Raw genomic sequence first — 72089 nt, 5'->3', positions numbered from 1 at the left:
AAAAAAGTAGGACTGGCTTTCATCTCGTCAGAGAAACTGTTAGTGGAATTTAAAAGCCATCAGTGTCCAGGCTTCATGTTAATGACTATTTAGCAAACTGATAGAAAGTGGAACAGTGGAAACATAGAGAAAGAGGAGTTCTGAGGTGGGAAACTTTGGGCTATGTCCAGTTGAGCAGACACAGAGCCCCATGTCCCAGAAGATGGAATGTCCCAGCTGCAGTGGCTGGGACAAGAGGGAAAAACTTCATGGGCGGAAGTGAATTATGTGTGCTCAGCAGCACATGATCAGGCAATAGGGAATTGTGGAGAGGAAAGGAAATGTCCGGTTTGGGGCATGAGAGGTGTCACACACCCTGACACAGCACATACTGGGTGCAAAACATCAGACATCTACCAAGCACTGCTGGCAGGTGAGTTCAAGCAGCTCCCAGGTGGAATTTTAAGCAAGTATATTTGGGGCTTTGGGTTTGAAGCTGCCACTGTGAACTACACTCCAGCTGTGAGGGCACAGATTGCTACCATCCCCAGTTACAGTTACAGTTCATCTTAGAAGAGTTTCTGTAAAAATATGCACAAAAGAAAACCACCCCCATTGGCCTGGCTGAGTGCTGGTGGAGGCTTCCATCCCATGTCCCAAATTACGTGTTTGTACTCTTCTGTCAGACAGTGATGACTGAGAACAGTAAATACAATGTGTATTCCTCTGGCCTCCAAAAGCCTGCGTGTTGCTTCCAGCAACCTTTGTTTGGCTCCTGAGAGTTTTTTTAATACAGACAGTGCAAAAGCCAAAACTAGATTAAATCCACCATAATGAGTAAAAAAACTTCAAGAATTTGGTCTGGTGATCTTAATGAATGGCTGAAGAGTATGTGTCTTGGAAGAGATTTCAGGATTACCTGAAGAAGGATTAGTTCTTTACACAGCTCACACACATCAATCATTTAGCTTCTCATGGATCTCTTAGCAAAGTAATCTTCATGACCCTTGATTTCTACTTTCTATAAGAATTTATTATCAGAATGGAATAATTAATACCAAGCATTATCCAAAGCAACCCTTAAAACAGGAATTCACATATTTGCATCCTTTTCAGTATTTCAAAAATCTTTGAAAGCTTTGAATTGTTTTTATATAGAAAGAGTTCAGGAAAAATATACAGCAAGTATTCTCTGTGTCATTTGGATTCACTTTGGAACACTTGGCCTTCACAGTGCAGCCCAGAGCTGTCTAAGGCCATCACGCTTCCGAATGCTTGAAGAGAAATGAGGCTGTGTCGGGGTCTCCTCCCCTGCCATGTGGTCCTGGCAGAGGGGCCCTGGGGACAGACACGGGGTTCCCCTGCTGCCTGGTCAGCCTCGTTCCCCATTGGTTGGTTTGTGTTCCCCTGCACGGGCAAGGACCCTCAACCCAGACTGGGAGGGTTCCTCGGGAGAGCCCCGGCCATGCAGCTGGGGAAATAAACCTCTCTGAAACATCTACCAAGAATCCATCCATAGATACTTCTTTTCCACAGGACTCCTGGTTTGATATAGGCATGTTACAGTAATTCCCGCTGTAACAGCTGTGCTGCTTCACAGGGAAACTCAGTATTGACTCTGGAATCCAGTGTCTTTCAGGGGAAAGAAAACCTGTATATATCATGACAGCAAAGAAACAGATCCATTTTATCCTTTATCCTCTTACTAATTCAACATTAAAATCAGATGGTTTTGCATGTAGTTCAATGGACATATTCCTGGACTCTGGATATATGAGGATGTGAGGACAACAATCAAACCCTTCAGCTCCAAGAGTCGTATGAATTATTTCTTCCTTAAGTAGGGTTGGTTCTAGATTTAGTGATGAAAGTGGGAGAGTCTAGCTTATGGACTGCAGCTTCATCTGCTGAACAGATGGCTTACATATGCTACAATCTAAGTATCATACAAATAGACACTATTTAGACCAGGATGGAAAGCAGAGGCTGCATCTCAGATCTTGTTTCTGCTTTTTCCTTCGTTATGTTGATATGATGCAAATAAGAACATTAATTAAAATGTTTGTAGTTTATGTGCTGCTAGCACACTGCCACTGCTGTCACATCAAAGCTACAATTCTGCTAAAATGGAACTCAGTGATGAATTAATTGAATTGCGCTATGTGGCAAACTGGAAATCACATCTGTGCAGAATATTTATGATACAAAGAAGGATTTGAGGAGTTTGTGACCAATTACCACATCATAAAGATGATATTTCAGAGAGGGACAACCATGTCCTTTTCCACAGGCTCAGCAGTGCACCCCCTTCCTGCACCTGTACTGGGCAGTGAGTGGGCACCACAAGCAAAGGGAGCAACAAAGGCTGAAGTGAAGGAGCAAGAGGTAGTGGAGCTTTGACTGAGCATCCCCAAAGCTTCTGCCAGTGCAGCTGAGAGGGTGGGAGCAGGCAGCAAACTGACCCAGAAAAATAGGTGGTGGTAACCTTGTTCCTCCCCCAGGAGCAAGAGGGAGCAGGAACTGAATTGTGACTTTCATTGGCAATTTGATCTTTGCTATGCTTCCAAGGCAGCAAGACCATGCCCTGCCCCTCACCTTAGTGTGGATTGCAAAGTCAATGCTAAAGGAGATAACCAGCTGTAGGTCTTTCAGAGAGCCCGAATTTAATCCCCCCAGTGAGAGCATTCAGTTATGTATTTAGAAAGGAAAAAGGTTTCTACACGGTATAAATCCTTGCTTGATAATCCCAGAGCTAATGGGGAAGGCATTCGGTAGTAAACTACAGTCCTTGGACAAAGACATCTGTAACCAGACCGGAGCTCTATGATTAAACTCAAATTCACAGATTGGTTACATGCAGCTAATTTTATTCATTGAGAATACATGACCCCCCTAAGCGGATGTTTAAATTAAGTAAGAATATTGATGACAAATGTTCAAAATGTAAGACAGATGCCTGCAACTTTTGGCATGAAATTTGGAACTGCCAAGAGGTTTGGGAATACTACTCTGGGGTCATTAGGAATTTTGATATCCAAAATGCTCCCCAGCTGCTGATCTCTTCAGAGGCTACTATACTTGGTCCTGGAAAACTAGAAATTCAGTACAGTAAGTGATGCCATATACATTGCTCAGTTGGTAGAATGCATAAACAATTGGAGAAACTTTCCCCTTTTTCTAGGAAAAATGCAGTGGAGAGAGGGGTCTTGATTTGAGTCTGGGTTTAAACAAACAGTGTAAAAAAATTATCCCTGGTTCTTTAAAAAATTGATGTTTGAATTGTCTGGATCTGGTCTTTCACACTGTTTCTGAGCCCAGGCGTGGCCACTGGAGTTCAGTCGCGTGTTGTGTTGTTGTTTCCCACGGGTGCACACAGATCTTCCGTGCCACAGCCAAGGCCTCCACTGCACCCCTGCCCCCTGCTGCTCAGCTGGTACCTATGGAAAAGGTTCTTTCTTGGGTAAATAAACAGAACGAAATCATTAAGAAAAGAGGATGAAGGCTGGGTGTGTGTACCCCGCAACAGACACAAGGTAGAAATCCCCAGAGTGTGTGTGGGGGTTGGATCTGACACCCAGGAAGTTAAGGGAAAGAATCCCACGTTATTTTAATTAGCTCCACACTAGTTCCATAATTGCAATGCTATAAACAGAGACACTTTGCATGGATCAGACGTCAGACCAAAACGGGGAATAGAATCTGTGTTTCCTGACTGTACTCTGAACTGCTGGACAATCCTGTTTTTCCAGTGCTGAGTCCCATAGCTCCTTCACCTAGGGATTTGATGGGAGCTCCAGATTTTCCTTAACCATGCCAAGCTGCCATAGGTGGGGCCTTCAATCACAACCCAGCATATACCACTGCTTGCCTAACTGACCTGGGAAAATCTTGCTTCAATTTATGGAGTTACGTGATCCAGCTACACTAGGGCTAGGAATTCTAGAAGAACATTGAGGTGTTTGATGTCTCATTTTCCTGCCAACAGCAAGAACAATTTATCCACTCATAATTGTTTCATAGCTAGGCTGATATCTGGGAAAAAAAAGGTGTGTGTTACTAATACTGTGTTTTTCCTAAGGTTGCATTAATATAGGCCAGAATTACAGAAAAAATATTTTAATTTAATTTTGGAAAAAAAAAATTTAAAAGGCAGAATGCCTCTTTTTTAAACTATTATGAAGTTTAGTTTTCCACAATGTTCACTGGCATCTTTCTCAGCAATTCATTTTAATAGTACACACTTTCTGGCAGTAAAAAGGGAGATAGCAACTAATATAATTAAGACTGCAAAACAACCTCTAAACTGAAATGTGTCTCTCGGCAGAACAAGCATAGGATTGTTCATTACAGTGCTCTCCAGGAATAACAAAAACAATTCCCAAAAATGCATTATTAATGGACATTCCCAGAATTAATGATAAAACAAACCAGATGTTCTCTTACATTTGCCTCATAAACGCAAAGTCAATATGCCAAACCAAAAACCCATCTTTGGAAAGCTACAGGCTATTTATGAAGGTACTTTAACTGTATTTCTCTTTACTACAAGAGACAGAATTCCTTATCTATAGTCTAAAATGACCTAGTTATGATTCTATATCTATTAATGAAGAAAGGGCTCATGCCCAAGGGAAAAGTAGGTGAAATGTATGATTTTACATAGCCCGCATTTACTATAGAGCTGTCCATTTCAAATTAGACACATCTCTTATAAAAGAGAAAACCACAATATTCTTACACAAAGAACACTCCACAGTCACAGTCACAAATTCCTCCTATAACAAATATTTTCAAAATACAGCTTAAGACTGAAAAATCCTTCACCAAACAAGTTTTAGCTGTGTTAGTAGGTAGCAGTTTGATATCTATCCATCATGGAACATGATTACTCACATGGAATGTATTTCATCCCCCTGAATAAAGGTTGCAAAAGTCAACTGAAGCTGATAGAAAGAAAATACTACTGATAAAGAAAAGTACAAAGCAAATTATACTTATGCTAATACCATAATGCAGTAGTATCAAACATGGTGGGCCATCTGGTGTCAATCATATGGTGAAGTCAATGGACCTGGAAGAATTTGCATCAGATTAAGTTCTTGAATGGGTGTACAATATTTTTGCACACAAGATTTCTGAAGAGAAATTTTTTAAGAAAACCATTATTAAGAAAAAATGGTTTTGAGAAGTTACAAGTGTGTGTCAGGAGTAAAGAGTGAACAGTAATCAAGCACAAGAGCTGAAAAAAATCAGAAATTTGGTATCTTTAGTTTGTAAATAAAAATAGTAGAACATATAAGATTTTCAAGCAAACATTCGGTTCCTATTTTATATAAATACTTGAGTCTAACCACTGTTATTTTAAATTATTGAACAGTGAGTGGGTTTTGTTTTTAGTAACACTTTCAGTTGCCAAGTGACATGCGAAAGGAAAGGGCAGCATTTATGCTGAAGGATGCTGCAATGACAGGCTCTCCTGTAATACTGTGTGCAGGGAGACACGGAGATGAAGCCATTGAGGAAAAGACAGAGGTTATATTTTACTTTGTGAACTCCACTAACATACCATGGGTCGTTGGGATTTTTTTCAGCATTGTCAATCTGATCTCTGTAATGATCACGAGACACGGCCAGGATCTCATCCAAAGACTTGTAGACTTTTAAAGTCCTTTGGGTCTCTTGCAAAGCTGCCCTGCTGTGAAGTGTCACGTGCCCTACTGCTCCACCTGGCTGAGGCAGTGTCTGCTCTGTGCTGATACCCAGATCACCAGTCTAACTCACACTGCACGCTCACCCTACCGTTAACACTCCTCCGCTTGCCAGGTCCGTGGAATGAACCACTGGCTAAAGCCTTTCATCACTCCTGGATTGCACCCCAGCAGAGGAACAGTCTTCTGACCTTGCAGTCCCATAAACGACCATCTCCATTACCTCTGCTTTGCAGGCCTCAGAGACCTAAACAGTTCTGAGCCACAGGGCAGCTCAAACAACATGCTTTTCACTGGGGGCTGAACACCTCACAGCCCACTTTCGGGCCTCACTGCAAGTAGGGTCTAGATAAACCATATCTCCTTTGCAGACCACAGTCATCTTTCCTTCTACCAGAGCTGGTGCAGGAGAGGCACAGGTACATGCTTGGGTCTTACCCTGGCAAGGGCCTGGACCTAGTTGTGCTGCTATCCCGTGGTCTATTGTTCCTCAGACACCCAGTCTTTTCACTGCAGGCTGGGATAGGCTGCAGGGCAAATGGTGACTTCAGGAATAGCAGATCCTGCTGAGTGGCTCTGACCTGAGGCCAAGGTCAGCTGGTTGTGTGTTGCAGCTGGGAGGAGCCGCATGCTATGCTTCTGCCCTGCTTCTTTGGCCATGAGGCCACACCAAGTACTGAGACTGCTCAATTTCCCAAAATACTGACAAGGTGAGGCTGGGAAACATCTGTGACTCCCCTGAATCCTTTGAAACTCTGCTTGTAGAGATAGAAAAAACAATTGCAACACTAATGTTTAGCTCTGCAGATGATGAGGTTCTCTTCAACATCATTTTTTTCTAAGCCTTCTTAAGGCCACAGACCCCACAACTCCCATGTGAATCACAAGCAGCAACTTTCCTAAAAAACAGGTCATCTTCAGCCTTCCTCTCTCCAATGCTACTGAGTACTGTAGATATTCGTAACAAATACACACATGGCCTTTATTCTTGTGAGTGGGACCATGGATGGGAAGACATTAGTCCCTATGTCTCCAACAGGAGATCAGAGGCTGAAGTGAGAAACACAGTGAAAGTTGCTAAAAAGCAGAGCAATTAAAAGTATTTCCCCCCTTGATTTGTATACTTTACATCAGTCAAGAAAAAACAGAAGCAGAGGTGGATGCGCTTCTCTGTAGGTACATATATAGATATTAAATGAAAATGTTGAATATGAAATAAAACCAATTTATCTGAAATAAATAAATAATAAAATGTTGTTTCTCCGTTTCACAGCTACTGATTACTGCTCAGCCCTAACAAAGTTTGGAAGGACCTGTGACAGTCACCTTGTCTAAACTGTTGCTCAAAGCGGGGATTATACATTGGGAAACATGAGGTGAGGGTCGGTCTCTTCTCCCAGGTAATAATTGACAGGAAAAGAGGAAATAGCCTCGAGCTGCACCAGAGGAGTGCTGAAAGAGTGGTCAGGCCCTGGTACAGGCTGCCAAAGGAAGTAGTGGAATCATCATCTCTGAAAGTGTTCAAAAAACATGGAGATGTGGTGCTGAGGGACATGGTTTAGTGGTGGACCTGTCTGTGTTAGGTTAATGGTTGGACTCAATGATTTTGGAGGTCTTTTCCAACCTTAATGACTCTATGATTCCATGTTGATATATTTTGCATGCTGCAATGGCCTAATTCTCATTCTCTCAGCTGCATGATCTGTTCTCTCACATGTGACATTATTCCGGTGCTTTACTTGAATCCCCCAGGCCTAGAGGTAACTAATAGCAAATTATTTGGCAGAAGCCCAACTTCTGTGATTAAAACTTAAAATATCTCAATTATTCTGTATTTAAAAACATGCAGTCAAAACGCTTTTGAACGAAAATGTGTATTATTCTCCTCAAAAATCTTTGGTACATATTTACATTAATGTCCAGAGGCGTGTTGAAGCTTTCCACTAGACCTTCAATAAGGAAGAAGATTTCCTCCTGAGATGGAAAGGGGCAGCAAATAAACTTCATAGGAGGAGAAAATCCCACCACAGTGGCTGTGGCGGCCACTGCAGAAACCTGGCCTGATCCACAGCCTGCCCAGCTCCTTGACCTCAACAGGAACACGCAGCACGTAATCTAACCCACGTGGGGAATGAGCTTCCATGTGCTGCTGCCGTGCCCCACAGAGCTACCCAGCCTCTCTTCAGTTTAAGATCAAGTAACACATGCAATACTTGTTTTTCTTGTGTTGCTGCTATCTGTATTTTATAGGCACAGGGAACTGCAGAACTAGGTAGTGAGGTGTTATTTGTGCTTCAGTGATTCCCAACAGTGTGGTCAGACAATGTTTTCATGGCCAGACTTCACATTTTCTTATTGTGGCCTGCTGGCACATGTTTGATAAACACAGAGGTTGGGAACATTATGGTTCCAAGGTCAAGTGTCGCTGTTCTCTGTAGTGGGCAAACAGGGGTGCAATGATTTTCAGGTGCAGCTCTCTCCAGCCACAGGTAAGCTGGAAACCCTTTTTCATTTTTTACATGGAGACTACAGACATAACAGTTTTTGTATTCCTTATACAGACTTCCCTTTTTATTACTGTTGCGCACATTTAAATGTAAGTCTCCAGCAGAACACTTGCACTGTCCTGAATACATGATTTCTTCCCTTCTAAAGTGTCAGATAATTCCTCAGTCTCAGGAGTATGAATATATTACACAGCCGTGGACTTTTCAGCTTGATGAAAGTAATCTCCATGCTTATCCAAATGTTTCAGAGCTCTGTCAGCAAACAAAGAGTAGATCTTCACATCCCCTATCATCCAGCCCCGAGGCACTAACAAAAGCTCCATCTGTACCTAAAATGGCAGAGCATTTACAGAGCTTCCCCTGGATTTTCTCCAGCCGTTTGCAAACTTCCACTTGAAGCATTGTTCCTGTGGCTGGGACCAAGGAGCAGGTAACTGCCTGGGGGACACCTGTACCCTACAGCCCCTCGGAGGAGGACATCTTCCATCCTGCTGCGTCTGCCCCCAGGCCCGTGACACAGCCCTTGTGCAGGAGGGTTGGGCAGTGCAGCACAAACCCTAAACTGTCAGGAAGTTGCACTGCTGGCTCATCCAGTGGCTCCCAGGTGAGACCAAGCAGTGGCACGGGGTACAAGGACACATGTACGGTGGTACACAGGGTCTGTCTCATGTTTGTGTTTTTGCTCCTCTCCCTGTCTTACCCTCGTTAGCATCTCGTTAGGCACAGTTGGCAGCTGAGCATCTGTCAGGCAGATTGCACCCTTGGCACATTTCTTAACAACTTCAAACACCATTCCCAAGCATCTGCAAGAGCTTCTGCGCCATTCCTGGCTGTTGCTGTATCGCCCTAGGTGGGCTGCTCTGGGTCTTTCTGCAGGTGTTTGGAGACAAAGCATGTTCAAAGAAACTTTTACATCTCATTTTTACTGCTTCTGTCCTCTTTTTGTCTGATGCCAAAGATTAAAGAAAGCAAATATTGAAATATAGAAATTATATTTATAATATGAAGGCATGTTCATGCAGCTATTTGGTCAAGCCTGTGATCTGATGCTGGTCAAAATTCAATAATGTGTATGTTTGCAAAGCAGCATTGGACACAGAGAAGACATGTGGCCAATGTAGAAGGACACTAAGGGAATTATCAGGCTTAAAGAAACATAAGGGTTAAAATTACATTCCAGTTTAGTGGCTGGAGATTTTACTTAGGACTCTGGAATAAAGATTTTTATATATCATCTCAGACACCTTAAAGAGAGCAGTTTATGATGCAGGACTCCAGAATGATAACTAATTATATGTAATGTGTTAATCTAGATGAGGAATTTTGCAGTACCCCTAATTAAGGAGAGTGATAGGATGCTAAATATCAGGTAAGTAACCTCTGGCAGGGAAGCTTGTTCCCGGAACCTGAGGAACCCAGCGGTGATCCATTTTCTACTTACTTCAAAAACAGTAGAAAGGCTTTAACTTTTCCAGATTCTTGTAATGAAATCTTGCACTATGAAAATGCTTTCTGCAGCACACCCTGCACTAACAAAAGTCACATTTGTCAGTGCTTTGGAATGGGAATTAGCACCACAGTGACCAGAAAGAAAGCATTTGAGTATGCAAAACCACTGTATTTGAATAAATCACCAAGAAAAAAAGCAGTCTTCAGAAATACCGAAGATTTACCTAAATATTCTCTCTTAGAAGCAAAAATAAGTGCTTTGGAAGGCTTCATAAAAAATGCCTCATGGCAAGCTGGCTTTGTGTGATTCAAATCAATGCAGAGGAGACTAACTGTTGTTATGCTAAACTGAGCCATAGTTTGATTTGACTGGTTTTGGAGTTCAGCAGGTTGTCTTTGCAGACATCCCAACTCCTTCTGCAATTGGAGGTCGAGCTAGAATAAACAAGCATGGGTTTTGGGCCCAAAACTGGAAGAGGAGCCCTAATTCTTGCTGTGGATGGTAAATGTGGTCCCTGGGGTGAGGTAAGTAGTGGCTAAAACTCTAAGGTAGAAACTTCGAATCTTTCAGATGCTTTTGCTGTCTGTGACTGTGAATACTGTACATGATGTGATGGCTAATGATGCAAATGTGCCTGGGTGAGGCAGTTCCACCTGAACCATCAAATTCTGGGCTGTGCATTGCTGGTGGTATCCAGCCTGTAACATCTCCTGCGTTAGCTGAAGGGGCCCTCCAAAATTTTCTGAGGCAGGGACAGCCCTGGCTACAGCCTATTTCACTTGGATAGAGATACCTGGACACACAATATGCTGCTCCAAAAATGCAGTGTGGTTCCCCTTTGCAGGTGACAGTGGTGTACTCACAGGCACTCAGTCCTGGGCAACCAAACCATCCTTGCTCACCCGTCAGGTCCCTCACAGACATTCCTGGGATCAGGGCAAATGAAGGCAGGATTTAAGGCAGCATCACATTAGGACTCACACCACAATCTGGGTGCGCTCACGCTCCACCTAAGCCAACAAGTTATATGATTATATCTATTATATATTATATATATTATATATTATTATAATATTATTTATTATTATTATTATGTATTATTATTATTTTAATATATTATTATTATTTTAATATAATATATATTATATTAATATGATTAAGGGATGTAAAGTATCATTTCAAAATGCAAGTGTCAGAAGACATGGGGCCAGCCAAGGAGCAGCTGAGAGGACATGCATCACCCCTGCTGTTCCCTCCTCAGTGCTAAGCCCTGTCTCTGTCTCTGGGACCCAAAGCAGGACCACTGGCTATCTGGGGCAATGAAGCTGGGCCAGGAGCGAGCCTCGAGCTCCAGCAGGCAGGTGTCCATGGTGTGAAGCTGTTGGGCTGCTCCTACTCGACAGAGCACTCTCCCAGCAATGTCAGGTCACACTATGGGAGGAAGGACTTATCCCAGTAGGCAGGAATGTGGGGGGATGAAAAGAGTCTGTCTGGGCACAGGCTGGGCCTGGTGCCTGCCCTTGGGCTGTTTGGTTTATGAATGTGTTGTGGGGATGGAAGTGCAAGGCACTGTTACAGCCCTGCAACCTTCCTGCCACTGGGCCCCAAGCCTCTTGCAAGTCCAGCACAGAGAACAGAAAATGCTCATCTCAACATTTATAAGGAAGCAAACCAAATGCCTTCAAATTTTTAAAGCATTTCAGCTTGGCTTTGTCAGTTGTGTAGTGCTGGCACAAGGCATGTTTTTATAAAGAAGCATGGTTTTAAAAAATAGCAATAACCCTAGTCTAATTAGTCTTCTTACACTTATTAAGGCACTTTCTGAATTAATTGCATTTTAAGCATGACAGAATGTCATACTTTGGGTGAAAAACTTTAATCAAATACGTTGGAAAACCCAGTGATGACTTTCATGAGTCTTTGAGAGTAAAAACAACTAAAATCTTTTTCTCCCCTGTTATAAGCCAAAGTTCAAATACTGGAGCAAGGTCACTTTTAAACAGACACATTCCACCCAATCATTGTTTAGGTGAAACAAAATGTTAAGGCCTTTTTAGATTTATGCAGTAGCCACCAATGAAATTCTATTCAATATAAATCAAAGAAATTGGATCTATTCAGATTGATGGGGATAGGGGTCAGGGAAGCATGCCCATTCCTCAGCAGTCAAAGTGACAGATTGTGTAGGTTTTCCACAAATCTGACGTGGTTTCTTAATTAGAAACATAAAGGAAGCGGATATACAAATCCCACTGGTATCCGGTGGAAATGAGAGGAGAATGCCAAATGATAAACCAATATTTATAGGGGATTGTTTCCAAGAATTTATTACATTGTTTTTCCATTTAATTATCTTGAACTGGTCCTATAGAAATACTATAAAAAATATAAATGTGCTCGTATTTAAAAAAAAAAACCCCAAAGTCATGTTTAAAATGGGCTAATTAGTCTTACTAGATACATTTGAGATCTGCTGTGAAATCCCAAGGCTTAGTCTGCTCACAGCATAATCACCTTAGCTGACATCTCTCATTGGAAAAGTCTAAGCTTTACAGGGCACTGGCAAAGACGATCTCATGTATTATTCCAACATTTACAAATCTCTAAGGCAACTGGTTCCATTTTTAGTAAAAACTCATACATGTTGTATGATTTGGGGTTCATTATTTGCATTGAAGAAATTAATTGTATGTTTACAAAAGAAGGATGCAAGCAGCAAAAAAACTATTTCCCAAAAAAATCACCTTTTTTTCAAGTAACTTTTTCTAAAAGAAATTTTTTGGGTAGACTGGCTCTAGATTTTTTTTTTTTCTATCAGCATTCAGAATGAAACAAGAGAAAATATGTACCATTTCCTCTCAGTCATATCCTTAATCAGATTCTGTTTTGATTTTAACTTTAAAAAAGACATATTGAGAAATTGCTGGAATCAACACCTACTTTGAAATCAGAAATAGTAGTGAAGAGCTTCTATTCCAGACCAACAAAGTGTAACAGTACATACAAAAACAGACAAACACTATGAGGCAGCAGAAGATAGGGTATATTTCCTGCAGAATGAAGTAGGATCAGGTATTTTTACAAGTACTATTATTTTTTAAACATACTCTGTGCTACAATGACACTTTAGAGTTTATTCCTAGACCTGTCTGATTTAAATAATATACCACCCCTCCTCTAGAAGAATTTAAACCCAATTTCAGAAAAAACATTGAGCTTCATATGTCCTATTAAAATTTATAGTTCTGACAAGCTTAAACATATTTGCAAACCTCATTTTTTCAATCAAATTTGAAAGGCAGTGGCTTGGTATGGATTGGCAAGACAGTGTAAATATGAGGTATGGATGATCAGTGACACTTCACATTCGTCTAGTTTTCCACAGGCAGCAGGTAAAATGAAGATGTGCATTTGGCTGTGAGGAATGGGGGTGTGGATAGAGCCCTGCCCGTGCTGCAGGACAGCAAGGGAGAGAGCTTGGCAGTGTCTGGCTGAAAAACTGTCACAGGCATAATGGAAGGTGGAGTTGATCCTTTTTACTGAATAATGGGCAGGATGAAGAATAAGAAGGTATTATGAACTGAGGGAAAGGAGCTTATTTTTGAAATGATAAAGAGGAATCGAGGAAGGATTACAGAGAGTAATGTCAGAGAGTGTCACAGTCAAAGCAACAAGGCTGAAGGATGACCCATGCAGCAATATGCTCGATGGAAGCAAACAGCAATGCTGCATTTATCATACCTAGAGAAAGTGTGCAGAGATCAAGACATGAGCTGGTGAAAGCTACAGGGTGAGCTTCAGCAGTGCAGTTAGATAGGAAGGGCCATGTCTTAGAGAGGCTAGGCATCTTCAACCCTTCTTTCTCTCTGAAAACTCAGTCCTCTTTCCAGGAGGGAAAACTTTGAAAGATGTGCGGAGGTGATGTCAGTTAGATGGGTGACAGCCATGAGGTGCTGCTATCTGCAGAAGTGAGGATGGAGGGGAGTCTCAGACCCTGGCAGGCTGCTTCATAATATAAAGGGGACAAGACAGCTAAATACAGAGTCTCAATGAACAGAATCAGGTTACAACCAGAGGACAATTTTTGTCCCCAAATGTACACATATCTGTTGCTTATTTTATTGCATACAATGTGCCAGAGTGTTTTTTGACTTTGCACAGCACAGCTCATGTTAATGCAGCTGTACCCTGCCCCTCTCTCCTCCAAGAGGGTGCTCTCATCTCTTCTGGCTTTTGGAACACTTCCTCAGCTGACCAGTTCCCCAAACAGCTGGGGATGCCCTTTCCATGGACATATTCCATGGAAAAATGATGGTTGTCACAGCCCAGGTCAGGCTAGAAAGTGTACTACCAGTTACACTGTATGACTGCACAGCAGTGCCATGTCTCATGTAGTTTACTAGGATTTGTTCAGATTAATTTAGCTTACCAGATGGGTGTTACTGTGCTAGAGCCAACCTGAAAGCAGCCCTATTGCTGGGGAGGGTGGAGAGGGTCGAAGGAATCATGTAGAGGTGGGCCTTTGCGAAAGAAACCTCCCAAACAAATACCAAGCTTAACTAACTCACATAATCTCAAGAAAAGCTTCCCCCATGGCATATATACTCCTAGTTGGGAAAATTCTACAAGGACCAAGTTTCTGCATTAAGCTGTGGGCCTGGCTTTCTACCTGCTGCAGGCTGTGGGGTTGACCAGATGCTTTTAACCTGTCCTATAACACTTCATGCATATTAATCAATCACCTTAGTACTAGGGAGACATGTGCAAGCCCATCACCCATTTTACTGAACAAATTAGGCCTGGCTTGTTCCACAAAGCTGTATGCTCATTGCACAGAACCCACCTTAAAGCTCTGCTGATGGTTAGTATTTATTATCTGCACCACAGTTCAGCCTGTGCACCCTGAGCCTCAGCATATGAGGTGCTGTATACAAAACCAGCACTAAAAGATGTTCCCATGCTCCAATGGGCTTATTCCGATCTGGCTGCTTAGCAATATTGAAATGTTTTGTTGAATATTAAGATTGAATAAGCAGACAAGGTATGTGGCATGTATTCAAGTATTTTTTAATGAGAATTTCTAACCCAAATGACCTTTGAAAGGTAGAAGCTGTCATTCCAAGAAATACATAGGGGCAGGCATCATCTTTTACAGTGCAGAATCTGACTCGCTTTCAAAACACTGGCACCAAAAGGGAGACTTGCGGACAATTTTTGTCGTAAACATTAAGAAAAAGTGACTAAACACTGGAAGAAACAGAAAAGCCTACACCTTTTTGAGAGTTTAAACTAATCTATGATGCTTCAGGTATTTTCTTTTAGAATTAAGTATTTTGTCTTCTATGGTGCTATACAGTACATACAGCAGGGAATACCACTTTTGAGAAGCAAAATAAGCCTCATGACACAAATCCTGCTTACTGCACTTAAGCAAACATTCTTCATATTGAATCCAATAGGACAACTTCTGAAAAGTAGAGGAGAGAATTTGGTCCATTATGTGGCTATCAGATTTAAATTACACCAATAACTGAGACGCATGGGGTATCAGTGACAGGAATACTGGACCCAGAGTGTATGATTACTCAATTACTTCAATGTCTGTTGGATGCTTAAAGGCTAAAACAATTTTGGGTTCCTTCCAGTCAGTGCATATCACTGTCAGCTCTTCAGACAGTTTACCTTTCCCAAGAAGCTTTTGCTTACCTTATCACCTTCCCAGATCTGCTGCCTGCATTCTCCAATTACTGCACTTAACTGCAAGCCACGTTACATATACTTTACACTTCATCTTTATCTGTTCCATTTTGGTGATGTGATATTAGGCAAACATCTTAAACTTACAGCACTGGGCTTTAAGTCACTGACATCTTAGATTTATTTTTCCCAAAGCTTTCAGTTTTAGCAGGAGCTCAAATGGAGCACTGAGAAAGTGGAGCAGGGAGCCGTATCCACAAATGTGAGGGCAGTCTGGGAAATTAATGTATTCTTAAAGTGCAAGACAAAAAGAGGTAAAAATCTTCAGTACTCTGTAGTTCTGACTCATGAAGGAGATCACAACATTTAAAGTTGAAAAGAAAGTTGAAACAAGATAATATGAATCAAAAAGGAGAAACGTGAAGCAAGGGGTCTAATTAATGTAGGTTATAAGAAATCTATAAAAGATATTATATTAGCTGGAAATATTTCTTATTACTGTTGTTATTTCTATTTAAAAATCTTGACGGAAAGCAGCTATTCACAGAGTGAGACAGAAATATCTACTTCCTTCATTAAACACTTTTATCTGATTTAGCTTTACCCTGCAGTACCACTACTTGAAATGTAATGCATCATTCAGGGAAATAACAGCCAAGACATAGATTACTTATAAAAGGAACGTGCTTAATACTTCATATCAAAATCAAATGTGTTTGTTTATTCTAATTTGTCACATGGGTCTTGCTTATGTGTGCTGATAAAATTAATTCATAACCAAGTGGCTCCTGTTTCCATCGATTACACATTTTCAGCATCAATCATAATTTTTTACAAATAGTCACCAGTATTTTCCTTGGTTTGTTTTTTCTCGAAACTCTTTCCAGATCCAAAACTAAAGGAACAGTTTGTAAGACAAATAATTCAGCAAAGACAAATGAGATAAATTTATCACAGTCAATTCATACCAATAAAGGGAAATACTAAGAAAATCAGCAATGACTACAAAATAACCAAACTATTTAACTGCTTTCTATTTTTTTCATATTAAAATATGGTTTTAATATCAGATAATAATCAATACATTGAAAATACTGTCTAAAGAAAGTGGGGCTCTCCACATAACTTCAGAATATTTCTTGTCCTTATGCTTCCAGGGCAAGGGCTGCGGCTTACAAAGCACACAAATTCCACAAAAGAGGGCTGGAAACCTATATAGCTCTTCAGAGTCAGGCTACAGTCAGAAACAGGGCTCTGAAAGAAACTTTACAGGCACTGAAGGCCCTGATTTAAAACTGTCTTTGGGTTCCTGACATCTTCAGGGAAGCACTTCAGCATTCACTTGATTATAAGCAAATGCTTAAACAGGGGTGACTCAAAAAACTTGAAAAACTTCATTTCTTGAGAGGGTATCATCAGCACTGCAAGTTGCTTAGCAGGTCTGTAAATCATATTTTTTAAATATCAGGTCCAAATCATACACATATGCCCCACCCATCTGTACATAAAACAAAATCATATAAATTCATGGACTGCCTTTCTTAATGAGGCCATATAAACACACTCCATTATTCACAATTTAAGAAAAAAACCCTCTCTAGGTAATTATATTAATCGCTGATTTGAACTTTGCATAATTCAGAGCTAGTAATCCAAAACCTGTCTCAAATTAGAAAAAAAAATGGATATAGTAGTAGTTAATATTAAGGTGGAATTCCTGATTGAACTATATATCTGGTAGTGTTTCAGATAATTAAACTGAGCTCTAAGTAATATGAAAGGGTACAGTTATGGTCAGTTTTTATCTTCTAGCACTGCAGGGCTGTTGGGACTTGAAAATTATATGCAGGCAGGTTTGGAATGGGTCCAAGGTAGACCACACTGAACTAAGTAACATCTGGTGTATACGGCCTAGGTTTTTCAAAAGTGTGCCTGGACAGCTGTAAAATGGAAATTACATACATCTCTGACTAAAGGCTACATGTAAAGCTGGCAGAGCTAACTGTGTGTTACTTGGAAAGGCCCTGTTCTCTTCTCAGAGCTGGGTGCAACCATCCTGGAACACGTGCAAAGACATTCCAGTTATGCTGTAAAGAATTTATTTTACATCAAGTGAATGAGAAATACTTGTAAAACCTGCATCTTTGACTAACATTTCTCCTACCTCTCTTTCATGTTTAACAAGTTGAAAATAAAACCAAGACGCTTCTAAGAGCCTGGTCCAGCCTGAGGATGTTACCTACACAGAAAACATGTAGATGACATCAGAAACTGTTACTGTGGTATGAAATGCTCCAGAAAGCACCTCAGCCACCCAGTGCCTTGGGTGTTGCTGCAATGACACTGTGTAAGCAGGGAAGAGCATAAGCCTAAAAAGGCTTCTCCAATTAAAGAGAGGTGCAGTGAACCAAAGAGTCGCATCTAAGAAATTAAGGAATTAATGTGTTTGAGTACAAGACAGGACTTCTTTTTTTTTTTTTTAAGAAAAATTAAATGGCAGTTCATGATCTTAACAAAACCACCAAAAACAATTCTTCTGTCATTTGACGTGCAAATTTTTGTTGGAAAACCAGAAGATTTGGTCCAAAAAAATCATCATTGATCTTTGGTGAAACAAGTAAAAGGCAAGAAAGCAATCATATAACTAAAATCATAGGCTGTCTTTAAAATAAGTTACATGTTTAGGTAATTGTTACTGTTCCCCAAGGAGAGCTGGCTGTTCCTGGGACTGACTACAAGACGTACGAGGCTGGAAGGGATAGCCTGAACCTCAGCTTTCCAAGATAACCTCCACCTCACAGCTCAGTGTGCTGAAGCCTCAGACCTCACAACCACGTGGTAGGTTACGTTTGTTTTTTAATAGGAGCAGTTAAAATGCCTATTGATCAAATTTGCCTTGCCTGTACCAGGATAGGGATCCTGGCTGCTTTGGAGTGACAGTAAGAGAGGTGCTGGTCTTTAATGGAGGAGCTCTCACTCCACCAAAATCCAGTGCTTCAGCCATTTGCTGCTGTGACTGGAGGTGTGAGCACAGCGTGGGATTGGGCCCCTGAGGAGGGGAAGGTAGGGCAGTGTGGTTCACATAGAGGGCTCTGCTTCTTCATTTGTAGGGAAAGAAAAAGACATGAATTTCCTCTTAGGATCACCATGAAAAATGTGCTTTTTCTTTATAGTTAGGCTCATAGCTAACCCAAATGCATGCCTGAGACAGTAAGAATAATATATTGTTATATATAAACAAATAAAAAGTATGTGAAATGGTGATGGCCATGGGGAGCTCCTGATGAGAACAAACCTCTTTCCAGTAGTTTGGGTGCCCAAACTGGTATCCAAGTGCCAGTTGTGATAACTAAGTCCAGTCAATACTTTGGTTAAGTTTGGGCCACATTTGTGCAATGTGCCAAGCCATTAGTCCTTGAGACTATAAGATCTGAATCCTTTTTCTTCTTCTTTGTATGCAATACAACACATTTTTCCCAAAGGGATGTCTGAGTGCTGTCCCCTGCTGCAGCCACCCCCCAGCATGGTGAAACGCTGGGCTGGGCAGGTCAGTCACACCCCACCAGGGCGGCTGCAACACCAGCAACCTCAGCTGTCACTCCTGGCTGGCTAGAAGCCACTTCATGAAGGTTTGTGACCTGTTGCTTTCACAAAGAGTCATACTGTAAAACTCCAAGAGACACCCCAGGACAAAGCACCTGCAAAATTCACTTACTCCAGAAATATTTTTTTCATTTAACAGCATCTAAAAGCATTAAGTTGGAAAATAATAGTGTTCCTGAAAGTGAAAAAAAATAAGCCAAACCATTTTCCTTCCAAAGTCTGAAACATAATTCCTAGGCTATGAGTATTGCCAATTTTTATCCCTCAATTACATTTTTGCTCACTTTAAATCTAAATCTAATGCAAACTGCAGCTGAGATTTTACAGCATATCAGCTCCATATTTAAAATTCTGTCACTAATTCCAATATGTCAGATTTCTTACAACAGGCAAAATGGACCTTTAAAAGCAATGGTTTATATTAAAAAGGGCTTAAAGGGCTAAGGAACTCTTTACAATAGGAATGCTCATTGCAAAGGTAAAGCAGAGAGAAGTTAAAGTGCAAAAGTTAGAAATAGTATGATTTTGTCTTCAGAGCAGAAGGTTGCCTATGAAAATATGCCACTGCCCAGCAAAACATTTCAAGTGACCAAAGTAAAGGATGATCCAAATTTTACTATCAGAAACGAGACCTGGTTACCAGTCCTGTGGATGCTGAAATGAAAGTTGGGCAAAGCTATGTCTGAGAGAAGAAATGCAGAGAGGTGGAGGACTGAAAATATGAAAGACTGGGCACACAAAACTTTCTGTGCAACAGTGTCACTTCAAGTTTTCTTCTCAAAACTCTGCCTCGCTTGAAGCAATGCTTCCACTCTGTAAACTGTTCTGCAGCCATTTCAGCGTGGGAGATGTTAACACCACAGCCACATGGCAGTGTGTACTGACATGCTGAGCTGCAGTTATTTACTGGCATTTTACTCCTGCTTCACCATCTTGCACTGTGTATTTATGCTGGATACTCTAAATTCAGTCTCAGATCAAAGTTTTTAAGCAGAGGTAGCAACATCCACCATGCCTCAGAGCTCCCCACCTGCCTGTTTCTGCAGTGCCTGTGCCATAAAATACTCCTTCCATAAAATAGCCACTAACCTGAGGGGGAAAATTAATCCCTCCTTTGTGCTCTCCAGGTATACACCATCTAAAAGAAGTCATGCTTTAAAATACTAACAGCTTAGTATTTCACTACCTTTTCACTTTTACATGGAAAATATTATTACTTGCAAAGTACTCTCTGCTTTTCTTCATCATCTGAAAATATTCTTTCTGATTTGAAATACAGGGAGCACAGAAGAGATCCAGCTGCAAACTCAAATTCAGACAAACTTCTAAGTAACACCATGACCAGGGATGGCTTCACTTTGACCTGTAACTGATCAATTTTCATAAGGCCCAAATACCTAGAAAGTCAAGAAAAAGGCAAACATACTTTTTATAGTAAATTTTTGAAGTTTACCTACACCCACATCCCTGGGTGACCTATAAGTTGATTCATTCAGGAGCTATGTGATGCAGCTGTGGACTACTGGAGGGAATACCAGTGGACCTCTGCAGCATAGGTCCAAGGCTGCCTGAACCCACTCATTCACCTGAACTTGCCTCACATCCATGCTGGGTGGACACAAGCTAGGAGGCAACATATTTTTTTTTTGCGACTGAATGCCAGGAGCAAAACCCTGGGTGGCGTGGGTCGAAGTGCACAGCAGCATGTACCAACCACACATGGAAAGAGCGTCAGACAGGCACTTGTCCCGTGCTTCCAGGATCCCTCCATTTGCTGCCCACGGTGAGACATGTTTTAGATCATATCTCAAACCAGCTTGCATGGAGTAAATGGTTCCATGTCTTGGTGCATTTCTAGGTCCTTCCCTGCAGTGCCTGTCCCAGTGCTGCTGTTGCTCTGCCTTTGTTGGGATGGGTCCTCTCCCCATCCCAACAAAGGAGAAGGCCAAACACATCCCTCCTTGCTGGTCACCTGGCCAGAGCAGTACATGGCAGAGTCCCTGTCATTACAAATTTGCTCCTTCCCAAAAGACAGGAATGACTGTTGCTACTTCCTACAAGAAGGATTGTAACTTTACCTGTAGAAAGTTACACACGTCACAGCCAAGCACAGCTCCAGCTCCAGCGCGTGCCTCCAACCACACCGTGCGCTTAACCAAAACCCATTCCAAGTCAACATAAACTGAAATGAAATCCATGGAATAGTTTACTCAATGCAATTAGAGCAGATCAGGTTTAATTTCCCATTTAGCTTACCATGGCAATTGCTCAGCACCACCAATACAGCCCCCTCCACTTGTGAACAAAGCACTTTGCTGCTGATTCTTTTCCCAGCACAGCTCTCCATGGTTGGAGATTTTCTTGGCTGACGTGGCTGCTGTATGAACAGCCTGACCAGATTACCAGGGTAGCTAATGTCCTCACTTCATCTCTCTGAACATCTGTACTGACAGTGCTGAATAACTACATTTAAATAGAAGCCTTGCATGTGAGTTTTCAAAAAACTTACTCTCTGCAAACCTGAATACTGTTTTCAAACCAGACACATAGAAAAACCATGCAGCAGGTGACATTTGCAGAAATGAAGAAATGACATTTGCAGAAAAAAGCGTCTGACTTTTGCAGAAATACTCTCCTTAGAATTGAAGCTTGCTATTCAATTCCAGCTAAAGCAATATTCCCAGTTAAAAAGCACAAGAAAGGAGGAGGAATGTAATACAACAGAAATAACACATTTTAGAAGCTTATGGTTGCAGCAATATCTATACAATATTCACAAAGAGGTTGTGAAGCTTAGCCCCATTTCAGCCTAAAAAGCATTAGGCCTGGGCTACACTCCTGTTGAACCCCTCCAGTTCCCAGTGAATCCTCTGAGATACCACAAGCAGGCACAGAGGAATATCCAAGTCCAGCGTGCCATGCACAGGCCACATGTTCCATGTACTCTGACAGGACCTCTGGGGCAAGTTCCCCATTGGGCTTGAATGTAGCAGAAGGCCGTCAAAAGTATCGTGGGTCTCTGCACTTCCCAAATGCATGTGGGATGTGTGCCCCAGACAAAAATCTTCCATACAGGCTGGCTTTGGGAAGGGCTCTCTCACAATGAACAGGCACAGCAAGTTTGGATAGAATTTACCTCACCAGGTTTGGTTTGTCAGATGGTTTGTCAGGACTTAAGCCTGACTATACCTCATAAACATGTCCTTTCAGAGTCACTCATAAACTGGAAATAACACATCCTGCAAAGGAGAAAGTGCGGCTTACAGTTAACTTATTTATTCCTATCTAACATACTACAGACGTCCTGACTTTTACAGCATTACATGTTTTGAACCTTTTCAGTAAAGTGGAGGTTTCTCATTTCAGCCTAACTGCTGTTAATCTGTTCCAAATGTTAACATTGCAAATAAGGTCTGGTTACCATCTCTGCCCCAAGTCGATAATAGGAACAGAGCTGATCAGCATCTGGTTTAGTTCAGAGTACAACTTGCTGCCTAATGCTGCAGAATTTGGGTTGGAAGATTGTTGCATTTCATGAACACCACAAAAAAAAATTAACTAACAACACTCACATACAGTCATGTGTCATTATTTATTGCTCTATAGGCTTGCTGAAGATGGAATGTCACATTACCAATTTTGGCAAATTTCAGCACACATAAACAGGCCAAAACCACTTAACATAAATTATACCAGAGCTGCCTAATGACAATTAAAAAAAAAAAAAAAAATCAGTTGCTTACTTTCCAGACTTGTGGTGGAAAAATAGTCTAAAAATAAGAGAAAACTTTTGATCAGTTTCTTGTTTTATCATGTACTTTAAACACTTGACTTGTCATGTGTCCCATTCATTACAAGGTGTTTGGCAGTGCAGCACCTTCAATATAGAGAAACCTATGATTTATAAATGAACATAGCCTAAAAATTATTTACAAAATATAAATTAGTATTTTAATGGAATATAATATTTGACCTAAAAGTCACAAAATCAAGTTCACATTCAGATCAAAATAAAAACTCCTGCTGAGTTAAATCAGAGCTAATCAAACTCTCAGTATACAGAATAATTAATCTCAGGATTAGCTGTGACCCCACTAACATTCAGAACCACTTCTCAATTTTTCTTCAAACCCTTTTCATACTTTATTCCACATCCCTTTACTGTGTGATCTATCATTTTGCAGTAGACCATATAAAAATTCTGCCTACAATATATTTCAAATATATTTCTCTTGTTAATCTAAATGGCAGATTATCTTTTGTATAGTCAATGAAGACTACAGGATCAAAAGCTCTTGACAACTATAGAAAATATACCATGGATAAATAATAAAAGTTTTAGGTTAGCAAGACATGCTAATTTATATCCATCAACTACTCACATTGAGGTTCGGTTTGAGCAGAAAAACTAATAACCACTTCAACTATTAAAAGACCATTTTTTAAAATGAATGCGTAGAATGCTTAAAACATCTGGAGCCAGTATAAAATGTACATGAATTCTGCCAAATTTACCCTACACTTTCCTGTCACTCGAAACACTGACTGGAATGACCCATATGACATAAATTTCTTGTTACCTGGGAAAAATTACTTCTTTCCCCAGACAGATTTAGCTCGTTGATCAGCCAACTACTAGTATAATATTTATGAAGTTAAGCAGGATAAAACTGGTAAGCAATGTATTAATTTCATAGCAACACCTATGAGCAGTGATTTTTTGGGGGAACCAAAGAGTTCATTGATTGTATTTTACATTTGAGGAATCTGAAGGAGAAAAACCCTAAATTACTGAATTAAACCATGTTGCAGAGCCAAGTTAGTAACAAAACTCAGGAAATGGGAGGTTGCTTCATGTTGGTTACAGAACTATACCATTGCCCACAAGATTTTTGTCGTTATGTAACTCCCACTGCACAAGAGAAAAATAACCAATAAAAGGTAATTCCCAGCAAAGTTAAACTATTTTCTGCATAGAGACTTCATCAGAAATATTTTAAACTACTTAGGGAGGGGAAAAAGGACTGCATAGTCTAACTGAACAACCTGAGAGATAAGACATTACTAATGAAACAAAGAACAGAATTTACAGGTGTCTTTTGTAGAAAGATCAGCATAATAAGGAAATGTATCTACTTAACCCTGCTAAAATAATATAAAAAATGAAAACCCAACAACCTTAAGCAGGTAAGAAAAATTAAGTTATGTTGTAAGATCTGTCTTTGCAATGGCATGCACCTTCCTTGCCAGCATCAGTTACGTCAGTTGATGTCTGAGCTAAGCAATGTGCTGAGTTAATCTTAACGATCTGAAGATGTATCTGTATGTCTGAAAGATAATTCACTTTATTGAAGCTCAGTTAACACTTCAGTAGTTTGCTGATACATAAAGTTCACCACGAAAGAAAGGTAAAGTTTTTCTTTTCAAGCTGCCAAGAGAAGCTGTCTTGTACTGAGTTCTCCTTTTTTTCCTACCATCTCTGGGCCAGAGACTTGACCCACAACATGATGGATAGGTCACTTGCTGGGAATACAAGAAACACAAGTTCAAATTCTCTTGTAATCAGGTAGACAACATAAACCCTCACCTCCTACCACACAGGGAAATGACTCAGACATTAGGTTACTGGTAATCCAGTGTGGAGTAAACTTTGTGGGTATGGCTTTTTCAGTGGTGAAAAAGTTCCTGTTGGCTTTTTCTTTTTTCTGTTATGGAACAAAAGCAGCAGTCAAACCTCAATTTTATTGTAAAATGAAATCCTTGCATTGTAGCAAGTCCTCAGTAGTTAACTTCCCATCTATTTAGTCTTCTTCATTCAGGGTATTTGTGCTCCCCTCCCTCCTACTCCCATGTTGGCACTGAAATGTTGGTCCCACTGACTTCTTCTGATGACTGGGGTCACAACAGCAGACATCCTCCTGACACTTTGGATTTCTCTGGCTCATATATCTGAAGTGACCAGAGGTAAGTGAACACAGCCAATATATGGCAGTCTTCTGGTAGTTCTTGTTCACTGCCAAAGAACACACTCTCAAGTCTCACCCACTACTGAAAAGGAAACAGGACAAAACAATAGAAAAACCACCACCCCGACATCATCCCTCCATCCTCATATGTCACAGCTGGCCACAGTACATTGACAGGAGCCTGCCCCAAAGAACCACCACAAAAGATGTAACTGGTGGGACGCAACAGGCAAGAGACTGTGGGAATGGACATGGAGGCACAAAGAAAAAGGACCACAGGGCTTCTCCAGAACCCAGCAGTGCACAGACTTTGTTACACGTTCCTTATTTCGAGCAGACCCCTAACCTCACTAAGTCCTACAATTTCCAGTATCTGTAGCCTTTTTTGCATTCATTTTGTTTAAAATGTTGATCTTACTGCATTAGTCAGCAATCACTTTCATTGCTTTCTTTCTCTACTTTAGATGCAGATGGCCATCTATGAAAAGTCACTCTTCAACTGCTTACAAACACAGCGCCATTCAGACAACTATTTGTTCTGCTTCCACTTAGGAGTCTGGCAAATGAAGGACACAAAATAATTTTTTTTAAAAAATGGTGCCTAAATTTAAGAATAAAATCCATGTCTAAGCACTTAAGCACTTAAATATGTAGTCTGATTTAAAAAAAAAAAAAATTGGAATCAATAAAGTGACAGCAAAGCCAACTGGGAGCTGATGACTTGGAGAATTCCATCCCTAATTTTGTTGTCTAAATAGGAATCCAGAAATAGGGCCCAGGATCTCATTTTGAACAAAATATTTGTATGTATGATGCCTAGAGCTGGAAGGAATAAATTGAATTATTGATCTCCCCTGAACTGGGAAATCACTGGAATTCATTTTAAAAGCACTGTTCATGTTATACAGGCATTCAGAAGCTTGAATACGAAGGTTGGGCATTGAAAAGACACGAGAAAGACTGTTCTCCTCCTAAACACAGATGTTAGATGGGGTACCAGGCCCTACTGCCTTGGCACAGAAAGCCCAGGTGTTCTCAACCTGGAACCAGTGTAAGACATTGCTCCTTGCACTGACCCCAGCCACCTGCCAGCCTGTCAGGCTCATACCCCCCAAATTCACTTCCTGCTATGTAGTTAGACATCTGAAACACCAAACTTCCATGACAGAAGGCTTTTTCTGCAGCACACTGGACATTAAAAAAAAGGGTCTAAAGGAAAACAGACATAAGTCTCTTGCCTGGCTTGTCCATCCAATTCCAATGATGGTATCATGTATTGATTTGCTCTCAAGGAAGCTCCCAAATTATCACATCTACATCTCTGCTTTACTGAGAAGATGGTTTGTATACGGAAAAACTTTGATGTTCTTTGAAACCACTCTAATAGTTGTAGCTGTTTCTTTCATATGGCCATCAGGCTCAGAATTACCTGAATATGGGAGCTTCCCAAGAGGAACAAATTATCTGTATTAGCAAAGGCTCCTTTCTAAGTCTGGGTGGTGCCTACACTTAACTAAATCAAATTTTACTTAAAAGCTTATTAGAGCTTTTGGCTCCATACAGACATCACATTTCTGGGAAGTTTTGATCAAAAAGCTTGGCATGACTACAATTACAATATTGTTACAAGGCACTAAATGTTATTGATATGTTTAAAACAGAAATTCTGTGTTCATTTTATATACAATTTATCTCAATTGCATAAATACCAGGGTATTTATAGATTTCTCAGAGTTTTCATCCTCTCTTTGAATCTTTCAAACATATTTCCAGCTTACAATAAAGCCTGCTAATAATGGCCAAGCAGCCCATAGAATAATCATGTAATTAAAAAAAGGAGTAACAACACTGATTTCAGAATTGAACAGACACAGCAGCTCTTGACTTTTAATAGATCTATTAATTTTTTATGGTTTTCATTCTTGATTCTAACTTAAACAGAATAAACTGCAACAGCTGTCCAGGGAAAAAGATACAGTTCTACTGGGTAGTTTTCTTACACTGCTGCCCACCTCGTGATCTATCCACATTTACATGGTTTCCAAAGTCTAAACTGAAACAAATATTCTCAGATGGGCAGTGACAGCTTTGAGTGTCGTATCTGTATTTAATGGAAAAAAAAACACAAACCAACTTGTCAGACACACCACGGTGTCAAGCTCAATTACCTAAATAAACAGAGGCAATGGTTAATTTTACTTGCTGCTCACTTTTTTGAAATTGCTTCAGTGTTGGTTTTTGCAGTCTCTTCCTGGGAGGATTACATCTGCCTGGTTTAAAGTTTCACTTCCAAACATCATGTCCAAAACCTGAAAGCTTGCTACAGAAAAACTATAAATCTGAGAAAAGATCCTTCATTTTCTGGGGAAAATTAGCCTTGATCCTAAGAGGAATCTTATTTAAGCAAGCCCCACCAATGAGACAAGCAGTGCTTCTATTGCCAGTGCAAACAGGTTGTGTCCTGCCATGATGGAAGCCCACCAGAAACTTACCATGTGAGCAGTCACTGTAAATGTGTCTTTCTCCACTGCCTTGAGGCAGATGCCTATGTGCCACCCCAATGTCGTGAGGAACCCTAACATCAACAAGGTCGCATTAAAAGCAGTTAAAGTACACACGGATGAGGAGAGAAACATTCTTGCACAATTTCTTTCTTTGTTAAATACAAACTAAAACCTCTCATTATTTTGGCAATGCAAAAGTGCAGCAGATTTTGTGACGTTCTACAGGGCAGAGAGCTACTGGACCTCTGCTGACTCACACAAGCTGAAAAGGTGGCTCGTCCTCCCTCCAGCCATCCCTTTGACCTTGAATAAAGAGCCTCCCATCTGGAACTGTTTTCCTGAAGTGATTCACCCCACACTGTTTCACACGACGCACAAAAAGACCCAGTGACTGTGAGACCCAAACTGCAGTCACCAGGTCACCATAACAGATCTTTCCATACACTCACAGGTCATTCAGCACGGATCACATCCAACCTCAGCCATTCTTTGTCAAGCACCCACAAAGGATTTGAGCAGACTCAGCACAAGGCAAAGGCTTACATGCTGACCTTTAGGTGTGCGCTGGTCACTCAGTGCACTGAAGCCAATAATGTGCAAAACCTACAGAGCCAGGATCACTCCAGCAAGCTGATCCATCTGTACCCTCACCTCTACACCAGTCCCAAAGCAAAAACAGATCTTCTGCAAGATTCCAGCTGTGGAGATGCTAAGGAGAGAAAGTAAAGCAGAGGACAGGACTGTCCTTAGTAGGAGCAAGATCCTGCAGGGAGACTCACAGCAATGTGCAGCCCTAGTGGCAGCTGAGCAAAGCTTAGGTGCTTTGCTGGGTCTCTGAGCACACGGACGTGAGCACCAACTCCGCAGGCTCTGGGCTGTGCCAGGCCAGGCTTATTTTGCACTTTTCACCATGACTACTCAGCTCTTGGATGCTGAGTGCACATGAATGGCATGTTCTTTGCAACTTGCCAGTGGAAACCCTACTGTGGCACTGGGTTGAACAGGCCCGTGTGCTTCTCTCCAGCCTTATTTCCTGCCTGATAAGCACTGAAAGGATTGCACAGCTTTGTACAGGGGATTTCCTCACCACAGGGCAAAATATATTCACCTATGAAGTGCACTGATAAACATTTTCCATTTCACATCCAGCAGCTGAAAAACAACTTTACCAGGTGACTTTGGTGCGGTTGATTTCTCTTTTTTCTCTGGGTTTTTTGGTCTTTCTGGTTGGTTGGTTGTTGTTGTTTTGGTGGGGGGTTTTTGTTTGGTTGGTTTTTTTTGTTTTGGGTTTTGTTGTTTGGGGTTTTTTTTTTCTGTTTATTTTTAAAAGGCAGGTAGATTAATGACCCAGTTATTCCTGGTAACTAGTCTCTGGGTAGACTCAACTAGTCTGTTGACCTACTGTAGACAGTAGTACAGTAGACTACCTGCTGTAGTTAAGTAATAGCCCTGAAATTCTATTCATACACTGAACAATGCAAGTACTACGCAATATTTTGAGAAATACTAAGCCGTGTTAATTTTCTAGACAAAACCACAGTCAAAAACTGTATTAATGCTCTTCTAATCTGACACCAACTTGAAGGAGGGTGGGAGTAGTCCTTTGCTGCATATGGGGATATGTGCACATCACACAGCACTGTTGCACTGGGATCTCTATGGTTTAGATTATAATAGAGTTTTGGGTTTAAAGCTGAATATACATAAACTCTTAAATTACAAGAATTATTATTGCAAACCTGACTGTAGCTACAGTTGGTGTTCTTGGAAGATGAAAGTGCAAGTAACAAGAAGCTAACAAATTCATGCCAGTAAGTCAAGTTTAATTTGCTTTCCTTTTCCCCTCCCTTCTAAAGCTGGCTGAAATACAAGTTCCACTGTAAATGCAGTGACTAGCAAACATGGATGCCATTACAAATACAGCCCTGCCAAGAGGAAGTCCTCCGTTGACTAATAACAGAGTTTCCAATAGCAACTGCAAGATATTCTGGGCACTGAACTGAAGAGATTTAGGGATATATTCTAAACAAGATGTGCTTTTTGCAGCTACGAATTGTATAACATTTGGACAAAAGGTTTTGAAGAAGTCACCAGTAACTTGTATCACAAAGGCAGAACTAGAGGTTTTGGTGGCTCTTCAATAACCTTTACCTCACTGGGTAACACTGAGCTCTCCTTGTCAAGCCTGTTACCAAAGTATGGTTGAGAAAATAAAGACACGCTCATCGCTACAGAGCCTGGCATTGCAAAGGTCCCAAGCTTTCGCTGTCAACTGAAAACAGTATGAAAACATGGCCTTTTATTTTGTAAAGAGGAGACTGAATGCTTGCTAATATTTTTGTGTAGCATTTGTCACTGTCAGAACACAATACAGAACATAATGAAGTTCATTTGTTAATTAAGTAACCCATTCTCTGAAAACCTATTCTTTAATGAAACATACCATCTGTAACATTACAAAATCATTTACTAGAACTGGAAAATTACTGTTACAAAGATCATATTATATGACAGCTTCTCTTCTCAGCAAGCCCTTCCTTGCTGAGAGTTCAGGGCATTTCATGCAGTTGCTTCTCCTGCAGACAGAGGATTTTTAAACTTTATTTTTAAGTTTGAATATGGAAAATACTCTCAGTTTCCACTGCTGCAATTCAGTAGCTCTGTCGGAGACCGCCCATGCATTTTCATAGGAGTAATTTATTTAACCTTTGAAGTAAACACAAATTTGTCAGAAATATTTGCAAGGTTAACTTGTAAGCTCTACTATGTGGAATTTTTGTCAAAATACAAGCACAAATCGGAGTGCTAAATAGTAATTTCAAAGAGATGCCAAGCAGTAATGAAAATGAGAAGCTGCTAAGCAACCAAATGACACAAAAATGGTCATCAAATAAGTGAAAACAAGAACAAATTTCCTTATAGAGAAACTGATATACTAAATACCCAAGTCTGACATAGTTATATTGAACGCTGCCTCTGAACAAAACTTTATATACAACACATTTCAGCAGCAGATGCCTGCTACACAAAAATACTGCACTACTGGTATTTAATACCTTGGAGGTAAAATGTTATGTACCAAGTAATTTTAACCTTCAGTACAACTTCCCATGATTTTTCATTTTAAAATGCAACCAAATTATAGGAGATGCAGGTACAACAGAAAAAAAACATTAATGAGGGCTTAAAACTCTAGATGGCACACTCATACAATCAAAGACTACAACAGAAATACACAGGTTCAACTATGATACTTTCCTGGTTTTCCACCCAAAGCATATATAATCTACCCACAAGTACTGTTCTGAGGCCAGTTTGTGAATTAGTATTATGAAAGGATGTGCACTATTTCCCCAAGTTAGAATTAGATGATCGAATATAATACTAGGCAGTATTTGCAGTTTTGTAACACAACAGCAGTGAATTAAGCTATTTTATTATTCCACATACAATTAATTCTCATGGCAGGGCACCCATTCTATCACACTACTGGACTCCAACCTACTTCATGGATAAGAGTCAGATCCTACATGTTTCTTAAAGGCCCAGTCTCATGCAAAAAACAGCTCAGTTATACAAATTTTCAAGCTCTGAAGGAAGTTTTTGTTGCTGCTTTGTTTTTAAGGAACTCAGCTGTGTTTTATTACATGAAGTCCATGATCATAATAAGGACATTTTAATACACAGCCTTTAACCTACCCATCTATATAGATTAGGCAGTATAAAATCTGAAAGTCTAATAATCTTGGATGGTTGTAACAGCCATGAAAACACTGCAATGCTGTTATTAGAATTTGCCAAGGCTATGTTACTGCTGTTATGCAATCTTACTGAAGCTGTAGTAAATGAAATGATATCTATGCAACTCAATTGCCACAGTACACATGTGAACAACATCCAGAATGATCAGAAGTGCAAAATGCTTTAATTAGGGTGTTTGACTAATTATCTGAGTAAATAAACAAGTGCCTAAAGACAAATAGTATACAGTTTTGCAGTGTGACAGATGCTTCATGCTGATGGTGTAACAAACACCATCCCCCAGTTAAGTACAAGGCAGCTGAACAAGCTGTCTCGTGTCACCCTTTCAGTGCAGTACCTCTTGCTCAGTGTGGAGAAGCCAAAGCATCACAGCAAAGGGGTGCCCACACCAGTGGCACAGAACCAGTAGAGACCAGCACAGAGCCCCAGCTGAAATTCATCATGTGAAACACAAGTACAGCAAAGGACACAGAGAAGGAATAAAAAAGAGGGAATATCCATATACTGATTGGAGAATTATGTGGACACAGAAGCATTTGCCCACAAAGCCATGGAGAAGAATGTCTTTAGCCATAAGCCAGTATCACAGCACCTCTGAAGCAAAGTCCATGAGCAAATTTTCTCCATTTCTACAGTACTAGATATCAATTCATTAAAAAAACCCTTAACAAACCTTCTCTAATAAAGTGTACTCATAATCACTCCTTGATGTATTTTCCAGAGTGTACCTCTGTAGCATGCTTTAACTCTTAAATATGCAAGTAAGAAAAATATTTAGCATACGTTCTTAATCTACATATGTAAATCTGTGATTTCCATTTGCAAATTCAGTAAGTCTCCGTATTTTTTTAATCATTTAACAAGTTTATTTCTACAAATTATGGCTTAGAAGCAGGTACTGTACATACAAAAATCTGAGGAGACTGATGTGCAGCACGTAGTTTCTTTATATTGTTGATGTGAATAAGTTATTCATTTCAGTGGGTAATAATCGCATTTCTTTATAGCAGCAATAAATAGGCATTTTACTTTTCATAAAATGTTATTTTATATAGCATGTTAATCAATACAAAATTAACTTTTAACAGCACTAGAGTAACATAACCCACAGGTTGAGTTGGAAAACTTCGTATTAGATCTCTGTGCCAAACTAAGACTGAGTGATTTGCAGGGTCTCCAACATGTCTTCCACTGCCTTCAAAGAGTATTTAGTTTCTTTCTTACTGCGACCTGCAAACTAAACAGGAAAGAAAGGATGGTTATTTGTCATATTTCTGAAATTCTATGTCTAAAACCTGTGAAAATAACAGTTCTAAACATCAAATACGGGTAATTAACTGTATTTACTACAAACTTAAAAGCACAAAACTAAAACTCAGAATTTTTACCAGAATACAAGCTATATCACCCTCCTTCTATGAAGCAAAGACAAATTACTTTTTGTTAAAACAAGACAGAAAAAGCTCTACTTATCAAGATTTACTATGAAATAATCCAGACAACATATATTTTATGGTTCAAAGTAACCATGAGTGATGACATTGTACTTGACTGTAGCCTACTATTAAAACAGCAATTTCAGAGAACATTTGAAATAAGTCTGTCTTGATAAGAAAGCAAGATACAGCTTAATAAATACTACTAATGACTTTAGAAAGGAAGGGGCAGAAGGACAGGAAATGCTGACGACTCCATGTTGAGCTCAAGGGTTTTTCTAATGATACTGACAATTCCCATCGCTCATCAGCCATACCTAACACAGGGGATTCATTGACCAGGTTGGTCTTTAGTCAAATGAAAACTCCTAACCATTTTTAATACACCTGCACTAAAACGTTTTGCATTTCAGGTTGGGAGGGGTGGTAAAGAAATTACAGAAATGGTAACTAAAACTTGCTTCTAGTAAAACAGTCTATTCTCTACTTAAATGTTATTCTCTACTTAAATTCTCTACTTAAATCTAAACACTCAATAAATTTTCAATTTGAAGTTTTTTATTTCAAATACCACTGGTGTCTCGCATAGTTAGTCCTTGATTTATAATGTGTCCCTTCTCTCTTGTAATTAACTTAATTTAGCAAACTCTTCATGACCTGTTAAGAAAGATTAAGTCATCAAACTCAGGTAATATCACACCAGCAACAAGCTGCAGGACCTGTTAACCTGCTTTTGACCCCGGGGCTACAATCTAGCATTGCGATTCCCAATCAGCACCGAGTTTTTTAAAAACATAGTTTCGGCACAGTAAATGATAAGCTATTTCAAATTAAATAGTTAGGAGAAATGTTGTTACTGTGACAACACTTTACAGCTTAGAGATGTACTGAAAACACCGTATTTTCATGTTTTTTATTTCCAGGTGATTAACTGATGTGCCAGGTTTTGATTCTAGTAGTATATATAAACCCATTGCTCAGGTTGTGCAGTTTCCAGAGTGCCATGCAACAGTCAGCTTCAGAGGAAAATCCAAGATTTCTTAACACTCCAAGGTGAAAGCAGCAACTTTTGCTTATACCTGATTGAATAAAATATCCTCTCTTTGTTCACATTAAACAGACATTTGGGAATTCCAAATCCTTTCACAAAAACAAGCAAGTTTAAAAACAGAAGTCAAAAGTTTCAAGTGAAAACCTGCTTCAAACTCAAAGCATTCAGAAATTTCAATAAAAAGCACAGAAGCCTAAATATACTGTGGTCAAAAAGCACACTTTGTAAGCCACACAGAAAGCATGCAGAGAAAAGCTTCAAAACAGAAATTTTTTTCTTATTCTCACCATGGACACTGAAGCAAAATTGACATATGACATTAGTTTTAAAAAATGCTACTTGCTAATTTCAAGAGCAGTTGGCTTCATGATACTGACATGTAGTTTAAGCTGAACAAATAAAACCACTCTGCGTCATAACAACCAGAAGTACACTTGGAAATGTAATCACTTCAAATTTGCCCTGACAAACAATTATTTTGTCTATTCAGCCATTACACAGCAATTTGACTGATTGAGCTGGAATCCATTTCTTAAGTCATGATTTAATTTTCTGTTTCCCAAATGGTTAGTAACAAAATCACCTCTCCAGCCATAAATAATACGTAGATTGCTAACACAGAAGAATTTATGCAATGTACCCAAGAAGCATGTATCTGGAAAATTACTACAAGTAGGGTCACATTGAAGATTTTTGTGAGCATTAATCAAACTCGCCTGCCTCTGCTGAAATGCTTCTACCAGAGGACATGCTAAACCAATTACCTAATTGAAGAGCACCAGGTAGCCTTATTTTGTTTTGGTGGTAAGGTAACTATGACTCATGTCCTCAGTTAGAACAGACAGAAGTTCTTCTCGGGGTCTGCACAGATGGAATGATCCAGTTTTCCAGTCATAAGGCAAAAGTAAGCTTATAATAATAATAAACTTAAAACTAATTCTTTGAATAGTGACTTCACTATTCAACTTCACTAACTTCTGAAATACAAGATTAAAATTAAATTTTATTTGGGTTTTTTTCCACCCAGTCAATTAAATTTAAGAAGCCTGGAGAATAATGACCTCTTTTTTTTTTTTTTCAGAGGATGTGTTAGCAGCCAGGAATTCCAGCTCCATACAGCAGCTCTAGCTACAAAACCTTTCTGTCTTCCTGAAGAAGTTTACATTTCTCCTAGATTAGACACAGATGAGAAGTACTAATCAGCAACGATGGTTACATATTTAACATCAAAATAAGTATATTAACTAGATGGAGTGTCAAATATCTGTGCTTTTCAGAAATTTTTTAAATTATTCTTTATCACCATGTTTTCCTGTAAAGACAGTGCTGCACAGTCTGACATTGGTGAAATAAGGTTTTCTATTTATACTCAAACATTGCTTTTTTTAAATGACAATAAACTAAGAAGTTTCTCTGATTTCATAGAAGAATGCACAGAAAAAGCAAAAATCAAGTGCCAAAGCACACTGCTTGAATGACAGAATAAATTGAAAGAAGGGGACTAGTAAAAATATTTCAAGTGAATTGCATATAAAAATAAAAAAACCCCTAAATAATAAAAAAGCAACCATAGCCAGTTATTTGAAAAAATAAAGGCAGTTTTCCAAAATTACTGAGAAAATTGCTGATAATTCAAGTTCAAATCCAAACTGAAAACGATAATGATCTCACTGCAAGACAATTGCTCAAAAGTAACTTTCTGCATTAATAACTTGGAATTTGAAGTCACAATTTCACATAATTTGTCTAGATATCCAAATCAGGATTCCAAATGCATTTTGCTGTCTTGAACATGACCACCAGAAAAATTTCATTTAGCAGTATGAGAATGTCCAACCAATAAAATAAGTCAATGTTAAACCCAACAAGCTTTTAAGGCTCTTACTGCACTTTACAGGTGGATAATGCATGGAAAGTGGGGAGGACTTACAGAGATAATATAAATATCCAGCTTAAAACCAAACCTGTCTAGACATACCCTCCACTAAGGCAGGAACACTGTAAGGGCTGCTTGCCTGGCACAAGTGGCCAAGACTTCATCCTCAGGTCCAAATGGTGACAATTTCCAACTGCTCAGCTCACCGAGGAAGCAACAAATCAACACTGACTCATAGGGGAACTGCCACTTACAGCATCACCCAACACCACAGGCTGTAGCTGCTGGATGTTCTGAGTCTCTGACGCAGAGACTGGAGTAGCCAAATGCTTCTGCAGCCATGTAACAAGGTCAGGAGGGTTGGCCTGGGGCTACCCTGCCCAGCTGTACTCTCTAGAGCTTCTTGTGGTTCTTCTGGGAAGAGGAAGGGGGTGTTCACCATTTACTTGCCAGATCCTGGCTTGAGCTTGAGCACTTTCATTTTCTCAAGAGCTGAATTTTCCCTAAGATTCTAATCATACACAGTGTTCTTCACTTTATACCCCAAACAGCTAACAAGAGCAGCTAAAGTATGCTATATATATATATATATATATATATATATATGTATGTATGCATGTTAATTGTGTTAACATGACCTGTTCTGGTAAGCATCAACCAAAAATGCTTAATGTAGTATCCAAAAGAACTCCACAGAAACAGTAATTAAAAAAAATTCAAACTAAAAGAAAAAAAACCCAACAATCACCCCCCCCAAAAACCCCACACACTCAAAAATGCCCCCAGCACCACACCAATCCCAATAAAAATCATGTTTTGTTAGAGACACTATGATCTTAACAGTAAGCCATGTGGAGAGAAAAAAAGGAAAAGAAAAAAAATCAGGTATGCTTATCTGGATATGCATCAATTAACTAGAAGCTGTCTTAATTAAACATCCATTATATTTAGAACCAGGAGTTGCCTATTTCCAGGTCTTCTAGGCCAGTCCACAACCACTACTGGTTTTAAATTTCCACCCTGATGCAACCTTAAAAGGGGCTGTTTCCCAGAAGTGCTTACAAGTCTCTACCGGTACTTTGAACTCCAATCACAATATTTACTCAAAACATGTGCAAATCCACTCTAATCTAAGCAGTTCATTTACTAAGATGTAAAACATGGAATACTGGTTTTCACAAAAAATTCACACATCTTTTAAAACCTGTTTTGTTCTATCAACTATGAATCCATAGTGTATTCCATTCTTTGACAGTTTTTTATAAGTTTTTGGTTGTTTTGGTTGGGTTTGTGTTGGTTTTTTTTTCTTTTTCTTTTTTTTTGGAAGTTTTGTTTTGAATTCTGCAATACTTGAGTCTTCTGTCAGTGCTGTGCTTACAGGAACGTCAGGCATAGTTCAAGTCAAAAGAAGCCCTGGTTATTTATGAAACATCAGACAAAGTAGTTAATTCATACACACCTTACCATTGTGAGCAGGTAAATGGTTTATTAATGAAAAGCAGAGTGATTTAAATAGCAGAAGAGAAATAAAATTTAGGCACATAGGTATAAAATTCTTCATTTTGTCCCCAGGGATACAATACTCTTCACTGTACAGTCAGAAGCTACAGGGCCAATTAGGAGAAATGGAAAATACCTCTAAGTTGGAATATATCAAAAACACATCAGCCACAAGAAGCTGCACTCTTGGCAAGGAACTGACATGCAGTATGTATTAGGAAAACTGCACTGGTTGTAAAAGGAAAATCTAATTTAATTTCATAATAGATGGTACTTGTAAAAAGGCCATTTGGTAGTACTAACTGTGAAACAGTAGCAACAAGAAAAAAAATTAAATATTGGGTTCCGATACTGAAATATTGCAGAGAGAAAGAAGTGTTACATGTATACAAAGTCTTTGCATTTAGTATCAATACTTTTGCTCAAAGAAAAAATTGTGGGGAGAACTGGACAGTATTATGTTGATGTTCAGGATTACTTATATATAAACTTTGATTGGCAGATCATTAAAAATAACTGTAAGGGAGTCAAATCAGCATACTATATTTGGGATGCACAGACAGCAGAGCCTCTGAGCTAAAACATGTGTTCATTCATAGTTAGAGAAAGAAATAGATGCTTATAATACAATAGGAAATATAAAAGTTTACACCTAATTTTTCAAAAAGTTGAAAAGACTCCTAGTGACTTCAGCAAGCTTTGATCGTGGCCTACAAAGTCTATGTTTTCACAACTCAACAAGCATTTTTCTACAAAACTACACAAAACCAACTTCAGTCACAAATACTAAGGCAATTAAATACGATTTTGAAAGGTCAGAGTAAACTCAAGGAAAATAAAAATTCTAGAATTTTCATTTGTTTTCTAGTAAAACAGAAGTGGGTAACAAAGTCACTCTAAAAATTAAGAGACACCAAGTTCTACCAAAATAGCTGTAGAACCAAGTCTTGGAGGTCAATATTACACTAGTGTACATTCAGTTAATATTAGTAGGAAAAATCTGTTTAAAGTTATTAAGTACATGATAGTAATTAATAAATGTAAAATATCAACCTTATATTAATTAAGGTTTCCTGGAAATCAAACTGAAGCAGAACATAAAACATCCAAGCAGATTATGCTGATTTACATGTCCTATTTAACCTCTTGATCAGCAGTTGATAAAAGTGCAGGAAAGAACTATAGAGCATGTCAAAAGTATCATAAAGCAGTGAAGTACTAACCTGGTATGCTCTGTTTATTTGGTTTGCTGCCCAGCTGGCATATTTCATATTATCTTTTTTCATTTTTGCACTTGCTTTTGGATTGGAAGCAATATGACTGGCAGACTAGGAATACAATAAAATAAAAACAAAACCCAGTGTAACTATAAAACTTATGTGCATGAAATAAGAGAACATTAGCATCCTTACAGTCCAAGTCCCATGCACAGTGACAGTGGAAAAAGACAAAAAAAATTTTTTAAGTTACTGGCAAACAGCATCCAGGTAAGAATTAGCTGAACTTTTTAAGCTATTGTTTGTTCTATTTAAAGCTACATTAAACTTCAGTTCAGTTGTGTACTAAGAACCAGACCTGGACATGATCATCTAATCTAATTTGCTTTTCCTAAACTGAGAGTTATGAATTAGTTTTCCGCATTCAATTTGTTACCATAGACAATATAAAATACATCACTTGTATGTCCAAACAGCCATTAAAAACATGACATTTTTCCCTGTAGCATCAGAAAACACATTTTAAAAGCAGGTAAGACTCTACATAAAGTATGTCCACTTTCACCTGAAAGAATAAAAAATATTACTTAAGAAACAAAGAGAGTTTTTTACTTATATAAATAAATGCACTGTGCAAGGAATCAATGCTACTGTGCTGGTATTCTTCAGCAGTTCATCATCCTCTAGACAGGAGCATGTCTTTAAATCCTTTTTCAAGAAATTACCTTCCTGTGCCAATAATTATAATTCTTTTGAAAATACAGGCAAGACTTAAAGGTTAAGAGCACTTCAAGTAAGGAGTACTTACTGGCACAAAATTGTCCATACTCCAAATGTACATAAAATACTTTGTATTTTAAAACAGTGTTAATAATCTGACCTATTAAGTTAAAACAACAGGGGGAAAAAACAAAACAGCAAATGGCAAAGGATAATTCAAAATGATAACATGGAAAATATATAATCATGCTTACCATATAAAGTCCAAATAGAGCTCTCATATTTCTGTTGTTAAGCTTCAGTGCTTGTGCAAAATACTTTCTTGATAGCTCAAGGTTTTCAAGCCCCCCCTGAGTGTATTTAACCTGTAAAAAATTATAAGCTCCTGAAACTTGCATGTCATTCATACCTCAGGAATTCACTCTGAAGCAATGATATTACAAAAATTCACTCCAAGTTTGTTTCACATGACATTTCAAATCAGGTTGAGTCCTATCAAAGGCCAAATACTGGCCGGGGAGAAATTCAAGTTCTTCGCAATATATACATTTTAAAATATTTAACTATAGGACAAAAAAACCCAGCATTAAGTTAATTAATGCATTGCTACAAGATTAAAAAGTGATTACTTTTCACCTATAAATACTTGAAACCTTGGGATAGTCTCTTATGAAAAGCAGCACAAATTTAAATCTAAATTCTGACTACCAGAAATCCCTACTGACAGTATGTTCCCACAGCACGCATGAAACCAGTACACAAAACAACACAATGCCTTTCATTATGTATTCAAAATAGCACACAAAGTTTAGAGTATTACTCCACTGTTTTTCCATTCATTTTTCCAGATATTAGATCAACAAAAAGAGGGATAAATACTACAAGATATGCCTCGAAGTCTTTCTATGAGAAAGCTACTAAGGCTTTCAAGTTTTAATGTCAACCCAATTTTATCCATGTTAACTAAACAAATTAAACCCATTCTAAGCAGCTAACAGTACAATTTAGGAAAAAAAATATAATCTGGAAAAAAAAGATAAATTCAAATGGCTAAAGCCTTGAGCTAAAACTTCTAAATTTACCTCTAGTTTTTACCTCTCTTCCCCCAGTGCTCCTTTCAGGCAGAATTTGGAACGTGGATTTCAAGATCTGAGTCCACAGTAACAGGCAATATATCATAACCACCTAGGAAGCACTGCTGTAGAAAAATTTAACTTCTCATGCACTTAATTTGAAAAGCGCATAAAAACTTCAAAAAGAAGAGTTCAATTAAAATTAGCTTTTATCTTCAATAATTCCTGCCCTAACTCTTATATTTAGCTTAGTCACACTGAGTAAGAAAACACAGTTTTCAAAACATATTCAGGTCTATGAGATGTTAACATTCTCCGTGTACTCTTTTAAATCTCTTAGGGAAAAATTAAAGAAACCATTTTCACCACTTCTGTAACATAAAAACAGAAAATGTAATAAAACAGAATCGATTTTTCTGAAATACCTACTTCAGCATATTGCTGACAATATAAGTGGTTGTGTGGATTAGTCATCATAAGCTCCTCTAAGCAGAAGGCTGCCTTTGCATAGCTGAGGAATACAAAAAACAGTGATAAAATGAAACAAGAGTACACAGCTCTTCGCTTCCGTTTTTTTACAGCACAATAAAAGTCTTACTTTCCCCCCATAAAATCACGATTCACAATTAATAAAAATGTTTCATTTTAAAATGATGTTTAGAACCAAGACAAAATACACAAAATCTAATAGTCTAGGTATATAAGGAACAGCTCACGAAGAGTATTTAATATACTTCTCTCTTATTAGTAAGTGCCATTTCTTATCAGCATGATGAGCAGAAACAGGTATTAGGTACTGTAAGATACTGAGCTGAGACTACAAAATAATTCATTTTTTTCCTAAGAAAATTCAGCTACCCGAGGATTCATAAACCCAACTACAGACCACAGCATTTACACTGTCAATTAACTTTACCTGACAACAGTCAACCACAGAACTGAGATCAAAAAAAATCATACTAAGAACAGTTCTAAAATTCAAACAGATCAAATCTATGTAGGAAAATAGCATCAGACCTGTCCAAATGGGCAAATCCTTATCATTTGAAAAGAAAAGGCTAGTCCTTGAGGCTTTTTTTCTGAAAGCTTTCAGAAAGAATTAAGAAGTCAAGCTCAAAATGCAGGTTTATTGAGAAGAATCTCGGCTTCATGATCTTTCAAATAATAGAATTTTCTGCACAATTTGCATCGTCTAGAGATACATGATACCACTAGTTTACATGATAGGATTCCAAAATTCAGAGACACAAGGTTTGTAAGGACAGTGTGGGTAGATACCTAATATCGCAGTAAAAGCAATTTAGCAATTATGAGACCATATTAAACCGTATTATCTGTAAAATCTTGTATCCTAAAATAATACGCAGTGGTTTTCTCTAATGCATATTATGACAGTTGTGCATCTATAACAATTATCAATTTGGAGATAAAAGGGCAGCCACCTCGTTCTCCAAAAGCAGAAGCCAGAATCCTCATTGCAGAACAGGGTAGAACTGAGGACTGCGTAAACCTTGTACATCTAAGTGTGTTTATGAACAACAATGAGAGCATGGTGATTTCACAAGCCCAATTTTCCCTGTTATCAATAATAATGATGCTCACAGAAGTACAGTGAGCACTGTGAATTCTTTCCATGAACTGAATTTCTACATACTGCTTTTTATTGGAATTATAGACCAAGACAAATACAAGGAAAAGCAATTCCTTTCTTGGATTTTACTGCACAATTTCATAATAAAGATTATAGCAAAAAAACCCCAACCCAATAATGGAATACGTATGTCTGCACCACTCTCTCATTCACTTTCCTACTGACAGATCTGACAAGCTTAAGTATCTTTCTAGCTAATTTTTTTTTAGTAGCTGTTTTCTTGGAAAAGTGGCTGGTAGATTTCCCCAAACAAATGGAAATCCAGGTATCAAAATTCTAGATTATTTCTGAAGTCATCATTTAAAGGAATTTAATAACTATTTTCTTTGAGAATGGGGTGCAAAGAGAGGTGACTGGGGAACAACTTTTCCCTCACAGTGAGAACAGCTATTTCTTCATTGACAATTTGATTCTTCTACTACCCTCTGAAAAGGAAAGAAGGAAACAATGTGATATAATTCAGGCTGGGCTGAAGAACTAAAGAAAGAGGGGAAAAAAAAGATATGCCTTTGGGTGGAGGTTTGAATTAATGCTGTGATATTAGAAAACTTGCACTAAGGCTTGGAGCTAATCCTCTCACACTGGGATTTCCTCCTGTCACTACAGCAATAAAAAAAGCTAACAAAAACATTAGATTCCAATAAGCAAGTTACTACAACATTCAGCATTCTTGATCGCACTGGGTTTTGTACCCAGGAGACCAGATGGCTCCAACTCTGGATCCATGTTTTGCTTTGTGGAGTTTTTTTCAAAGGTTACTAAAAGTTCTGAGAGAGGTAGGCTAAAAGAAAATTGGAATATCAGTTGCTGTGATCAATTGATTTTAGAAGTAAAGAATTTACCATCTCTAAAAAGTAAAATACATCACTTGAACAAAAAAAAAGATGGGAAGTAAGTGCTGTTCCCTGCTGCACTAAAACCACTTTTTTAAACATCAGATTTTAAAACTTATTGAAACACACAGGTAATTAAGTAAACTCTTTCTGTTTGAAAATCAAATGCCTTCTTAAAGTATTTGGTAGCCAAGTAAGCTTGGTAATTATTTCCAGTTGAGGCCTGTTATGTTGGAAATGAGACAGCATACTTTGTATCACTAGTCCTTAAAAAAAAAAAATCACTGAGGTTTTTGACTTACACAGAGTGGGTTTCAAATTAACAGTTTTTATGTGGACTTAGCAAACAACTTACTCATGTTCATTGATGTAAAGTTCTGCAAGTTCATGCCAAGCTTCTTGGTCACCAACAAATCTGTACAGAGACGACAAGAGAGGAAAAAAGAAAAAAAAGAAAGAATGTGCAAGGGATTCTGCAAATGACTAGCACTGAAGCAAAAGCGTAAATTAAATGCAAATTCCATTTTAATTAAAAAGATTTATCAGAATGGCAAAACACATTCCGTATTCTTGCAAGACACTCACTGTTCCAGATACTCATTCAGCTCTCGGATGGCCTCGAGATTTTTCCCCTGGGCTTTTCGAATGGCAATCTTACGCTTTCTTGCTGCCTATGGGTTGACATTAATAAAGGATTAGGCCTCATAATTCCCTGGGTTTTTGTAAGGAAAGCAATTTGACTGTGCAAATTATTATCTCAATACCAGTGGAATTTCACTGCAGAGACACTGCTAGGTTGAAGTTTATAAACATACCCTATGACATCCCACTGAGAGATTGAAAACCTCTTCTTACAATCGCATTATGTATGCTTTTCTTTGGAGGCACAAACTGTATGCATTATTTCATTCAAATAAATGACTGTCCAGATTCTGATAATTACAAAACAGCAGGGGATGCTAATCTTCAGCCATTCCAATGACCCCACCTTGTCATTCACAAGATCCATGACTATAGAGGAGAAATGGTGACTGAGTCCTAGAAAATCTCACAGATGCATCTTAGTTGTTGTACTCTGTTTAAGTATGGCTTTCAGCCATTAAAAAATATTCTCGTTGGAGTGCTGAATGCCATCTTTAACTAATGCTAAATACACAACAATTTCCTAAACAAGTCTCTCATCATTCTTGGAGCACAAAGTAGGCTCTGCAATGTAAAGGGAATACAAAATAGTCATTTCAATGGCAAAATCTGAGCAGTACTTTGATATGTGGGTAAAAAAGTATTTCAATTTAAACAATATAAAAATGAGTTGTAAGAATTATAATGTATTTAAATTTTGAAGTACATAGAAGTTGTTAGAGACCAGAAGCAGGTAAGATATACAGGATTGTAATAGTTGATTATTCTGTACTTCAATCCAATATTCCAGCTTCTGAATGATGCTGGTTACAGTTTTCAGGCCTGTAGGTGTCGTCAGTCCTACAGATTATTCTGAGCTGGAAGGGACCAAGAAGGATCTCATCGAGTCCAACTCTTACTAGAATGGTCTACACAGGTGTCGAACCTGTGACCTTGATGTTATCAGCACCATGCTCAAACCAACTGAGTATCAACATACACTTGAGGTGTGATTCAGAACAAAGGAATCTTCCCAGCTGGGAGCAAACAGCACACCTCAGCCACCCTGAAAGCCATCAGATTAGAAATCTGAGAGAACAAAAGAAAAATAAAATTCCAGCATAACATAATTTAAAGAAGGAATGCCATCAGCCTCCTTCCTCACCTCTAATCCCTGTGCTCTTGGGTGATCACAACCACTGTGATCAGAAATGACACAACAGATGGTCTAGTATACATGATGTCTGCCTGTACACACACTCTTGTATGCCATTTCTCCATGAGATAATAATGACAAAAAGTATAAAGCACACTTTTCTGGTAATTAAGTCCCACTGCTTACTCCCTTCATAGCTCTCATCCTATTTCATATCTTATAAAGAGTTTATACAGTTGGGTATCACCTTTCAGAAGCCTTGACAGCACATGAACAGACAACTTTTCAACAAAATCTTAAACAATTTTAATCTTTGAATTTCAGATAGCTCTGAAATTAATTTATTCATGATGTACCCAAGTTCACAGTCACATATGCCCTGCAAGAGTTCTTGTATATTTACATAATTTTAAATATAAATACTCTCCTAAATAATTCTTTATACTTTAATCACCAGTTGAACTAATCAATTGCTTCCAAAAGATGAGAGGGATAAACTAGTTCAAGCATCAAAACAGAAAAGGTAGAAATGCTTTTGACATGAAGTTCATTCTTTCCTTTTAATTAATCTCCTTTATCTCCCTCACAAACACGTATTCAATGAAAATTCAGTGAAAATAACTCAAGTGAGGAAAAAAGTATTTGACTTTTCTGATTAAACGTAAGACACAGGCAGAAAGAACATTCATCAGGGGCCAAATTAGAACACGAGCAGTGTGGCTTCCACTGCTTCTTTGTCAAACTGCAACCTGTGAAGTTACATATACCATTCTACTTTTACTGGGAGACATCTGGCTAAAAGCCATAACTGGAAATTTTAACTGCTGACACATTTATCACTGTAACAGTAACACTATTTTATTTTTGCTTTTTAAAAAAATAAAGGTAACAGCATAATTAAACTTATTTTCTTTAAATTCAAAAAGAATAATCCCACATGCTTATCATGCTGCTATTACAAACAAAACCATAGAGTAACAAGCAAAAAAACCCTAACCAAAACCCCGGTGATTGTTCGCTGTGACGTTTTATGGAGTACTCAAAGCGTTTGTAAAGCAGGTCACCCCCTTGCTATGGTGGGAACACCAGGGCAGCATTAACCCACTACCCAAAGCTGTCATTATACACAGCCCAGTGACCTGCCCACTGAGCCTGAAACATGAAAAAATGGAAAGTGGGGTAACAGCATGCACAGCCAAAGGAATGCATCAAGCATTCGTACAGCCAACCAAGACAGAAGGGTTTTTGCAGGTAACAGACTATTGACTTTATAAATGTAGCTTTTTAAACGTAGCTGTTGGATTAACAAGTCAGTTATTTTCAAAATTTAAAGAAATCAAGAGCCTGATTAAAGTAAACCCTTGAGAACTAAAATAATCTATTAAACGTATAAAATCAATCAATGCATATGACAACTTAATTTGCAATGGCAAACAGGAACAGTCTACATAAGTCACTCTCTTTGTTTCTAATGCTACTCCTTCAATTGCATCCAAGTCAGTCCTCCAAAAGAGTCTGGAAACACATTTTCCATGGCTGCTTTATTTCTTAACAACAGCACTTCCAAGTAACATAAATCAAAGAAGCCTCAAGACATTCATTTATGAAAAGCTACAACTATTTCTAGTCCCAAATAGAAGCTGATGTTTATCTACAGCAAACATGTAATCTAATGCAATCTAATAACAAGGACAAAAGCATTAGACATAATTAACATATTCTGGTGGTAGTATTTAGGAATTAAATGAATTACATATATATTTGACAGAAGCTCCCTTCTGCACCAAATCCCATGAAATTTCTTCAAAATTACACTTTTACATAGGAAAAACGGTATTTAAAACTTCCCTTTTTTATCACCAAAAATATAGCAGCACCTGGGTTTGGAATCTGCACTCTCTTCACCCTCAGAAATGCTGGGAGCTAAGTTTATCTACAGAAAACCCTGAGTTTACAAAAGAGAGGCTCAGCCACTCAAAGCAGTGGTGACATCCTGAGGAAGAACAAAACATTGTCTAGTAGCACAGAATTTCTGAAAGTCTTTTTAAAACCACTGGAAAGAATTCAGTGAGGATGTAGAGTTTTTTTAAAGCAAATTCGAACTTTTTTCGTCACCTGAATAAAATCATAAAGCCAAGAGATATGCACAGAGGTGTTCAGTAGATCTGAAGTATTCAGATCTGTGATTCACAGTCATGATATGACAGGTGAAAAAATATAGACATGAAAACATACTACTACTGCTTTTAATTTTAAAGGTATTCACAGACTACTTTCCCACCTGACTTCCTAATCTTTCTTTGAATCATAAAGTCTATCAGGTTTTTTTAAATAAAAGTAAAATTCAGTAATTCCAGTAGTCGGTACGTTAAGAAAAATATATACAAAAAGGTCTGCATTACAACCAAAACATGGGCCTGTTTGTGTGCTGCAAACTTCTAATTCTTGTTCTCATTTATATTGCCCATGAGCTCACTGTGTGAGTCAACTTAAGTGCTGCTCTGTGAGCTGGGGCTCACACAGTTTCCTGAGCATCCGGAGGACAGCAGGATAATTAATGACAATTTACACTCATAGGATCAATTTTTCTTTATTTCCATACAAATTAAACAAAATGCCTTACTGCACAGAACCACAACAAACACTAATAACTACTTTAGCATACAAAAACAGTTATTTGTTAAGTAAAGCCAGACTCACACCAACTCTACAGAAGCTTTACCTAGCATTTATATCATACTTCCAATTTATTACCTGCCTTACAACCAGCTGATAAAAGAAAACCAGGCAATTTCATGTTTTATCATGTTTTATTTATTATTATTATTTATTATGTTTTATTATTAAACCAGGAAAATTCATATTTTATTATATTTAATTATATTATATTTTATTAATATATAATATTATATATATTATTATATAATATTTATTATATTTATTTCATGTTTTATTATTTTTTACCAAAAACCTCACATATCAAAATACAAACTCACTTTTAAGGGACCTACTGCAAGATACTAAAAAACTGCAAAATGCAGGTACAAATCTGTTCAATTATTAATTTCAAGGCGACCAAGAATATTCTTGAGAAATTTATTTTTAACTACAGGGACTTAAAATTATTTTGAAGTCTAAGAAGCCTACTAAAATAGGCACAAACAATTACCTTGATAAAGATTTAAAAAATAGCATTTAGAGAGTACATTTCAGTTCTTCACATCACAACAGTAAGGCTTTCTAGAACAAGCCTCATACAAAAACTAACCCAATCTTCTTTCTCCTTCCACCTTAAGTAAAAAGGAAAAGGCAAAACCTCCAGTGCTGTAACAGGATCTGCAGTGTTTGACTGCGCGGATACTATGACATGGATTTCACCCATCAATTTTCCAGAGTTTAAAGCAAAACTCTAGAATGGTTATTGGCTAATTCTATAAATCCACAATTCTTAATTGAAACATACAAGCATCTTACAGTAATACTTTACAAAACAGTATCATCTGGACAACGGTACTTCAGTATGTACAAATTTGTTAAGGAGTGAACCTTTCTAAGGTATTTCTTTGAAAGACTAAAAATTCCTAATCTGGCATAAGAACTAATCCTCCATTTGTCATGATTCTTTTTAATTAGCATTAAGTAGACTCAAAATGAAGCGAGGACTTGAACATTTATCAACTTCTGCATTTCATTAGTAAAACATACCAAAGGGAGTCTAATATTGTTCTAAATTTCATGGCTGCAAAGAAAGTATTAGTAGGAGAATTTTCAGGGATTAACACCCCTAGGAAAGGAACAACTTCTTATCTTTATAACTACTACAGCATTAAACAAATGATACTTTTCATTTTAAAAAGAATTTTTTCTCTCTTTTAATATTTTAGAAAATGTGCATTTGGTCTAAGAGTTTGATACATTGAAACATTTTTCTTGAAATTGCAATATGCAAATCAAAACAAGTGTAAACAGCTACAACAAAGATGCATGGAAAAAACTACACAGATGTCAATAAATAGCACGTAATCAAAACCAACCACAATAAAGAACGTATTCTTACCAGAATTCAGACTTTTTTTCAAAGTCAGTTACGAAAGACAGTTAAGTCTTGCAAACCTATGCAGGCACAGAGCTACTGGGTTGAAGCTGCTCCTTTAGGGATAATGTCAAAGCAAAACATGACTTGTTACCGAATTCTGGGGGAATCCAATAAACAACCTATAAAGACTAACACCAGCATGGAGCAAATTGGTAGAAGCTGTAAAGGCTGAAAAGCTAAAGCCTGGAATTGGCAAACAGGAAAAATGCTATATACCAACAAAAAGTAAGAACAGTTTACACAGAGGAAAGTAAGGCTTCCCTAATCTACTGGAATTCTTCAAGGAGTCACTAAGTGTAGATGAATAAAGATCCATGTAAAAGTCATTTTTGACTTAAAAAATAATTTCAACAAGATGTCTCACCCTGAAGCTGAAAGCTCTGAAGGAAACTAGAGTTACCCCAGTCTAATAGGGGATGGATAAATAAGTAAAAAAGGAAAGGGCTCTCTGCACTGAGAATCCCAGAATCACCTGTACTAAAAACCACTAATCAGCACTCCTGATAAGTGATCTAACAAGGGAATTAATAGTGATGTAAAGTTAAATGTCGATAAGGAGTTTTTTAAGTATAAAGAACAAAAGACAACAGCAAAAAATAGCATTCAAAATAATGAATCATAATAAATACTTTTATCAGCACAATAAAACAAACCCTGAAACTTAATCTACATAAGTGGCTGCATATAGGGTCAAACAATACTAATTTAATGTACACAAAAAAGCTGAGTTTATCCAGTTAAGAGGGAGATACTGGACTTGCAATAAACAGTTCTATAAAACATCAGTTCAGTGTTCAGAAGCCATCTTAAAAAAATCTAAAAACCCTGCTCCAAAACCCAAAACTGAAAATACGGTGATACTGGAATTATCAGAAAAGAATACAGAAAAGAATACAGAAAAGAATACAGAAAAGAATACAGAAAAGACACATCTGTGGCATCATTTTGTTGTTTTTAAGATCATAATGCTCTTGCATTACTGACTGCTGTTCTGTCCTCTCATTTCTCACCCAAATAAAGGAAAAAACACAGAACTGACACTCAGAACAGCAGCAGAGTTAAAGGCACAGAATGGCAACAAGAATTGCTGCACATTAGGACTTGTTAGTTTAGAGGGGAAAAAAGTGCAAAAGATCCCTAAAGTCATGAGTATTAATAAGGTGAAAACAACTGCTGACAGTAACAGACAAATTCAGAGGCATTAAATAAAATTGTTAGATTGAAGGTCTGGGAATGAAAAAAAACCCAGGAGATTTGCCCAATCCATTAATCAATTACAAAATTTAATTTCTCAATTATGTTGTAGATGTAGGCATGGCAAACTTAAACAAATTTAAAATAAATTTATGCAGAAATTTCATGAAGAGCCATTAAAAACAGAGTTATCACTTCTGGCACAGGAAAACTGCAACATGAAGATGAAAAGAAAGTGGCAGAACAGACCACAGCAAACTGTCATTGCCTTGGTCTTACACACCTCTGGATCTGCAATAAGTCAAAGTCAGACACAGGACAAGTAAAACGGACTTTTGCCACAACTGCAGTACAGCTGTTCTTATGTTCTCAAATACTTAATTTCAAGATACAAAATCTCCATCAACATTTGGAAGTGCTACACTCACAAAACATGGGAAAAATGGAATGCACTCTGCTCTCTTCACTGATCACAACTGAACAAGAAGCAAAAAAACACTGCAATGGTAAATGACGCTCCGTCAAAAGCAAAAAACCTGTACTTTTAGGACCACACAGTGCATTCCCAGCTTACCCACCAGTTTTCGTTGGGAACTAACCAAAGTAGCAGCTGCAGTTTTTCATACCTCTCACGAACTCCATCCTGCGTCAGACAGTGCCAAGCTATCTTTCTCGATTCCCTTAAAAACTACTACTGTACACACCTAAGTTTAGGTCTAGCTCTGTCTTTCCTGGCAGTGCTGCCAATATATTTAATGAAACATCCATGTCACCTCAGAAAATTCTCCCCACTAGATGTTTCATTTGGTGAGCAGTTTTCCTTTTTGCAACTCAGAGCATCCTGTAGATGAATGTACAAAGCTGCAAGATCTTCACAGGTCTCTGTTAAAAATGAATTCACAGTTGCTGCAGCAGTTTTAAGGAAATATCACAGTTCAGATGATAAACAGATAAGCAATACTCCAATTCAGCACTCGTTATTGTCATCTTATTTAGTGTAGACAAGGAGGTGGGGAAAGAAGGGTTACCTATACTGTCCAGATGGTAGTAATGCACAATCACAGAAAGAGATGAACTCAGATATTCATGGTATATAATTGCTGCCTATTTACATGATACTAAGTACTATGATTTTGCTCTGAATCTTTCTAGTATTCTGGGTTCCCAGAGGTCTTGAACCTCCTGTGCCTCTTCTGAAGTACGTCCAGCTCATCTACAAAAAGCATCTCAAAACAGTAAGAGAAAGGGCAACTTCATGTGACCATATGCTAACTTCACGTGACCATACACATACACTTGTCCCTGCCCACTCCCATAAACAGTAAAGTTGATCAGAACACTGTCTTACGACGAAAATTTTAATTATTCATTCATGCAATTATATTACAAAACCCAAGAAGTTAATGAGACTATCCACATGTCCTAAGCTAAGGAAGCATACAGAGTGTCTTGCATGAAAAGCTTGGTTGAAAAAGTGGCAAGAAAAACGGCTGACGAATTATCCTAATAAAGACACCAGATTTTCTGTGGATTAGAATTAAGGCAGAACTTTGTGCCTTATCTCACTTTTCCCTGGTGTTGACCAAGTGCTCTGCAATCTTCTTGATGGTTGAGCTGAATAATCAGGAGAAACTGCTGGTGCACTAGGATGACAGTGGAGTGGGTTAGACACCAATCTAAGTCTTGATCACATGAACTCAGTTTCCTTTCTCATCAACAATCTTCTCTGCACTGCTAGGCAGACCACCTCAAGAAGTGCCCAACTGAAGAAAAATTGTCTATCTAGAAGGCTTTCCTCCAAAGCAGAGCATGATAAGGATTTATCAACAAAATACATAAAGAGGAAAAACAAACAAAAAAGTCCTTTCTACCAACACCACTAAAAAAACCAATTAATCTCTTTTATTTTGTTCAGAGAAACAGAATAAGCATTTTATCTGAAGACCTACAAACAAATCAGTCACTGTTCAGCATCACTATCAACATTTTTAACTGGACACTACACGAAATTTTAATTAACAAAAAGAGCCCTGTGATAGAAAATACTACGCAGCCTCAATAAAAGTAATCTGTCAGCTTGACCTCTAACATGCCATGACTTCAATCAAAATAGACCAGAACGGAAAAGATTCCAATTCTTACCCTATTGAAATGTATGCAAGTTATGCATTTCACGAGCCACATTTTAATCATTAAAGTCTTTAGAAAGTGACTATTACTCAACATCTACACACTTTGAAAAATGACACAAAATTTCTGAGGTGACATTAACATTGTTCCATTGTCAAATGAGTTATCTTTTTCAGCAAGTAAGAGCAGAGTGAGATAAAACTTAGAGATGATCATATTTTAAAAATAAAGACTATTTTGAATTCTATCATAAGAAATCAAATAAAATAATTGCCGTTACCTTAATTTCAGTGCTTTGCATGCAACAAAACCTCAGATGAAAGTGGAAATGTCCATTACATAATGTGAGTTCAAATTTTACTTTTTAGAATGGAAAATTCTGCTATGTGTCTAAAGGAAGTAATTTTTTGGAAAAATCTTTTTCCATGCTACTTTTTGATCAGTCAGTGCAAGGTATGATTTTTACATTATTTGTGTGAACAAATGTCTATGTTTCACTTAAAGCACTTGCCAAAACATTCAATGTATATAAGCAACTCCATGTGTCAGCAGACAGAAGAAGTTTCTATAAAGCAAGGTGAGTGCCAAGACAAACTCAGCAACAGTTGCTTTTCTAAAATCTTGAAATATTTTCCTACAGCAGCCACATGTGTGCATGGAAATAATTAACAGGTAAATGACACACAGAAATCTGCACATGACAATTTATCAAAACTTTTTACTTAACTTTCAGTCTTGACATGCAAGCCTTACTCAACCAATTCTACAGCTACACAGCAAGGAGCTTTTCCTTTGCATTTAACATTCTCCAATTCTATTATCAGATCTTAAAAAATCCAACCACACAACTGTTCTAATATTTACAGCTTATGCTTCTAACTATTACAACTTTATGGATAATCTTTATGATTTGATTACGGAAGAAATCCAAATAAAGAAATAATCATGCATTTCACTTATTTAAATACATCGTTTTATAAAGTCATCCAACAAACCACTCAGATGCTGTTAGCTACGCTGAGATAGCTGAAGAGTAGAACTGCCAAAAATGCACGCTTCGAAGATCTGTGGTCCATAAAAGTCACTGTAATACGGTGCTCCATTTTTCACTTTTCAGAAAAAGGTCAAAAAACACGCACCAAGGTGACCCGTTCTGTGACTTCACTGCAAATGGGTTCCATATTGGTTCTACATGACTGAAGATTTAGTGTCTCTGAAACTCTTTGGGCCATGCACAGATAAAATCCACCATTTACTGGGGACACCTATGCTTGTGCTCAAAACTTCTTGAGCTCAAGCTTCTACTTCTTCAGGGAGAGTGAAAAAGAAGAGTGAAGAACTGCAATAGTTCTTTTTACCCTTGCAAAAAATCTGTGAGTTCTATCGCTGCTAACAGACAGACTTTAACCTACCACTGTGTCCGAGTGCTTAACTTGGTATTGTTTCCAGATGTGTTGCCTCGAAAATAACTTTCTAGTGGTTTGGGGTGTTTTTTATTGTTACTGCTTGCTTTTTAATTTGTTTTGTGGGGTTTTTTAATGGTTTACTTACTTTGAGGGATGGCACTTGATCTATATCCAGCTCTGGCATACCCTAGTTAATCCCAGTTATCTGTGTTTCTGTGGGTTTTCCCCCCTCTGAATAGCAGACCTCATCAAATAAGCTGACCAAAGAAAGGTAGAGGTTCAACACACACGTAGGAAGGTTTACCTGAGATTGCCAAAACATCTGCAATAGCCGATTAGTATTACATTTACACAGTTTACCCAATAGACAGCTCCTCAAAACCAAGTAACACTAATACCCACAATGATTAATAATAATTTATTAACTGTCCAGTAAATATGTATGTCATACAAGAATCTGGAACTCCACAGTTTCTTCATATTTCAAGTTTTATCCTTGTGGGAAAAAAAAAAAATTCCATGAAAATATATTGCTACAAGTTTCTCTAGACTTTTATTTTGGCAGCTAATAGCTCACAGTGGCTTTCACAAACAGTATTCCAAAAATGCTTAGAAGAACAGTACAGTCTGTCTCAGATTTTGTTTTATACAACTGGCATGCTTTACGCATTTTGATTCAAGAGCTAGTAAAGTGTCCCAGACATACATCAAAATAACTGCTATTGAAGCACTACCTGAGTGTATTAATAGTTAATCCTTAAGCAAGACTATGCATTAGGAACATAGAAGACACATGGCAAACTATATTACCCTTTTAAATACTGAATATTCTGGGAAATGAAAGAGTGCAAAGGCCCAACTCTAAACACTACTAAGACTTCTGGAAAGATTGCTAGTTATAATCTGTCTCCTAAAATCCGTGTTTAAGCAGGTATTATATCACATCTTCCCGCCAGGAAATGAAGGTAACATTGGTTATTTTAACAGAAAACTAAAGGAAACAAACACAGTAATATAGACACACATTTTTCCACACTGAAACACAGAAAATATAGTCACAGTTTCAAACAACACATCACTGCAGTTTAGAATTATCTTTTAAACTTACTGTGTTAGTTGAATCTTCTTGTAAAATTCTATCATATAACTGGATAGCATCATCGTACCTGTTCAAAGAAATCAGTCATATTTACTTTTGTTAAGACAGAACTTCTGTCTTTTTGACTCTTCTTGCAATAGTTAATAACCCTCCTGCATTTTTTTATACTGAAATATAATATACATATAATAAGCAAACTATATTTACACAAAATTCTTTTGAGTGAGTGCTAAGTATCAACAGCAGTATTGTACGTCACCAATTAAGAAAAACATATGGGAATTGCTTCATGGAATACTGTTTCAGCAACAACTTAGGTATTTTACACCCAGTATCTTACTCTCCTGTCTGTTCTCTCTTTATCTATACCTGATAGGTCCAACCATCACATCTCTTACTCCCCCTTTCACATCTTGCAAGAAACAGAAACTCCAAAATTTGAAAAGCCATCCAAAATAATGACATTTCACTTCATTGTTTTAACTTAGAACTTCATGTAAAGTTTCTTCTGTTGTGACTTTATATGAACAGCTGCATACAGCAAACCGGAAAGATTCATATAGGATTCTACCCCAGATTGTAACATAAATCTTGAAAGAAAATGTTTTCCACCATTTCCCACTTTTTATTATTTGTTTATCAATTAACTCTGTGATCTGAACTATGCTTGAAACAGGTTACTTCAGGTGCTGTGAGCACTTCAAACCTTCTGGGAAACAGATCTGTGCATTCAGTCAGCTGTGTACATGGCCCAAACAAAGGAAGTTAATTCAAACCATATTTCACTACACAGCTGTTGTGCTATCACCACAGAACTAGGGCATACACTGTGTCTTCATGTGGAGTTTGACATGTAGCTTTTCAGAGATACTGCTGATTGATTTTTGATGCTCCACATTCCTTAGACATCACCTTAGACACACATTTACATCCTCTCACTGTTCCCTAAGCACTGCTGACATTATCATAGCTCAGCTGTCCAGACCAGCTACCACAAGGTATAGGAACTAGTGCGAAAGGAAGCACAAAACCAGAAACGAGTAGAAGGTGGCTGCTACAGACTTGAGCAGATGTACTGTAAACTGTTATTTTTGTTCTCTGTTACTTGCTGCTTTGTCAAATGCATTTTAAAAGACTGACTCTGATGGCCATAATCCCAACTTCACAGGGTGAACTTCCAGAACACTATTCTTTTTACTAGCAAGTGTGCACAGGGCTGTCTCATTCTATGGGGATGTTCTTCACTGTTTCCTCTTCCTGTTGGGGAAAGCAGAATCCTCCCTAGATCCTACAAGTCCTAAAATTTAATAAGAAGTTCACTTCAATTGAAAACATGATGCCTCCAGCCTAAATCTTCCTAGACTTCCTTTATAGTCAGTGGAGAGACAGGCTCCTCCATGGCATGGCTTAGAGCACCTGCACAGGGGCTCCTGTTTAAAACAACCCCAAGCTGAAGCCTCTTTCTTCTCTGACTTCTAGAGAAAACCTATGGACATGAAACCAGCTTTTATTAATTTCTCTGCTCCCTGATACTCTAATCTCAAGGATTTGACCTGACAGAGACATTTTGTCAAGAATTTTCATGAGCACTTTCAGAAAACTATGGCTCAATAGTGCTTCATTGCTGAAACCACACATAATGTTTGTGCAGCAGTCATCTCCCACAAAGATCAGTTCCCATGCAATAACATCTTTAATGTAGTCACATAAGCCTGAACTGAATTATGATCTATTGTACTTCTGAATAGGTTTCAGGAAGGGGGAAAAACTGCTGCCATTCTCTCACTGTCTTCCTACCCTATATAAAATGAAGACAAGAGAGCTAGGTTTAATGGAAATTCTTCAAGAATGTGTATTTTATATAAAGTGAGTGCAAAACACAGAGCATCTGGTTGCCCTGAGACAGCTCCTGTGAATGGAGTCCATTTATTCATTCTTGATCCAAGCAACAGACATTTATCAGTGTTTCCTATTAAATACCACTTTCAAAGCTAATTTTGCAAGAATGTAATGGATGAAGAGCATATGCTAAGTAAGTAGCTTTTCAAAACCCATTTAGGGTGTACTTCCAATTCCTTTTTATCAATATGGCCCAAAGGCTCCAAACTCACCAACTTTGTATGCAAAATGTGGCACGGAACAGATTTTCTATCATTCAAAGTCACTGGAAGTCATTCTCAACACCCAAGTGCTATCAAACAGAATGTTGACAATAAAGATGTATCCAAGGAGAAATGTGTACAATAAAGTTCATTCTCAAGCCCTGAGGCGATTCATTTGGAAAGCTGCAAAGTTTTAATCTGTTCATTATTTTAGTAATTTCTGTTAAACTTAGTACGCTATAACCCTTCTATAGGATATTTCAAGAAAGTCAGTCTGATTTTTATGTTCTGCCATTCTATTCCATATGTTTTTTGATTTTTTTTTTCTATAACAAACTCTGTAGATTTAATCCTTTTTAAGTTCATTTCCCCACGCTCAGAAAACAAGAGTAAAGAGCTGCACCCTGCAGTAATCAGGAGTACAGGAGAACAATTACGGCAAAAAAAATGCTGGCACTGATTTTCATATGCTCCCCTGCCTCTGTGAGATGAAACTTACACCTCACAGAATCTGCCAAAAAACTGTGCGGTGTTCTACTGTATAATGACTTCTGCTGTCAAGTAAGAGATCCTTCTGATCTATGATCTCTGATGGGAAGATTGCAAAAATGAAACACTGCATAGTACCTGCAAAAATGCAACACAAGTGTCTAAAAATCTTAATATGATCATGCACACTGTTATTTCCTATAAAGAAACTGCCCAGCAATATTTTGCCATTCTGTAATGGCTGAAAGCTTTTTTTAGAAAGAGCAAACATTTTTTCAGACAGAAAGTATGTTTTTTTCAAATTCAGGTTTTACCTTTCCATAGCTTCAAATCGCATTCCAGTTAACCGTTTAACTCTGTGGCTCCCAGGAAACTGCCGCCTGAGCTCCTGAAGACAAAACTATACAAAGAACCACAAAACCTATTGTGAATATAATTATCTACAGAGAAGCTAGAAGAAGATAAAATAGAAAAAAAAAAAAAAAAAAGGCCTTGGCTGATAATTCAACAACCTGGCATGCCAGTTCTGAATAAAAGTAAATACCAATTTCTGAAATAAGCAATAAAATGAATTGATAAAAACAAGGTCAGAAACTGAAATTCTGTCTGTTAGAAGACTAATTTTAAGTATCTTCCATACAGGGCACTAGACTGTCAGGTCCCCTTGGAAATAGTTATTTGCCCTGAAAATTACACTCATGTACTAAAACAGCTCTGATACCATTAAAACTTGAATTCTATTTAGTTGCCACATAGTAACACAAGACAGTAAAGAAAACAAAATAAAGACAGTAAGAGCTTAAGTGATACTTCTCTAATAAATGGATATTTCACAATGGAACAAACTATGCTAATACAATGCTCTGCATTTATTTTTAAAATAAAACTCTGAAATCCAAAGAAAATGTTTGCCACTGGCTTGGGTACAGCCTGCTGGCAGAAGAGGCATAGTTTTTAACTCCTGAAATCAATGAGGCACCTGGGCTGGATAAAAAGAATTCATCACAGGCAGATTTCTCCAGATTAGCAGAGGATGTTTGGAAAAGGGACTGAGTCACAACTTCCCCAGAGCAAACTAACTCGTAACCATATCTTGAACGTGCCTAAACAGCATTTCAGAGTTTGTAGCTGACTCATAACACTGGGAGGCAGGATAGTCCATAGGCTCTCAAACAGACCAGTGGTGTGCATCACGTTAAAAGCTTCACACTGAATCCTCCTCTTCTAGGCACTTATTTATGCAACTCAACTTAGAAACTTGTTCTTCAGACATAAGGTTCTAGTAGAGGCCTATCTACATAATCTATTCCATCTCATCACATCCACAGGTCAAAGGAAAAAGTACAAATCAGTAACAATTAGTAGGATCCCTCTTTGTTTCTGTATATAAACAGGTTGCTAAAGCACATTCAAGAGGAATATTTACATCTCTCACAGATGCTAAAAAATAGAAAAGGAAGAGAGAAAAGCAACAGTAACCAAAGTTGTAATGCTTAGCCTCAAGCAAGAACAGACTATTTTCATCACAACCAACTTAATTTGCAATGAACCAAGATCCTTACATTGCAATTTCAGATAGAAAGACTCAGGTTTAGTACAGAAATAGTTTACTGGCACTCTTGAGTGATGTCTAGGTGAACTTCTGTTCCTCTAGTCACAAAAAACTACATGTACTTAGCAGCATGTTACATGACATCTGAATTAATCTGACCATTCTTAAGAGGCAGGAAAATTTACATAAAACTCAAGAAAAGTAGATTCACTCCAGCTTTTAAAACCCAGACAACCTTGTAGACTTTAAAAAAAAATACAATAAATCCATCCTGTGGTCCAGTGGTCAGTGGATCCCGAAGGATAGTGGTTTTTATAAATACATGTACTATTCTTCTCCACAAACAACAAAAATTGTAACACTTATAATAATAAATTACATACTCTGCAGGAGGACTTTGACATCTGAAAAATCCTCATTGACAATATGAAAGTAGTGCTCAAGTGCAGGAGTAATACAAGACCAGAACTGTTCACATTAGATCTCACTACACAATCATTACTCAACCAAACACTGCCAGAGGGCCAAAATAAGCTCATGTAGATTAAGCTATTGGACACAACAAAGTGACACGAAAAGTAGTAAGAAAGTCACAAACAACTCACTGTAACACTGATAAAACCAAAAGCACAAGAATAAATTACAGCAGCTGTATCTTCAAAATGTTCTGGACTCAGCAGCACTGAATGTCCTCTTTAAATGGAACTTGTAATCCCCATAATCATTTATTTTATTGAGAACTGGTTTTGCACCACGTCAATACTCTACTTGCGACATTCTCTCAGAATTCTCTCAGTTACAACGGCAAACATAATTTGCATGTGAAACTTCAGCTTGCACTCAATTTGCTTTCTGACTTTTTAAAAATCAGACAAAGGCAGAGAAATATAAACCTGGACCTGGAGCAGGTAAAACACTGGTAATTCAAACGCTGCCAACAACAGGTGACTGCACTGAACCACCTGTGTGAACCAACTGGCTGGCTGCAGCAGGGGCATGGACTACACATGGGCTTTTTGTGCAGGATGGAAAGGACAAAGTAGTAAATAGAGGAAAGAAAAAGAAAAAAACAAAAGAGAGAAATGCTTCTGAAAACTACCTCAGCTTCTCATTTGGAGTAGATGAGACCTCTTCCGCTAAACAAAATGCATCACAGCTGTCAAAAGCTCACTGCTAAAATACCAGAAGTTCTAAAGCTGTTTGTCTACTTTGGAGCTACAGCTGTGGTAAAATGCCACAAATGATGTTGACCTGTTTGAATTAACGACTTCTTTATGATAAATCAATCAAATTAAAAAATAAAAAATAACTCTAAGTTTCCTCCTATGATTTTAATCTTGTTTCTGAGCTGCATATAAAATGCTGCATTCCCCCACACTATTCCTTAAAGGGCACAGACACTGAAATTTAAACTCCCTGCCAGGGTTAGTACAAATAGTTTCACAACTGATCTTTCAACACTGGCTCCGTCAACAATTTTGTGAAAGTCTTCTTTAAAAGACCCTGAAAATAAAGACTAAATCTGTTTTACATATAAATCAGTATTTATTTAATCACGTATTTATTTAAACAGTAAGTCTATTTGGTTTTGTTTAAACAAGCAGCTATACTACAAGAGTATTTTCTTCTGAGGGACAAAAGAGAAGGAAGTTCAGTGGGGTCACAAGTTCAAAGTCTTGTACTGTATTTTCCAGCATATTCCACTTTATCATATATATCATATATATGGGATGCCAGATAACCCTGTCTAGTGCTGCCTGTTTTCAAACTGCCCTTCTCCCAACCACATCCTCTAGTCTGCCCCGTTGCATTACGTTTTACCCAAATGACATCACATGAAGCTCAAAGATTTTATGAGGTATTTTGTCATCTGACAGAGAACAAGGCACTGGAGAAGTAATTGCTGTGAAAGACCTGGGGCCTTGAAAATGGCTTTTTACGTAGAATAAGCTCAAGCTTGATGGCTTTCAGGGTATAAGACAAGCCTCTGTTTTCTTCTGACTGTTTTCTGAAGGAGGGGTGAAAAGAGTATTAAAATTTTCCTGCAAGACATACTTTTGCCTTTTCCTGTTGTTGCCTTTAAAGGATTAGCTAAGCTGACTGGGTTGTTTTGTTTCAGTGGCTTTTTTTGTTTTTAATCTAACGAACAGGTTACAGTTCAAAATAAGCTAATTCTATCTCAATTGTTATTTGTATCATTCAAATAAATTTACATCCAAATTAACAAAACTCAAATATCCATTAACAATATTTTTATCAACAATCACCAAATAACTTGGATTGCAAGGGACCCTTGGAGTTCACCTGCTCCAAATCCCCACTCAAAACAGAGCCAGTTTCCAAGGGAGTGCAGGGCCATATCCCAATCTATTTTTAAGCATTTCCAAAGGAGATTCCACAGCTTCAATGTGCCAGTTGTCATAAAGCATTCACAAAGTTTGTCCTAATACATAAATGGAATTTCCTTTGTTGCAGCTTACATCCCACACTTGTCTTTTGCTGCACATCTATGAAAATGTGCCCACCTTCTTTCTACTTTCCTTCCCATCAGTACATATTCAAAAATCCCTTCTTGACTTTTCCAAGACTTAACACAGATCTCCCAGCCTTTCCTTATACATTATGCAGTCCAGCTTCTTATTCATGTTGAAGATCTGCTCCAATATGTCAATGACTTTCTTTGATGGTAGCCAACACGACATATAATATGATATGTAAGATGGGTCATTTTACCTCAAAACATTCAGAAAACCAATACAATTTGGGAGTTTTTCAATAAACAAACATTCTCTGTACAATATGGCAACTTTAATATTATTCTTGACCTTTAGCCCATACCAGAGTAGCTGTAAATATTTTCATGGCTATTGGAAGAGATGTGATCTGTATAAACAGAAGTTATGCCTTAGAAGAGGTAGATGGCGGCAGTTCCTTCACAGCTGTGTATTTCTTGACAGATACTCTTTCTACCAGTCCAAGCTATGGAGTTCAGAATATCCTGTAACTGTCCAAAAACCTATCTGGAAGAGACACCCAGGATGAAAACATACAGTGTGAAAGAAAAGTCAACTTGAAAACTTACCAATGCCAAATCATCTCGACTGCAGTCCAGGGCAGCAATCATCACCTGTTCATAAATTATCCAAACTGGACACAAAGAGACAATAAATGCAGATAATTGGTTTGGAGTTTGTTTAAAACAATAGGAAGCACCTATCATGTAAACAGGATTAATATTAATTCTGTCTGTACATTTTTCCCCATCTACTCCCATGAATCACATCTGAAACAGGGACAAATTAAGAAACTGCTGGAATTAATTAAAAACGTATTTAAGCAATTTAGTGCTTTTAGTGCCAAAGTATTTTCTGACATCTTGAAAAACAAAAAAGCTCTAATTCTGTTTTTCCCAACAAAACTGCCATATTCTAGCCAGATCCCCGTGAGGACTTGCTTCAATTTCTGTCACAGTGTTGAAGAACAGAAAATCAGGCAAATAATATCTAAGTAACAGCTGCACATGAAGTTTTTGCATTGCAATCTAAATACTAGTACAGCAAGTTAACAGTTCTAACAGGTAATTTTTACAGCTGTTTCCACTGCAGCCCACATTTGGGAAAGAAATAAACTCGTGGAATTCTGGAAGCCTATTAGACTAAGAAAGTAATATATATTTCATCAACATCAGCACATACTGAAAGACAACACAAAGGCTGTTAAATAAAATAGAGACTGAAAAAAGAAAACCAAATCAGACAATGAAACTTTTAAAATAATGGTTGTTTACTTACTGTCATCTCCAAGTTTAGATGCATATTCATTAATTAACTCTTCTCCAACATCCACTATCTGTTCACTGTTTCGGTAGTTTTCTTCCCTCCATTTCCTCATTTTGTCACGCATATCTGTGGGCAAAGGGCAGTAAAAAAATTGAAATTTCCACATAGTAATGGAATTTGAATGTGCATATGACAGACAAGATACACATATGAAGAATGGTTTTAAAGAGCAACAGAGCTAAGAAAGTGACTTCTACTAATACTAAAAAACTACAGAGAACAGATCTCTGAAACCTCATTACCCAAACTGCACTCATACTCTAACATAATCAGTTCAACTTCTAAGTTTGCAATCCCTCAGGACAGTAACACATGCAGTAAAGAAATGTATACCTAGTTATCCAATAAGTAATAAAATTTATCCATTGTTAGGTAGAATAGGCTACAAGAGATTTCTCCCAAGTAGTTTCACACATTTACAAACAACACTAAAATTGCATTTCTGCTACAGGTGGATAAATTTTCACTTGACATTTTAGGAAAAGCATTAAAACTTCCACTCTGAAAGGAAGTTACACACTCCTAGAGAAAGGAGCTTCAAGAAAGGTAGACATGAATGTGAAGGCCTTCTATACCAGGGAAGTGTCCAAAAAAAATCACTGTTATTTTAGCATGAGGATTTTTGTTTCAAGAGTACATTTAAGAGGAGAGCAGGCATTTTCATCAAGTCAACTAGAGGCTACCTTGCCTGAGCTTTATTTATCTTCTAGATCAGGAAATTGCTAAGAATGCAATTTTATATATACAAACATTTATATATGTGTAGATGTCCTATACACAAGAACAAATTTCGAGAAAACTGAAGGAAAATAGTTTTCATTACTAGATAGTGGCTTTACTAATAAGAAGGTACCAGGATAACTGTTGCTAATATTTTTTTAAAACTTTAAAACAGCTGGAAAAACAAATACAGCGATAGATCTAAACACTGTCAGTTTTTCTTGCACTTCAAAACACAGAGTTAACATAAATGCCAGTTAAAAATTAAGCCCTGAAAGTTGTTCCATCTACCTGAAGTGATCTCAGATTGCTCATAAGACTGTCATTGTGCTACATTTTGTGTTTTGAAATTCAACCAAAACCACCACAGGGTTACATTTCATATGCATGGGCAAAGTTAAATGGTTCTAGACATATGATGGTCCCTGGAAATTCAACGTTAGACGGCAAGAATGTGAGCGTGCACAAACATTCACAAAAGCTGACAAGCTAAATGCCTGAAAATAAATAAGCTGTCCAATTTCCACCCACTCATTTACTTGGAAATTATCAATGCCTTCATTTCAGTGTGATTCCAAATGGAATAGTGTTTGAATTATTTATTAACAGAAGGTACATCTACCATTCATCACACAAGCTCAACATTCACAGCAATGGAAAAAAACCTGTAGGACAAAGAATAGAATGTCAGCTGATGAATGAAAGATTTATTAATTTTAGAAATACTGATTTTATGTAGAAGGTAGAAGAAAGAAAACACTAAGAAGTGCAGTAAAATTACAAAAGGCTTTTAAAAACTGTCAAACATAAACAAAACATTACATTTTCTTAGTCAAATCAATTTTTTACTAAGAAATCTATCAAAAGAGTCAGATAATAATAACTTAAAAGTCTTGGAGATGTAATACAAGGCTGGGCAGCAGCAATTAGCAATTTTAGAAGAAAAAAACAAGGTAAAGAAATGTCTAAGTTTAATTACAATTTCTCCTGTCACATATAGGCTGGTGCTGAGCAACTGATACATTTGTTTTAGACTTGGGTTCTTCTAAATTGGCAGGCTTGGCACATGTAAATCAAAAGTGTTACAAGTTCAAAGGAACAGAGGCAGTTGGGACAATGTCTGCTGTTTCCTAAAACCATGCAAGAAGTCTACTGCAAGCCAAGAGACACAACCTGTGTTTTATTTTTGTGTCCGGTAAAGTGTCAGTTCATTTGGACTGAGCAACCAGATATGAAGTAATCCTCCTATAATTACCTACACTTGCACTGATTAATTGGATCATAGTTTTCAAGTCCTTGGTATCTAAAAGCCCCTGATGAAATGAAAGAAATTACCACTTTGGGGCAGACAGACATTTCAGACTCCAAAATGTGACCTTGGCATATAGCTGCTACCACGGCAGTCAGTCAGGGACCCCACAGCCATTATATTTCCAGAGCTCATCTGTATATTGATTCTCTGTTACAGACACGAAATCTTCATGCACAGCCCACCTCTGTGCACTCCCATCTGGCAGGTGCAGGCAGAGGCACAGGTGTCATAGCTGAGTGCTGCAGATGCTGCCTCTAACCCTGGTAACTCTGCTGTCAAAAGGGCCTCAATTAAAAAAAAACCCCAGCATCTCACCTTTGCCTGCTGTAATCCCATAAATCCATATATGAAACCCAGAGTAAACTGATCTGACCCTTTGATTACAACTGAAAATTAGGAATAGCTAAAAGAAAGCAAAGACAGCACAGAACATAACAAAACCACATCAAAATCAGTTAACTGCACATAGATTATCATGGAGATAAAATCTTAAGACTGTTTTCTATTTCCTAGAGTCTTTCCATGCAAACTAAATATGAATTTAGTTTCTTAGTCACAGAAAGGGAGTTTGTCACCTAAAGTGGACTTTAATGACTAGAGACATTAAAGATGGAATTTTCTCTTTTTTTGTATACAACACGTTCCCAGATACACACATTTGCAAGAAAATGGCCTTATATATACACAGTTAAAACTTCATCTTATAAAGCATTTTATGATATTTTCAAAAATGACACAGAGTTCCTTGAGAAAAGTCTCACATGAACATGGTAACAAAAACTTCTAAATGCCACTATTGGAACAGTACAATTTTTAATACAGTAGCATTACTAATTTAATGTTACAAAGAACTTAAGCAAGAGGCATTCAGAGCTTATAAAAATCTTAGAAAATACTTTTTTCACTTTTTCAATTTATATCAAAAGAAAGCTAATTTTAGAGAATATGCCATATTTCTCTTTTTTATTTTTTCATGATATCTACTGAAGAGAATTATTGACTGAAACAAGAGTTGCTGTGACAGCACTCAAAGATCCCCAAAATCTTGGGGAATGACAGCCTGAAGTCACTGCTTCACTTTAGCAGGGTGTGATGTGTTCATGCCATTAAGCTGCTGTGCAAGGGTAAGAAAAGAAAACCTGGCTTTTCTGTCCAATTCTGACAACGTCAGATGCATTTTCTGTGAAAGTCAATTGTTATTTTAAGACGTCTTGAACTGCTGCCTGTTTGCAGATCATGCTAATTTTGCACTTAGAGGTTAACTCCAAAACTTGCTCCTAAAATGAAGTTACAAAAGTGTTTGCTTTTTTAGTATTTCCACTCATGGCACAAAATCATCTTTAATGTATCACTGAAAATATAAATATTTATTCTATGAAGTTCTACATAGCTTAAGAACCACCTAGTAAGAGGCTACACATATCCTGGTACCAAGTGATGTCCAAACCTAATACATTATGATCCTTTGTTACACCTGCAGTTCTTCGCTTCCTGTCACTCCACATAGTTTCCAATTCATTTACATATGAAGGAATCAGGAAATATGCCATTTTCTATAGGATAATTAGTAACAGTATCAAAAAAAAAAAAGGAGCAACATATTATCTTTGTCTCAAGTAAATAAGCGTTACTGCAAAATATGTTACATAAAAACATATAAGCTTGTCTTTCAATACCACAGCACCCTGTGGTATTGGATGATCTGAGCCCATTGATCAAGACCATGAAGTTAAATGGGATGTTTTCCTGCTACACAGATTTCCAAGTACACTTTAAAGCCTGAGACACAGCAACAAAGTAAAGAAAGAAAAAATAAAAACAACAGCTCCCACGCTGGAAAATACAGTTATTTTCAGTTATCTTTCCTAACCACCTGTACCACGCATGTACCTAACAACATTTAACTATGGTTAAACTCCTACCTCTGTCTCAAAGAACCTGAGTTAAAAGCAAAGCAAGGTACAAACTATTTCATTTGTTTCATGTAGTTCTTCTTTTCTAACTTTGAATCACAGAGTCATCTTTGAGCAATATCTAAGTATAAAATGTCTTGTTTAGAAAGGCCTGGGTATATAAAGGACATATCAACCATACACTCGGTTTCACAGAAATAAGGCATTTTAGAAAGATTCAAAATGAGCTACATAAAATTCCTAGAACTGTGTTCAAGTTCTTTGCAAGGAACTAGGTGACAACACTGCTGGGATCACCTCACCTATGAAAAGCTTTACTGCACCAGGACCTGTTAAAGCTCACACAGAAAAAAAGAGAAAAGTTGTCTTCTTTAAGAAGAGTCCTCGCATGGTCTGTTGCAGGACTCCATTTTCACCTTATTTTTTGTCTCTTAAAATAGAGAAAAAAAATACAGAATTTTTCGAATGTGTGCTTCTAAAGTGGAGACAATCTCTTGTACCAACATACACCAGACTTTCATTTGGATGTACACAACTGAGAAGTTGAAATGATAAAACTCACCAGCTGGTCCTCCAAAGTTTCTCATTCAACCCCACCCACTCTACACCTAGCACAATGCCACAAATGTCAAACAGAACTCTTGGAAACAGAATATGGAGGTTATTTCTAGGAGCAGGAAGCTCACCTCAGTATGAATTAGCCACATCCAGAATCAGTAAGCTTGAGTATCCTACACCTGGCCTCTGTGTTAGAGCATAAACATACACTCTGCAATGCCCTGGGCCAAAACAATGTAGGGCTAAATGTACAGAAACATGTTGACAGTGCATGTTACCCACCCTGTGAAAAAGCTCATTTCTCTTTCCAGTCACTGATACTCAAGAACAACAGGAAAAAAAAACCCTAAATCCCAGTTTTGTAACATCTGCTCAAGAAAAATAAAAACTGGAAAATTTTTCAACACGAGGTGGTTTAAGGCAACTTCTGTGAAAATTTAATAACACCAGTAATGATCCATATGATCTCCATCCAAGATGAGCTTCACAAGTACTACAGCTTCATTCAAAAGATATAAAAGAATAGTCACTCAAGGTTTTGCCAATCAGTCTAATGACATCATGGTGATACAACCAAATATCAAAGTAAAATTAACTGACTTCCCGACACACTGGCAAGCAAGCCCACTTCTTCATCCTTATTAATTCACTTACAGCACTATTTTCTTCAATAACAGCTAAAATTTTTCCTGAGATTAATGCAATTTGACCCAAAAACTGAATGTTTGAAATTCCATTTTGTTTTGCTTCAATCCTACAGAAAAAGGTACAGGAAAGACAGCATGGGAGCTATTTCAATGGGCAATTTACTGGCTTCTGATAAAATACATCCCATGCAATATTCCTCCTGTTAGCTACAAAGCCAAACTAAGCAACAATTCATGACTGAGGAATTATTCTACTGCTCAATTATTTCTTCACAGATTAGCAGTAAAGAAATGAAAACCAAAGATCACACCGCTTCTCTCTGCATTATCTTCTCTACAGTATAATGTTTGTAACGCCTGGTATGTAGCTAAAGGTTCCCCCTTTATGGCCAAAATTATTATTATAAACCATTCATTTATTCTTGACAGGAGACTGCAAGGGGCTTGAATGCTGTCTTGAGCTCACATGTGAATACTGGTTATGAAAGAAGAACCACTGAGAATGTCGAGTAAAGCTCAGACAGCACTGATGTATGAAAAATACATCACCATTATGGTCGAACTGACGCGAAAGCTATTAAGACCTGAGGGGCAGGATTTTCAAAAACTTTTGTCACTTCAGAAGTTCTTGGAGTTTCCCCACAAACGCTTGTGATCGAGTTTTACGAAAATATCACGTAATTTTCAGTCCACCAAAAGATGAACTATGGCACAAACTGCTGACCCTGCCAAGAGACCATTCATTATTCCTGGTAAGCGCTGTACCATGGGGGAAGGCCGGGAAACGGCAGCGCAGCCGCCGCGCCCTGGGGACGCGGGTCCGTCCCCGCGGAGCGAAGGCACGGGGAGCCGAGGGGAGGCGAGGCGGGGCTGGCCCGCCGCGCACCGGGGCAGCGCGGGGCGCTCCGGGCCAGGTGCGCGTCACCGGCCGGAGACCTGCGGGCACCGAGGGGCCGAGCGCAGGTCGCCACTTCTGCGGCCCGGCCGCCCACAGCCCGAGGAGTCCGGCGGCCGCTAGAACCGCCGCCCCTCGCCCCTGCTCCCCGGGCCTGGGTACGGTCGCCCGGCGCCGGCCCGGGCCCGCCGCGCTGACGGGCTCCGGGAGCGCCGCCCCCTCCCCGCGGCCGGGGGCCGGTCGGGCCGGGCACGGCCCCTGCCCCGGGCGGGGACCGCCGGCTGCGCGGCGTTACCTTCCCAAGTCACGTCGTACATCTCCGACACCTTCGCCATCTTGGCGGCCGCCCCCGTGACGCAGCGCGGTGACGGCCCCGGCCGTCATTGGCGGGAGGGCGGAGCGGGGCCGGCCCGCGGGGCAGCGCCCGGGGATGGCGTGGGGCCGCCTGACGCCCGCAGCGCCCGCAGCTCGGCCGGGGACGCCGCGGGGCCCTTCCGACCCCTCTGTCATCGTCGCTGCGGCCAGAAAGAGCCTCGCCCCGCCGGAGGAACCCCCGAAGGGCCGGAGCGTCAGGGAGCCGGCGCCTGTCCCGCCAGGCCTTTGGGCTCTGCTCGGCCTTGCTCGCGTCGGGAGTGCAGCGACGGGGACACTCGTGATCGCCAGTCCGCGCGCTCCGTGCCTGTGCCGCCCGCGGGCAGCTGGGTTCAAACCTCAGAGCCCAGAGTGCAGGTGCCACTAAGGGCTGCAGGTTAATCTCCTGTGTTACATCCGCATAAACTGTCCGGGACCAGTTCGCATGGCGTGAGGTTGTACACCTTGAACACACGCCGGGCGAAGAGGTGCCTGGTGTGGTTTGGGTTCAGTGTAAGCCCCCGGGAACCTGGAGGGGGGCATGAACCGTCAGGGGTTATCTGCCTGTGCCCCAGACGCCCCATGGGCAGTGAACCACCACAGCGATAAATTTCTGACCGTGAGTCGGAGAAGCCCTGAGGGGCTGGACAGAGAGGAGTGGGCCAGCTGTACTCACCTCTTTGTCCTCTCCACTTCTGGCATCACAGCTTCTGCTCTGGAGGTGAAGTGTTTCTTAGTAAATAAGGCTCTCGATTTCAATACTGTATAGTTGTTAAGAAATAGATGTAGCTCTGCTGAAGATACTTAAAAAAAAAAAAAAGTTACGGATTTTTAACTTAATGTATGCTAAAGAAACTGGGTTTTGGAAAATATCACCAGAAACTTAATTGTCTGACATTTAATTCTGACAAGATCTTTTATGGGAAATCCCTCAGACTTCATACTCAAAATTAATCCCCTAGCTCCATCAGCAAATGAACCTTAGTATCAAGAAAGCTTTCTGTATTTATGTTTCTCCTCTGACTAGAATAAACTACTAATTCTTAATACTATCTGCAGTGTAATTACATATCGCAATTTTGACCGTTAAGACGCCTCAACTGGAATTCAAATGGTGGTCTAGAAAGACAGGAGGTGCCTGATTTTTCTTCCCTCTAAAGTGGTTTTTGGTCTTCTAAGTGACTATATTGTTTAGGCCTTGTATAGCATAGCTGTACTTCCATCTAATTTTAAATTTCCAGTGCCTGTATTATCTGAGCACTTCCAAAAACATTTATATATTTATTCTCATAGTATGTGAGTAGGGAACTGATATTCTTGTTCTATGAGTAAAGGAATGAATACAGAATGATTATGTTCCAGATGCATAAAGAATTTAGTACACACCTGCTCTGCACATTATGGGTAACACTGATATGGCTGAAGTAAAAAGAATAATTAACTTGGAGAGTTCAGTGCTGCTGGAATTCCTAATGTGGGACAGACAGAACTTTTAAGTGTATAAATCCAAAATTTTGATCCTTTTAAAAGCCCCGCCAGCTGTTATCTAATGCTGAAGGATCTGAAAATTCAGAAATGTGTATTTGAAGCATTTGGGAGGGGGTTGGACTTTCTGTTCCCTGCACATCTAGCTCTGTGCTTGTGCACCTGCCCACAACTTTGTCTTGGCAAGAGGCAGGAGATGGTCCACCACAGGCACTCAGTCCAGTTACTGTTCTCAGTGATAACTCTGATCCCTCTCCTAGCTAGATTTAGACAGTTCCCCAGTTATGCTGGATTCCTTCCAGGACGTGCAGTCCTTCACCTGAACTGTAAGAGGAGACCAGGTCCTGAAGTTACACACTGTAAGTGTTGCCTGCTGCCTTTCTTGGACGTGGTTTCGAACGACTTGCCTAAAATCACATATGCTGTGTTCTGCCAAGCTCAAAGCTGACCCTTCCACTGCATACCTCTGCTCTTACTGTGGAGCAGAAAGCCATCCACACTCACCAAGAGACGGGAATTACTGTTACAATATCATATTATGCCAGATACTGTTATAGTTGGAAACAGAAATGTTTTTGGTATTAAGCTTTTGCTTCTTGGAAACTAAAACAGTGGTTTTGAAAGCTGTTTTCTAATGCCAAGGAGCTTCATCACTTAATTCAAAGTTTAAAGTGTTTTGTTAATAAAGCTTAAAATGCTCTAAAAAGGGAATAGTCATGTGAAATCTCTTTTCTGGACCTGTCATTTTCTGCTCTTCTGTTATTTCCTCCCACTTCTGCAGGAACTAAGTGGGAAGGTAGTGATCCCAATCTCACACAATAAGCTGTAAATGCACAGGTTGGTTGAGGGCATTATTTAAAAGTGCAGAAAACTTACCACCTACTTTTTGTAGGTACCACAGCTAATTCTACATTTAGCAAAACGAAAATGAAAAAAAAATTTTTTTGTTTTTGCTCTGTGTGCTATTAAAAAATCCTTTCTCTTTTATTATGAAACAAATCAGTCAGTTTAGTAATAATCCAGTCAGAACTGCTGCTCAGACAAGCGATACCTGCTAAGGAAGAAAAACATAGTAATTTAATTTGCAGTTTACCAATATAGCAAAGTATGGAAGTCTGTGTCCTCTGCATGAGATATGGGACATATAGAGACATTTGGTCTTATCACCTAATAAATAGGATCTAGGACCTATTTTAGTTCAGTAATGTTGGGGGGTTAGTTTAGCAGTGTAACAATGGTGGCATCCTTCAAGTAAGTATGACATAGGAGAAAATAACTCCAGGACAGCCATGACACAAAGAAGAATGTACACATGCAGGATCCATGTATGTTGTGAATGAATAAAGTGAGAATTTGTCCTCTGTGTGAATCAATGATTCATTTGCTTGTTAAGATGCACTTTTCCACTGTGCAAGGTATGGACAAACTTCATTTTATGTGAGGAGCATTTAAAGATATTCCTTTCTTGCTTAGTGATGCTAAAGATCAGTCCCAGAAGTTAAATAAGTGGATCAAAAATACAGGGAATTCAAAAAATTTGAATCATGCAATTTACGGACTTTGTGCTTTAATGTAGGTGTCTTTGAGTCTGATCCTATTCAACATTCATTTATTAATGTTAGAGCTTCAGATATTTTCTTACATCAAATTTAAAACTTACCAAAGTGAAAAAAATCAGGTAAGGAAATAAATTAATACATTTGCTTTACTATGATGGGTAATATATACAGGAGAATATTTTAACATACTTTTAGGTTTTATCACAGTATCACCACAGTAAGAAAAGGCATATAAATTTTTTTCAGTAATCTTGAAAAATTTGAGGCTTTTTCATATCATTTTGACCAGCACAAAATATTATATATTGGAACATACATAGCAAAGTAGTATCATTCTTAATTTTTAAATGCAGCATTAGTATTTACAGTCAATTTAAAATTTCTGACTCCTAAGCTAAAGAACAAGAGGAGACCACAGCCAGAGGATGTTTT

At 38.4% G+C, this 72089-nt stretch overlaps 1 protein-coding gene across 1 annotated transcript; it reads right to left on the bottom strand.

The window, feature by feature from the left end:
- Positions 1 to 31545: 31545 nt before the first annotated feature.
- On the bottom strand, positions 31546 to 68612 carry EMC2 (ER membrane protein complex subunit 2). Its single transcript, XM_082294698.1, has 11 exons — positions 68558 to 68612; positions 62170 to 62283; positions 61461 to 61525; positions 57141 to 57226; positions 54245 to 54302; positions 43119 to 43204; positions 42889 to 42948; positions 40479 to 40560; positions 39231 to 39341; positions 38263 to 38367; positions 31546 to 32413 (listed from the first exon to the last, which is right to left on the bottom strand). Exons 1-11 carry the CDS (start codon positions 68595 to 68597, stop codon positions 32327 to 32329), a joined length of 894 nt encoding a protein of 297 aa, XP_082150824.1. The 5' UTR covers positions 68598 to 68612; the 3' UTR covers positions 31546 to 32326.
- Between the last annotated feature and the right edge of the window lie 3477 nt (positions 68613 to 72089).

This window comes from Coloeus monedula (genome assembly GCF_965178545.1).
Source record: "Coloeus monedula genome assembly, chromosome: 1".
Taxonomy (NCBI): Eukaryota; Metazoa; Chordata; class Aves; order Passeriformes; family Corvidae; genus Coloeus; species Coloeus monedula.
Note: the sequence above shows the minus strand (reverse complement) of the source record. Positions and strands in the feature narration are given on the sequence as shown.

Coding starts and splice junctions, on each gene's coding strand:
- EMC2 (XM_082294698.1), bottom strand. CDS start 68,597: ATGGCGAAGGTGTCGGAGATGTACGACGTGACTTGGGAAG. Junction 40,561..42,888: donor CTTTACATCAATGAACATGA/GTAAGTTGTTTG, acceptor TGTATTCCTCAG/CTATGCAAAGGCAGCCTTCT. Junction 32,414..38,262: donor AAATAAACAGAGCATACCAG/GTTAGTACTTCA, acceptor TTTCCTGTTTAG/TTTGCAGGTCGCAGTAAGAA.